Source organism: Lissotriton helveticus, chromosome 7 (genome assembly GCF_964261635.1).
Source record: "Lissotriton helveticus chromosome 7, aLisHel1.1, whole genome shotgun sequence".
NCBI lineage: Eukaryota > Metazoa > Chordata > Amphibia > Caudata > Salamandridae > Lissotriton > Lissotriton helveticus.
Window position 1 is genome coordinate 644668702 of NC_136068.1, and position 72089 is coordinate 644740790.

Below are 72089 nucleotides of genomic sequence, written 5' to 3' on the forward strand. Positions count from 1 at the left end.
AGGACCCTGGTCAGAATATAACGTGCCGATTGCGTATGTGCCTATAAAGACTCACAAATCTTTGATAACAGTTCGGGCGTCAGCCGAGCGCTGAGGCCACATCCAAATGAATCTTGAGCATGAATCCACTGTGACCATGATATATTTATAGTTACCATCCCTCTGTAAGGGACCACAGTGATCCAGGTAAACGCAAGCTAGTGGTTTATCTGAAATTAAAAGGGGTGTCTGCGCCGGGCGTTTCACTGTTGAAACTTTCATTTTCTGGCATATTTCCCATTCCAAAACACAGTTTATGGCCTGTTTCCTCATATGTGGCCACTAGTATCTTTGTTTTAATAATGACAGTGTGGCCGAAACACCTGCATGTGCAGAGGAGAGCCATTCATGTGCTGCTAAAATTAGTCCTAATCTATGTTCCATGTTTGGAATTACTCTATCCCCCACTCCAGGGATTTGAGCAAAAGGAACATTATTTACATCAGTTATATATGAGTACTTGAGTGGAAAGCATTTTTACTGCTGTCTTTATTGGAAGCGGTGACAGCCTGCAATATTTCGCTGTCTATTTTTGTTTTTGAATGAGTGATTGCAGCTACAGAAGCCGTTTGCACAGCTGCCTTCACGGCTTCATCAGCCAATGAATTCCCTTCAACCTGAATGCCATCACGTTGATGACTCAGTGTATGGATCAGGTGAGTTCTTTATGTAATTGAACTACCTGTTCCCAAAACAACTTATGCTTTAATTGTTCCACCTTTTGCATTTTTGAAACCTTTTTGAACCCAGTTCTGCAAGTATTCATTGTAAGATTGAACGCAGTAATACGAATCGCACACTATCAGTGTGGGGAATTTGCGATCGGTATTTTCAAGCACCATCTTGAAAGCCTGTAGTTCAGCTCGCTGAGCTGTACAGTCTCCAAGAGATTGTGTTTTTGTGGCCATAGGTCAGAATTTACCGTTTCGCCAGCGACCTTTAACGATTGCGCACGCAGCACTATAAGCTTGTTTACCCCCCATTGCGGGTTGTGCTAATCCGTCTGTATAAATTGTACATTCGTACTGTTCTAGAGGCAGAAATTCAGTCGGCAGAGGACATTCTTGTTTGTATTGTAGAAATTCTTGAGTTTTGAAGTAGGAGTCAAAAACATATTCAACATCTGTTGCAGCAAGAGAGTTAACCCATTGTATCCATCTTGGATGTAAAGCATTGGCATTCGGGATGCTTACTTTTGTCACCGCCTCTTGGGCAGGTACAGGAGTAACGACCATTATGCGCTTACCCTGTGTGAGAGCTCTCTCTTTTGCTACTGCATTTTGAACCGTTGTCAGAATTTTTTCTGTTGATGTGAATTTCATTTCAGCTTGTGTGTACAAGTGTGATTTGTAAGCAATTGGTACTTTTTCACCTTCATTAAAGGTTAAATACGTAAATCCGCATCTTCCTGAGATTATTCTGATTACAAGGTTGCCTACGTTTACGCGTGTCTGTAAATGTGATGTTGTTAACATGTGTGTGTTTTTTAGTACAATTTGTTGTTTTGAAATCAAGTTTGATTAATTCGTACGGAGGTTTAACCCTTTCTGCGTAGTTTAGAATATATGTTCTCTAGAAATTCAGGAAACCTAGAATTGACTGTATGTTTTTCAGAGTTTTTGGAGGTTGGAGCAGCGCACACTTTTCTAAAAAGTTGGCTGCTAGGCTTTTGCCTTCACTTGATAACTCGTATCCTAGAAAAAGGACGTTGAGGTGGGCAATAATTGATTTCTTAAAGTTAAATTGGTACCCTGCAGAGGTGAATCCAAGTATAATGGTATTCACCCTGTTCAAGTGCCTGTCCAACTCATCGTCTGTTAGATAGATGTCATCGACATAAGATAATGCCTCATCATCAAACGTTTGTAGTAACACTGTTACTCTGGATGAAAATAACCCCAGACTATTCTTGAATCCCTGGGGGAGATGACAGAAATGACGTTGTGTCCCCATAATTGAGAAAGCGGTCAAGTTCCTGCTTTCAGGTGCAATGTTTTGACAGAAGAAACCATTAGAAATATCTAATGTGGTTTTATACTTTTTGCGCACAATGTTATTCATCAGTGCTGCACTGTGTACAGTTTGTACTGCAAAGGTTTTGCAACAAGAGTTTAAATGTCTGTAGTCCAAAACTAGAAGATATGTATTGTCTGGTTTGGAAACAGGAAACAAAGGAATGTTCATGGGTGAGGTGCATGTTTCAATGACTCCTAGGTATTCAAGTTGATCTAATATCTTCCTGACCTGTTTTTTAGCTTTTTGGTTAACTGGATACTGCCTCTGTGCAATTGGTTGTGATTTTAACTGGATTTTATGGTGAGGAGAATCCTCATCCCATCCTACATGATTTTTATATAATGCTGGAGCCTGGGCTACAGCCCACTTTCTGGGATAGGTTTATTTTAAGTGAATTGGAATATGATTAGAGTAGGCTGGCATAATGACCTCTTCGCCATGTGGGCACTCCCTGACTAATTTTGGTGGCCAGTCTTTTTCAGCTAAAAGAAAGTCATAACCCTTAGAGAGCTTCTCCCAAAAGAGTGCTCTTATTTCCCTAGTTATGTCCCCCTTCATCCTGAGTGTTACTTCATATAACTTATGGGGTACACTAACCCTGGTATCAGCTGTTTCAACTTGAATGTACTCATTCAAGTCCACTGTCTCCAAATGATCCTTCAAGATCTTGCGAGCTATGGTGACTTCTGCTGCGATATCCAGCATTGTCTGGGCCCACTCCCCGTTCTTGAGTTGTGTCCTCAAGATCCTCGGCATGTCTTATTTTTAGATCTGCCACCTACTTTTTGGTGAATTGGATTGTCTTATTTTTTGGAACGTGTTGATCGTCTTTGGACTTCCCGCGTTCTTCCTTGTGTTCTGACCGACCTCTTCTTTCCGATTTCTGTGAGGAAGTCTGAAAGGTACGAGAGGAACGTGTATCAGTATCTTGATATCTATCAGGTTTTCTCAAATTATCCCTGTTCCTGAGGCTATACCTCTTTTCAGAGGCCTCCTTTTGAGGACACCTTCCTCTGGATTGAGAACGCTTCTCTTCAGAAGTTTGTTTAGTATTCTCCCACTTCTTTTTAGGAGTAGTGAGAGTGTTTTTAATAAAGACCTTTTCAGAACTTTCTGTTAGTTGGGGCTTAACTGGTTTCCCACCCAAACTATCTCTACCCAATTCTTCATAGGATTTTTCAATTATTCTGGCCAGTTCATATGGTTGGTCAGTTATATCAATTTCTCTTATTTTTTTGCGGATCACCACGGATGCTGCTTCACCTTTAATATTAGCCAATATTATAGCTGAGACCTGCTTGAAATCTTTCAGTAGTTTCATACCCAGATTTAAAGCAGCCTCTGCCCCATTTTGAATCTGTTTCAGGATGTCTGGTATCACCGCCATAGATGGAACACCATGTGTTTTTGTGTAGATTTCAGCAAAGACTGTACCCCAAGTGTCACAGTCCTCCAGGTGTGGTGCGATCCCCATTGGTAAACAGATTGTTAAAATTCTGTGTTTCTCATGAGGTGTACTGTCAGGAAATACTGCCTTGATTTGAGTAATTTTTAGAGCTGTCTAGAATGGAATTTGTTCCCTTTTTGCGGGCAATTTACCAATGACTGATTGTATAGCCCTTGGCGTAATTTTATTTGTCTAGTCTGTGGCGTAATTTTATTTGTGTTCCCCTGGTGAGGGGTATGTTGTGGAATCCTTAAAGGAGGTTGGACTGTTAGAGTCCCCTTGACATATTGAAACAATTGTTGATGTATTTTTATTAGTTGTTTTAGTTGAACTAATAGATCCGCACCTAACATTTCTTCAATGGCAGGGTGTGGTGTATAGCTAGCTGGCTAGTACCGGCCATGTTGCTCCTGGTCTACCTTGTGGACCGAGCCTGGTAATGTGATTCTGATGTTGTAGGGCACCTTTACACCAGAGCTGATGCTCTTGGTAAGTTAGTGGAATGTCAATGTCCTCAAAAGGAACGTATTCCGTTGGATTATGCTCTACTTTTTAGAAGTGAAACACATGCGATACTGCAATTGCTTCAGGGAAAATAATCTATGAATAGAATACCTCTGTTTGCCGATATTCGTGTGCCTCTATGAAAAAATTTACCCTACCACCTCGTGATGATAGGCAATTCGTTTTAAGTTTTATAGCGATGGTTTTCCTTTTCCGAGATGATTATAGAATCCGGGTCGGTTTCTTGGAAACCTGTAATGTTTAAACCCGGTTGGTCTGCAGCTGCAGCTCCACCGGTTGCATTATGGCTTCTTGTAGGTCTACCGGTTTTGGTGTCACTATCCGACATTTTGTTGACTGAAAGTTTGCAGAGCAAGTTTCAAGGAAACAAAGATAAGGTGCACAATATTTTGGAACACTCTATCCTTCAACGTTGAACAAATCAAAAACTAATTCATAGGATTTTCGTCCTACTCAGTAATGGCGGATATTTTATCCTTTTGCCCACTCCAGACGTCACGTGGAGTATTTACGGGAAAAAGGGGTCTTTGTGAAAAGCACGACTGAGTTACTCTATTATCTAGCGTTAAATTAGTGCCTTACCAAACGTTGGGCACCATGTAGTGTAGTTCCTATATGACCAATAGGCTCTGCGCATTGGAATAACATGTCCTATAGATTTGACGTGGCACTTATGTCTACTAGGTTTCTATCGAATATATATTAGACTTAATTGTGATTGCCAGCTAGCTCAGAGGTCACTAGAAACTTTCTTGAATAAACAAGAAGAGATTCGTTTCTGACAACCGCATAAACATGACAACTTTGTTTCCCCAAGAATAAAACTGATCTTCAGAATCATGGAAACAATAGATAGATATTTTACTCAGTCAATCATGCATGCTTCGTTTCATCAGAGTGGCAGAGAAATAGAAAGAAGGGCGTTTTCCTTAAAAGGGTTTATTGAACAGTCTTCTTTCTCAGACAGGTAAAATGAACTGCTACAATTGTAATACTGGTTGCAAAGTATAATGCGTACAGTAAGAAGAGTATTATAAAATAATATTGTAAAAGCATTGCATGGTCCCTAGACCATAGATAAATACATACATAAATAACAAAGGGTAAAACATGCTCAACTGGTGCTTCTAAAATACACCTACCCCGCATGTACCTAACCTAAGTCTAGTGCGAGGGAAGAAGTAAGTGAGGTGTAGCATAGGTTTAGTTTTTCTTTACCAGGAATCTAACCAAGATTTCATTTAGGTTCTAATCAGCTCCGTACCTTGTTTTTAGAATGAAGGAGGTCTGGTATCTCTGTCTCGGAACTCGATTTCCCAACACGCCGCGAGGGGTGCTTGGAAACACTGGAGCTGGATTCTCAGCGAGAGAAAGGCAGCCTCTCTGTCAGTGCATCAGCTGGAGTGTCGGCTTCCTTCGGCACTTGCTGTAGCAAGTTGTGTCGGGCAAGTAGATATAGTCGAGCTGCTCCGAACCACCGTGTGTTTGCTAGGGCAAGTGTAGGCATATTTATACCTTGAAGGTGCCTGGTTTGACGTAAAGTCAGTCATAATACCTTCATCAAAGAACCCCAAGGGAATAGTAGTTCTTTGAAAACGCCATAATTTCTAGGACAAATCAATATTCAAGTAAGGGGATGAACCTGACTGCTGAAGCCGAGCTTTCTAAGAAATCGTTGTGGCTTTTTGGAACTAGTGGAAGTACCCATGCCTGTATTCGGACTGGTTTGGTTATGTCCAAATATGGGTATGATTTCTATGGCAATATAAGGGCAATGTGAATTCTATCTATATAAGGGCATGAATCGATAAATTTCTCTCAGATCCTAAAACGCCATACAATAGTAGGTGTGACAAACAGACAGATTAAAAAATGTAAATTGTAAATGTAAATTGATACTTGTATAGTGCACTACTCACCCGCAAGGGTCTCAAGGCGCTTGTACGAATATCGCTGTGGAACCCATCCTGGCTTTCCCTGTGAGGTGTCCACAGATTAAGACTCCACTAATACAACCTGTAGAAGTGGAAAGTGGTACTTTCAAAGAAATGCATCACTTTGTGCAGTCCTGTAAATTTGCTTGGACGCAACATACTCTTTAAATTGAACAGTGACATTTAATGCTCACCAGAATGGCATAGCTTTCCAAACAGCTGATGATGATAGTTTGTATAAAATGACTATGTTAATAATTGATTCAGAAGGAGAACATAAGGTGTCTCCATCGAAATTGCAGTTTTGTCAACAGGAAGTGCAATATCTAGGTCATAAGATTTGAAAGGGTGTAAGAAAGGTGACCTCAGAGAGAATCAAAATTATCAGCGGGATTAATCCACCAAAGACACAGAAGCAAGTGAGAATGTTTCTAGGTATGGTTGGTTACTGTCGACAGTGGATAAGTGGATTTTCACTAATTACAAAGCCTCTGTAGAGATTGGCTAAAGGGGATGTAAAAGACCCTATAGTGCTGAATGGAAAAGAAATGGAAGCATTTGAACAATTGAAAAACAAGTTTATGTGAAGCGCCAGCGCTCGACATGCCTGATTATGAGAAGGAATTCGAACTGTATTGCAGTGAGAGAGAAGGGTGTGCATTGTCAGTTCTGATTCAAAGGCTGGAAAAATGAGAAGACCCATTTCATATTTTTCAACAATTTTAGATCCACTAGCAAGTGCATTACCTGGGTGTCTGAAAGCTGTAGCTGCTACAAGTTTGAGCCTGGAACAGAGTGATGGTATTGTTATGGGCTACCCAGTGAAGGTATTTTTGCCACATTCAGTTGAAATACTCCTTATCAGCATAAGAACACAATTCATGACAAATAGTCATTTTATCAGGTATGAGAAGGTAATTCAGGGTGAAAACAATGTGACAGTTGCAAGATGTGTCAGTGGGAATCCTTCCACCTTGTTGCCGGTGCTATGGATGTGGAAGTCAAAGATGATATTGGTCATAAATGTTTGGATGTGCTTGAGTATGGTACTAAGCCAAGAACAGACATTAAATATGAACCATTGGAGGAGTCAGAATATGTGTTGTTTTTGGATGTTTCCTGTTTAAGAACAGATGAAGGAACATTGAGTGCTGCTGATGCTGTGGGTACAGTAGCAGATGTCATGGAAGCATCTTCTCTGAAAGAAATTTGTTCTGACCAAGTGGCTGAGCTGATTGCTTTGATTCGAGCATGCAAATTGGGTAAAAATATCCGAATTACTGTTGTGACTGATAGTCAGTATGAATTCGTAGTTGTCCATGACTATGGGCAACTGTGGTCCCAAAGAGGCTATATGACTTCTGCAGGTTAACCTATCAGAAATGGTGAGTTTGTGAGAATGGTGCATGAGGCAATACAGCCGCCAAAAAGTATAGCAGTGGTGAAGTGCGCTGCTCACAAAAATGCAGATGTTTACGTCACTGACGGCAATAGATTTGCAGATGCCATAGCCCAATATTGTGCCAGAAATTCAGTTTCTATCAATCGGAATAGGGAAGAAGAACATGTTTCGAGTCCTTTAGTGCTTACTAACATAGTTGAGACTTAGCAGGAAGTGAAACAATTGCAAGAAGATGTAAGTGATGAGGGAAAAGACAGATGGATAAAATCAGGTTGTAGACAAAGAGAGGAAGATTAAATGTGGGTATATAAAGATGAAAGACCAGTTATGCCCGATAGCATCATCTCAAATATGGCCCAAATGTACCATGGACAGGCACATATTTGCAGGGATGCAATGATTAGACTTTTCAGACAGACTTGATATAATCCTACATTTCGTGTAATTGCAGAAAGCTTGTGTCAAAGATGTCTGCTCTTTCAACAATTGAATCCAGGAAGAAAAACTGTTGTGAGTTTGGGAATCATAGGATGGGAGGGAGGTCCTTTTACTAGAATGCAGTTGGACTTTATTGAGATGCCACCATGTAACAAACTTTGGTACATACTAGTGATCATTTGTTTCTTTTCAGGATGGGTTGAAGCTTTCCCAACCAGGAGAAATGATGGAGTAACTGTAGCAAAACTCCTTTTGAGAGAAGTGATTCCACATTTTGGATTTCCAGTAACAATTGAAACAGACAGAGGAAGTCACTTTCAAAATGAACTTATACAATTGATATGTGAAGCATTGGATATTCACAGAAAATTACATTGTGCTTACAGACCAGATGCTTTTGGGGTAGCTGAGCAAGTGAATGGAACAATCAAAAACAGGGTTAGAAAAATGTGTCTGGCCACTGGACTTAAATGGACTGATGCTTTTCCACTTGTTCTTATGGTCTGAAGGAGCATACCAGACAGAAAGATGGGCTTAAGTCCTCATGAGATACTGATGGGATGAATAATGAGACAAGCATTTGTACCTGTCAACAAACTGCTATCTATAAATGATGATATCATACTGGAATACTGTAATGACCTGTCTGACACCATCACTTCTGTATTTCACCAGGTTGGAACTGATACGTGTCCTCAGGAAAAACATCCCACTCATGATATGAGCCCTGGAGACTGAGTCCAAATAAAAGTGCACAGAAGGAGTAACTGCCTGTTCCACGCTGGGATAAACCGCGTCAAGTAATTCTGGTCAGCACAACAGCAGTAAAATGTGTAGGTGTGAAAAGGTTGGTACACGCCAGCCACAGCATCAGAATACCAGAACCTGAGAATCAGTGTTTGGAAGAGGCAGATACAAGTTCAGACTCTGACGCGGAGGAGAAAACAGACAAAAGTCCAGAAAAGAAAGATCGACCTGTGAGGCGACATCTGGAAATAACAAAAGCCAGTTTGGACACTGAAAAGTAGCATAAAACTGGTGAAAGTGAGAACTCTGTAACTCAAACAGAGAATTCAGAACAAAGGAATGTAAATCTTGAAACTGGGGAAAAGGAAGATACTCACGATAAGGATGAGATTCCAAGTAGCAGTAATGAAGAAGTTTCTTGTACAATAACGGAATTAACCAGAAAAAAACAGGATTCAGAAGCTAAACGTGAAATAATAAAATTCTAAATAAGCGGAAGTGAAAAGAAGTTAGAAACTGAGTCTGATGAAAGTGAAAGAGAAACAACCTTGAGAAAAAGTCCCAGAAAGATGGCTTGGAAAGCTGAACGTGAAATAATAGAGCCTCTGATTAAAAAGCCCAGAAAGGGAGACAATTGAACCACAGAAATTAAAGAACTAAAGTTCAAATTGGTCAATGTAAATGGAGACCAGAAAGAACAAGTGAATGAAATAACAAGCCAAGAAGGTCATAAAGAAGAAAATAAAGACATTTTGCAAAGACCTTAAAGAGAGAGGAGACCAAATCAGAAATGTAAATCACCTGAATGGATATATATATCTGTGCCTGATATACAAGAAGTTGAAAGTAGTCAAGAAACCACAGTAATGGTGGTGAGTGATGAAGGCAAAGAGAAAAAGAACTGTGCTTAAATTGAGAAATTAAGAATGATAAATTGAAAAGAAAAGTCAACAAAACAAAAGGAACAAACTACATAATTGAATAAAATATTTAAAGGACACATATTTTCGTGTGCAAAGAAGTGAAAAAGACAATATAGAGTAGGATCAATTGTAAAAGGGTTCCTATTGTTAAAAAAAAGGCCTGCAAACAATACTAGCGGTGGGAGCCAATGGAGACTCACCGCCGTGCGGAATGACATCCGCCCCGTTCCACAAATTAGGATCGCCCAAGCAGGCAGACCCACCGCAGTGGAGCCACCGCTCAACCAGACACGGCAGAAACTCGACAGCGGAGCGCCATAGCAGAGACCCGGTCCTCTCCACCCGGTCATGAACGCCATGGACCCAGCTCTACATATGCATCCGGTGATGTACCTGCTACAGCACTACCATCAAATGGGCCGCCGCGGATGCCACCGTAGGTACGCAACTACACAAATACAACCACAACACACGTGCTGACACAGGGTCCAATTCTACCACAGACACCCTGCTGGGGGTCACAACACATCCACAAGGGCACCCACACATTACCCACCTGCCACCAAGTCACCCCTCTGCATCCTGGACACACATCGACCGTGAACTAGCAGCAACTTCCCGGTCACTGTCACGTCACCGCCACGGTCAACACATGTGCACAATGCAGAAGGCTGGGCCAGTCCAAGGCATGGGCAGGGCACAAAGACCACAGGAACACACCACCCCCAATCACACATCAACACACCCCATGAAGTCACAGGCCAGGTGCCCATCCTGTGCACCCCCATGCACAGCAACAAGCACAGCAACAAGCAAGCACAATACACACACCTTGCACCACACAACAAACAACCAGGGAGATTGCCACTGCGTTACTCTATTATCTAGCGTTAAATTAGTGCCTTACCAAACGTTGGGCACCATGTAGTGTAGTTCCTATATGACCAATAGGCTCTGCGCATTGGAATAACATGTCCTATAGATTTGACGTGGCACTTATGTCTACTAGGTTTCTATCGAATATATATTAGACTTAATTGTGATTGCCAGCTAGCTCAGAGGTCACTAGAAACTTTCTTGAATAAACAAGAAGAGATTCGTTTCTGACAACCGCATAAACATGACAACTTTGTTTCCCCAAGAATAAAACTGATCTTCAGAATCATGGAAACAATAGATAGATATTTTACTCAGTCAATCATGCATGCTTCGTTTCATCAGAGTGGCAGAGAAATAGAAAGAAGGGCGTTTTCCTTAAAAGGGTTTATTGAACAGTCTTCTTTCTCAGACAGGTAAAATGAACTGCTACAATTGTAATACTGGTTGCAAAGTATAATGCGTACAGTAAGAAGAGTATTATAAAATAATATTGTAAAAGCATTGCATGGTCCCTAGACCATAGATAAATACATACATAAATAACAAAGGGTAAAACATGCTCAACTGGTGCTTCTAAAATACACCTACCCCGCATGTACCTAACCTAAGTCTAGTGCGAGGGAAGAAGTAAGTGAGGTGTAGCATAGGTTTAGTTTTTCTTTACCAGGAATCTAACCAAGATTTCATTTAGGTTCTAATCAGCTCCGTACCTTGTTTTTAGAATGAAGGAGGTCTGGTATCTCTGTCTCGGAACTCGATTTCCCAACACGCCGCGAGGGGTGCTTGGAAACACTGGAGCTGGATTCTCAGCGAGAGAAAGGCAGCCTCTCTGTCAGTGCATCAGCTGGAGTGTCGGCTTCCTTCGGCACTTGCTGTAGCAAGTTGTGTCGGGCAAGTAGATATAGTCGAGCTGCTCCAAACCACCGTGTGTTTGCTAGGGCAAGTGTAGGCATATTTATACCTTGAAGGTGCCTGGTTTGACGTAAAGTCAGACATAATACCTTCATCAAAGAACCCCAAGGGAATAGTAGTTCTTTTGAAAACGCCATGATTTCTAGGACAAATCAATATTCAAGTAAGGGGATGAACCTGACTGCTGAAGCCGAGCTTTCTAAGAAATCGTTGTGGCTTTTTGGAACTAGTGGAAGTACCCATGCCTGTATTCGGACTGGTTTGGTTATGTCCAAATATGGGTATGATTTCTATGTCAATATAAGGGCAATGTGAATTCTATCTATATAAGGGCATGAATCGATAAATTTCTCTCAGATCCTAAAACGCCATACAATAGTAGGTGTGACAAACAGACAGATTAAAAAATGTAAATTGTAAATGTAAATTGATACTTGTATAGTGCACTACTCACCCGCAAGGGTCTCAAGGCGCTTGTACGAATATCGCTGTGGAACCCATCCTGGCTTTCCCTGTGAGGTGTCCACAGATTAAGACTCCACTAATACAACCTGTAGAAGTGGAAAGTGGTACTTTCAAAGAAATGCATCACTTTGTGCAGTCCTGTAAATTTGCTTGGACGCAACATACTCTTTAAATTGAACAGTGACATTTAATGCTCACCAGAATGGCATAGCTTTCCAAACAGCTGATGATGATAGTTTGTATAAAATTACTATGTTAATAATTGATTCAGAAGGAGAACATAAGGTGTCTCCATCGAAATTGCAGTTTTGTCAACAGGAAGTGCAATATCTAGGTCATAAGATTTGAAAGGGTGTAAGAAAGGTGACCTCAGAGAGAATCAAAATTATCAGCGGGATTAATCCACCAAAGACACAGAAGCAAGTGAGAATGTTTCTAGGTATGGTTGGTTACTGTCGACAGTGGATAAGTGGATTTTCACTAATTACAAAGCCTGTGTAGAGATTGGCTAAAGGGGATGTAAAAGACCCTATAGTGCTGAATGGAAAAGAAATGGAAGCATTTGAACAATTGAAAAACAAGTTTATGTGAAGCGCCAGCGCTCGACATGCCTGATTATGAGAAGGAATTCGAACTGTATTGCAGTGAGAGAGAAGGGTGTGCATTGTCAGTTCTGATTCAAAGGCTGGAAAAATGAGAAGACCCATTTCATATTTTTCAACAATTTTAGATCCACTAGCAAGTGCATTACCTGGGTGTCTGAAAGCTGTAGCTGCTACAAGTTTGAGCCTGGAACAGAGTGATGGTATTGTTATGGGCTACCCAGTGAAGGTATTTTTGCCACATTCAGTTGAAATACTCCTTATCAGCATAAGAACACAATTCATGACAAATAGTCATTTTATCAGGTATGAGAAGGTAATTCAGGGTGAAAACAATGTGACAGTTGCAAGATGTGTCAGTGGGAATCCTTCCACCTTGTTGCCGGTGCTATGGATGTGGAAGTCAAAGATGATATTGGTCATAAATGTTTGGATGTGCTTGAGTATGGTACTAAGCCAAGAACAGACATTAAATATGAACCATTGGAGGAGTCAGAATATGTGTTGTTTTTGGATGTTTCCTGTTTAAGAACAGATGAAGGAACATTGAGTGCTGCTGATGCTGTGGGTACAGTAGCAGATGTCATGGAAGCATCTTCTCTGAAAGAAATTTGTTCTGACCAAGTGGCTGAGCTGATTGCTTTGATTCGAGCATGCAAATTGGGTAAAAATATCCGAATTACTGTTGTGACTGATAGTCAGTATGAATTCGTAGTTGTCCATGACTATGGGCAACTGTGGTCCCAAAGAGGCTATATGACTTCTGCAGGTTAACCTATCAGAAATGGTGAGTTTGTGAGAATGGTGCATGAGGCAATACAGCCGCCAAAAAGTATAGCAGTGGTGAAGTGCGCTGCTCACAAAAATGCAGATGTTTACGTCACTGACGGCAATAGATTTGCAGATGCCATAGCCCAATATTGTGCCAGAAATTCAGTTTCTATCAATCGGAATAGGGAAGAAGAACATGTTTCGAGTCCTTTAGTGCTTACTAACATAGTTGAGACTTAGCAGGAAGTGAAACAATTGCAAGAAGATGTAAGTGATGAGGGAAAAGACAGATGGATAAAATCAGGTTGTAGACAAAGAGAGGAAGATTAAATGTGGGTATATAAAGATGAAAGACCAGTTATGCCCGATAGCATCATCTCAAATATGGCCCAAATGTACCATGGACAGGCACATATTTGCAGGGATGCAATGATTAGACTTTTCAGACAGACTTGATATAATCCTACATTTCGTGTAATTGCAGAAAGCTTGTGTCAAAGATGTCTGCTCTTTCAACAATTGAATCCAGGAAGAAAAACTGTTGTGAGTTTGGGAATCATAGGATGGGAGGGAGGTCCTTTTACTAGAATGCAGTTGGACTTTATTGAGATGCCACCATGTAACAAACTTTGGTACATACTAGTGATCATGTGTTTCTTTTCAGGATGGGTTGAAGCTTTCCCAACCAGGAGAAATGATGGAGTAACTGTAGCAAAACTCCTTTTGAGAGAAGTGATTCCACATTTTGGATTTCCAGTAACAATTGAAACAGACAGAGGAAGTCACTTTCAAAATGAACTTATACAATTGATATGTGAAGCATTGGATATTCACAGAAAATTACATTGTGCTTACAGACCAGAGGCTTTTGGGGTAGCTGAGCAAGTGAATGGAACAATCAAAAACAGGGTTAGAAAAATGTGTCTGGCCACTGGACTTAAATGGACTGATGCTTTTCCACTTGTTCTTATGGTCTGAAGGAGCATACCAGACAGAAAGATGGGCTTAAGTCCTCATGAGATACTGATGGGATGAATAATGAGACAAGCATTTGTACCTGTCAACAAACTGCTATCTATAAATGATGATATCATACTGGATTACTGTAATGACCTGTCTGACACCATCACTTCTGTATTTCACCAGGTTGGAACTGATACGTGTCCTCAGGAAAAACATCCCACTCATGATATGAGCCCTGGAGACTGCGTCCAAATAAAAGTGCACAGAAGGAGTAACTGCCTGTTCCACGCTGGGATAAACCGCGTCAAGTAATTCTGGTCAGCACAACAGCAGTAAAATGTGTAGGTGTGAAAAGGTTGGTACACGCCAGCCACAGCATCAGAATACCAGAACCTGAGAATCAGTGTTTGGAAGAGGCAGATACAAGTTCAGACTCTGACGCGGAGGAGAAAACAGACAAAAGTCCAGAAAAGAAAGATCGACCTGTGAGGCGACATCTGGAAATAACAAAAGCCAGTTTGGACACTGAAAAGTAGCATAAAACTGGTGAAAGTGAGAACTCTGTAACTCAAACAGAGAATTCAGAACAAAGGAATGTAAATCTTGAAACTGGGGAAAAGGAAGATACTCACGATAAGGATGAGATTCCAAGTAGCAGTAATGAAGAAGTTTCTTGTACAATAACGGAATTAACCAGAAAAAAACAGGATTCAGAAGCTAAACGTGAAATAATAAAATTCTAAATAAGCGGAAGTGAAAAGAAGTTAGAAACTGAGTCTGATGAAAGTGAAAGAGAAACAACCTTGAGAAAAAGTCCCAGAAAGATGGCTTGGAAAGCTGAACGTGAAATAATAGAGCCTCTGATTAAAAAGCCCAGAAAGGGAGACAATTGAACCACAGAAATTAAAGAACTAAAGTTCAAATTGGTCAATGTAAATGGAGACCAGAAAGAACAAGTGAATGAAATAACAAGCCAAGAAGGTCATAAAGAAGAAAATAAAGACATTTTGCAAAGACCTTAAAGAGAGAGGAGACCAAATCAGAAATGTAAATCACCTGAATGGATATATATATCTGTGCCTGATATACAAGAAGTTGAAAGTAGTCAAGAAAACCACAGTAATGGTGGTGAGTGATGAAGGCAAAGAGAAAAAGAACTGTGCTTAAATTGAGAAATTAAGAATGATAAATTGAAAAGAAAAGTCAACAAAACAAAAGGAACAAACTACATAATTGAATAAAATATTTAAAGGACACATATTTTCGTGTGCAAAGAAGTGAAAAAGACAATATAGAGTAGGATCAATTGTAAAAGGGTTCCTATTGTTAAAAAAAAGGCCTGCAAACAATACTAGCGGTGGGAGCCAATGGAGACTCACCGCCGTGCGGAATGACATCCGCCCCGTTCCACAAATTAGGATCGCCCAAGCAGGCAGACCCACCGCAGCGGAGCCACCGCTCAACCAGACACGGCAGAAACTCGACAGCGGAGCGCCATAGCAGAGACCCGGTCCTCTCCACCCGGTCATGAACGCCATGGACCCAGCTCTACATATGCATCCGGTGATGTACCTGCTACAGCACTACCATCAAATGGGCCGCCGCGGATGCCACCGTAGGTACGCAACTACACAAATACAACCACAACACACGTGCTGACACAGGGTCCAATTCTACCACAGACACCCTGCTGGGGGTCACAACACATCCACAAGGGCACCCACACATTACCCACCTGCCACCAAGTCACCCCTCTGCATCCTGGACACACATCGACCGTGAACTAGCAGCAACTTCCCGGTCACTGTCACGTCACCGCCACGGTCAACACATGTGCACAATGCAGAAGGCTGGGCCAGTCCAAGGCATGGGCAGGGCACAAAGACCACAGGAACACACCACCCCCAATCACACATCAACACACCCCATGAAGTCACAGGCCAGGTGCCCATCCTGTGCACCCCCATGCACAGCAACAAGCACAGCAACAAGCAAGCACAATACACACACCTTGCACCACACAACAAACAACCAGGGAGATTGCCACTGCGTTACTCTATTATCTAGCGTTAAATTAGTGCCTTACCAAACGTTGGGCACCATGTAGTGTAGTTCCTATATGACCAATAGGCTCTGCGCATTGGAATAACATGTCCTATAGATTTGACGTGGCACTTATGTCTACTAGGTTTCTATCGAATATATATTAGACTTAATTGTGATTGCCAGCTAGCTCAGAGGTCACTAGAAACTTTCTTGAATAAACAAGAAGAGATTCGTTTCTGACAACCGCATAAACATGACAACTTTGTTTCCCCAAGAATAAAACTGATCTTCAGAATCATGGAAACAATAGATAGATATTTTACTCAGTCAATCATGCATGCTTCGTTTCATCAGAGTGGCAGAGAAATAGAAAGAAGGGCGTTTTCCTTAAAAGGGTTTATTGAACAGTCTTCTTTCTCAGACAGGTAAAATGAACTGCTACAATTGTAATACTGGTTGCAAAGTATAATGCGTACAGTAAGAAGAGTATTATAAAATAATATTGTAAAAGCATTGCATGGTCCCTAGACCATAGATAAATACATACATAAATAACAAAGGGTAAAACATGCTCAACTGGTGCTTCTAAAATACACCTACCCCGCATGTACCTAACCTAAGTCTAGTGCGAGGGAAGAAGTAAGTGAGGTGTAGCATAGGTTTAGTTTTTCTTTACCAGGAATCTAACCAAGATTTCATTTAGGTTCTAATCAGCTCCGTACCTTGTTTTTAGAATGAAGGAGGTCTGGTATCTCTGTCTCGGAACTCGATTTCCCAACACGCCGCGAGGGGTGCTTGGAAACACTGGAGCTGGATTCTCAGCGAGAGAAAGGCAGCCTCTCTGTCAGTGCATCAGCTGGAGTGTCGGCTTCCTTCGGCACTTGCTGTAGCAAGTTGTGTCGGGCAAGTAGATATAGTCGAGCTGCTCCAAACCACCGTGTGTTTGCTAGGGCAAGTGTAGGCATATTTATACCTTGAAGGTGCCTGGTTTGACGTAAAGTCAGACATAATACCTTCATCAAAGAACCCCAAGGGAATAGTAGTTCTTTGAAAACGCCATGATTTCTAGGACAAATCAATATTCAAGTAAGGGGATGAACCTGACTGCTGAAGCCGAGCTTTCTAAGAAATCGTTGTGGCTTTTTGGAACTAGTGGAAGTACCCATGCCTGTATTCGGACTGGTTTGGTTATGTCCAAATATGGGTATGATTTCTATGTCAATATAAGGGCAATGTGAATTCTATCTATATAAGGGCATGAATCGATAAATTTCTCTCAGATCCTAAAACGCCATACAATAGTAGGTGTGACAAACAGACAGATTAAAAAATGTAAATTGTAAATGTAAATTGATACTTGTATAGTGCACTACTCACCCGCAAGGGTCTCAAGGCGCTTGTACGAATATCGCTGTGGAACCCATCCTGGCTTTCCCTGTGAGGTGTCCACAGATTAAGACTCCACTAATACAACCTGTAGAAGTGGAAAGTGGTACTTTCAAAGAAATGCATCACTTTGTGCAGTCCTGTAAATTTGCTTGGACGCAACATACTCTTTAAATTGAACAGTGACATTTAATGCTCACCAGAATGGCATAGCTTTCCAAACAGCTGATGATGATAGTTTGTATAAAATTACTATGTTAATAATTGATTCAGAAGGAGAACATAAGGTGTCTCCATCGAAATTGCAGTTTTGTCAACAGGAAGTGCAATATCTAGGTCATAAGATTTGAAAGGGTGTAAGAAAGGTGACCTCAGAGAGAATCAAAATTATCAGCGGGATTAATCCACCAAAGACACAGAAGCAAGTGAGAATGTTTCTAGGTATGGTTGGTTACTGTCGACAGTGGATAAGTGGATTTTCACTAATTACAAAGCCTGTGTAGAGATTGGCTAAAGGGGATGTAAAAGACCCTATAGTGCTGAATGGAAAAGAAATGGAAGCATTTGAACAATTGAAAAACAAGTTTATGTGAAGCGCCAGCGCTCGACATGCCTGATTATGAGAAGGAATTCGAACTGTATTGCAGTGAGAGAGAAGGGTGTGCATTGTCAGTTCTGATTCAAAGGCTGGAAAAATGAGAAGACCCATTTCATATTTTTCAACAATTTTAGATCCACTAGCAAGTGCATTACCTGGGTGTCTGAAAGCTGTAGCTGCTACAAGTTTGAGCCTGGAACAGAGTGATGGTATTGTTATGGGCTACCCAGTGAAGGTATTTTTGCCACATTCAGTTGAAATACTCCTTATCAGCATAAGAACACAATTCATGACAAATAGTCATTTTATCAGGTATGAGAAGGTAATTCAGGGTGAAAACAATGTGACAGTTGCAAGATGTGTCAGTGGGAATCCTTCCACCTTGTTGCCGGTGCTATGGATGTGGAAGTCAAAGATGATATTGGTCATAAATGTTTGGATGTGCTTGAGTATGGTACTAAGCCAAGAACAGACATTAAATATGAACCATTGGAGGAGTCAGAATATGTGTTGTTTTTGGATGTTTCCTGTTTAAGAACAGATGAAGGAACATTGAGTGCTGCTGATGCTGTGGGTACAGTAGCAGATGTCATGGAAGCATCTTCTCTGAAAGAAATTTGTTCTGACCAAGTGGCTGAGCTGATTGCTTTGATTCGAGCATGCAAATTGGGTAAAAATATCCGAATTACTGTTGTGACTGATAGTCAGTATGAATTCGTAGTTGTCCATGACTATGGGCAACTGTGGTCCCAAAGAGGCTATATGACTTCTGCAGGTTAACCTATCAGAAATGGTGAGTTTGTGAGAATGGTGCATGAGGCAATACAGCCGCCAAAAAGTATAGCAGTGGTGAAGTGCGCTGCTCACAAAAATGCAGATGTTTACGTCACTGACGGCAATAGATTTGCAGATGCCATAGCCCAATATTGTGCCAGAAATTCAGTTTCTATCAATCGGAATAGGGAAGAAGAACATGTTTCGAGTCCTTTAGTGCTTACTAACATAGTTGAGACTTAGCAGGAAGTGAAACAATTGCAAGAAGATGTAAGTGATGAGGGAAAAGACAGATGGATAAAATCAGGTTGTAGACAAAGAGAGGAAGATTAAATGTGGGTATATAAAGATGAAAGACCAGTTATGCCCGATAGCATCATCTCAAATATGGCCCAAATGTACCATGGACAGGCACATATTTGCAGGGATGCAATGATTAGACTTTTCAGACAGACTTGATATAATCCTACATTTCGTGTAATTGCAGAAAGCTTGTGTCAAAGATGTCTGCTCTTTCAACAATTGAATCCAGGAAGAAAAACTGTTGTGAGTTTGGGAATCATAGGATGGGAGGGAGGTCCTTTTACTAGAATGCAGTTGGACTTTATTGAGATGCCACCATGTAACAAACTTTGGTACATACTAGTGATCATGTGTTTCTTTTCAGGATGGGTTGAAGCTTTCCCAACCAGGAGAAATGATGGAGTAACTGTAGCAAAACTCCTTTTGAGAGAAGTGATTCCACATTTTGGATTTCCAGTAACAATTGAAACAGACAGAGGAAGTCACTTTCAAAATGAACTTATACAATTGATATGTGAAGCATTGGATATTCACAGAAAATTACATTGTGCTTACAGACCAGAGGCTTTTGGGGTAGCTGAGCAAGTGAATGGAACAATCAAAAACAGGGTTAGAAAAATGTGTCTGGCCACTGGACTTAAATGGACTGATGCTTTTCCACTTGTTCTTATGGTCTGAAGGAGCATACCAGACAGAAAGATGGGCTTAAGTCCTCATGAGATACTGATGGGATGAATAATGAGACAAGCATTTGTACCTGTCAACAAACTGCTATCTATAAATGATGATATCATACTGGATTACTGTAATGACCTGTCTGACACCATCACTTCTGTATTTCACCAGGTTGGAACTGATACGTGTCCTCAGGAAAAACATCCCACTCATGATATGAGCCCTGGAGACTGCGTCCAAATAAAAGTGCACAGAAGGAGTAACTGCCTGTTCCACGCTGGGATAAACCGCGTCAAGTAATTCTGGTCAGCACAACAGCAGTAAAATGTGTAGGTGTGAAAAGGTTGGTACACGCCAGCCACAGCATCAGAATACCAGAACCTGAGAATCAGTGTTTGGAAGAGGCAGATACAAGTTCAGACTCTGACGCGGAGGAGAAAACAGACAAAAGTCCAGAAAAGAAAGATCGACCTGTGAGGCGACATCTGGAAATAACAAAAGCCAGTTTGGACACTGAAAAGTAGCATAAAACTGTTGAAAGTGAGAACTCTGTAACTCAAACAGAGAATTCAGAACAAAGGAATGTAAATCTTGAAACTGGGGAAAAGGAAGATACTCACGATAAGGATGAGATTCCAAGTAGCAGTAATGAAGAAGTTTCTTGTACAATAATGGAATTAACCAGAAAAAAACAGGATTCAGAAGCTAAACGTGAAATAATAAAATTCTAAATAAGCGGAAGTGAAAAGAAGTTAGAAACTGAGTCTGATGAAAGTGAAAGAGAAACAACCTTGAGAAAAAGTCCCAGAAAGATGGCTTGGAAAGCTGAACGTGAAATAATAGAGCCTCTGATTAAAAAGCCCAGAAAGGGAGACAATTGAACCACAGAAATTAAAGAACTAAAGTTCAAATTGGTCAATGTAAATGGAGACCAGAAAGAACAAGTGAATGAAATAACAAGCCAAGAAGGTCATAAAGAAGAAAATAAAGACATTTTGCAAAGACCTTAAAGAGAGAGGAGACCAAATCAGAAATGTAAATCACCTGAATGGATATATATATCTGTGCCTGATATACAAGAAGTTGAAAGTAGTCAAGAAAACCACAGTAATGGTGGTGAGTGATGAAGGCAAAGAGAAAAAGAACTGTGCTTAAATTGAGAAATTAAGAATGATAAATTGAAAAGAAAAGTCAACAAAACAAAAGGAACAAACTACATAATTGAATAAAATATTTAAAGGACACATATTTTCGTGTGCAAAGAAGTGAAAAAGACAATATAGAGTAGGATCAATTGTAAAAGGGTTCCTATTGTTAAAAAAAAGGCCTGCAAACAATACTAGCGGTGGGAGCCAATGGAGACTCACCGCCGTGCGGAATGACATCCGCCCCGTTCCACAAATTAGGATCGCCCAAGCAGGCAGACCCACCGCAGCGGAGCCACCGCTCAACCAGACACGGCAGAAACTCGACAGCGGAGCGCCATAGCAGAGACCCGGTCCTCTCCACCCGGTCATGAACGCCATGGACCCAGCTCTACATATGCATCCGGTGATGTACCTGCTACAGCACTACCATCAAATGGGCCGCCGCGGATGCCACCGTAGGTACGCAACTACACAAATACAACCACAACACACGTGCTGACACAGGGTCCAATTCTACCACAGACACCCTGCTGGGGGTCACAACACATCCACAAGGGCACCCACACATTACCCACCTGCCACCAAGTCACCCCTCTGCATCCTGGACACACATCGACCGTGAACTAGCAGCAACTTCCCGGTCACTGTCACGTCACCGCCACGGTCAACACATGTGCACAATGCAGAAGGCTGGGCCAGTCCAAGGCATGGGCAGGGCACAAAGACCACAGGAACACACCACCCCCAATCACACATCAACACACCCCATGAAGTCACAGGCCAGGTGCCCATCCTGTGCACCCCCATGCACAGCAACAAGCACAGCAACAAGCAAGCACAATACACACACCTTGCACCACACAACAAACAACCAGGGAGATTGCCACTGCGTTACTCTATTATCTAGCGTTAAATTAGTGCCTTACCAAACGTTGGGCACCATGTAGTGTAGTTCCTATATGACCAATAGGCTCTGCGCATTGGAATAACATGTCCTATAGATTTGACGTGGCACTTATGTCTACTAGGTTTCTATCGAATATATATTAGACTTAATTGTGATTGCCAGCTAGCTCAGAGGTCACTAGAAACTTTCTTGAATAAACAAGAAGAGATTCGTTTCTGACAACCGCATAAACATGACAACTTTGTTTCCCCAAGAATAAAACTGATCTTCAGAATCATGGAAACAATAGATAGATATTTTACTCAGTCAATCATGCATGCTTCGTTTCATCAGAGTGGCAGAGAAATAGAAAGAAGGGCGTTTTCCTTAAAAGGGTTTATTGAACAGTCTTCTTTCTCAGACAGGTAAAATGAACTGCTACAATTGTAATACTGGTTGCAAAGTATAATGCGTACAGTAAGAAGAGTATTATAAAATAATATTGTAAAAGCATTGCATGGTCCCTAGACCATAGATAAATACATACATAAATAACAAAGGGTAAAACATGCTCAACTGGTGCTTCTAAAATACACCTACCCCGCATGTACCTAACCTAAGTCTAGTGCGAGGGAAGAAGTAAGTGAGGTGTAGCATAGGTTTAGTTTTTCTTTACCAGGAATCTAACCAAGATTTCATTTAGGTTCTAATCAGCTCCGTACCTTGTTTTTAGAATGAAGGAGGTCTGGTATCTCTGTCTCGGAACTCGATTTCCCAACACGCCGCGAGGGGTGCTTGGAAACACTGGAGCTGGATTCTCAGCGAGAGAAAGGCAGCCTCTCTGTCAGTGCATCAGCTGGAGTGTCGGCTTCCTTCGGCACTTGCTGTAGCAAGTTGTGTCGGGCAAGTAGATATAGTCGAGCTGCTCCAAACCACCGTGTGTTTGCTAGGGCAAGTGTAGGCATATTTATACCTTGAAGGTGCCTGGTTTGACGTAAAGTCAGACATAATACCTTCATCAAAGAACCCCAAGGGAATAGTAGTTCTTTGAAAACGCCATGATTTCTAGGACAAATCAATATTCAAGTAAGGGGATGAACCTGACTGCTGAAGCCGAGCTTTCTAAGAAATCGTTGTGGCTTTTTGGAACTAGTGGAAGTACCCATGCCTGTATTCGGACTGGTTTGGTTATGTCCAAATATGGGTATGATTTCTATGTCAATATAAGGGCAATGTGAATTCTATCTATATAAGGGCATGACTCGATAAATTTCTCTCAGATCCTAAAACGCCATACAATAGTAGGTGTGACAAACAGACAGATTAAAAAATGTAAATTGTAAATGTAAATTGATACTTGTATAGTGCACTACTCACCCGCAAGGGTCTCAAGGCGCTTGTACGAATATCGCTGTGGAACCCATCCTGGCTTTCCCTGTGAGGTGTCCACAGATTAAGACTCCACTAATACAACCTGTAGAAGTGGAAAGTGGTACTTTCAAAGAAATGCATCACTTTGTGCAGTCCTGTAAATTTGCTTGGACGCAACATACTCTTTAAATTGAACAGTGACATTTAATGCTCACCAGAATGGCATAGCTTTCCAAACAGCTGATGATGATAGTTTGTATAAAATTACTATGTTAATAATTGATTCAGAAGGAGAACATAAGGTGTCTCCATCGAAATTGCAGTTTTGTCAACAGGAAGTGCAATATCTAGGTCATAAGATTTGAAAGGGTGTAAGAAAGGTGACCTCAGAGAGAATCAAAATTATCAGCGGGATTAATCCACCAAAGACACAGAAGCAAGTGAGAATGTTTCTAGGTATGGTTGGTTACTGTCGACAGTGGATAAGTGGATTTTCACTAATTACAAAGCCTGTGTAGAGATTGGCTAAAGGGGATGTAAAAGACCCTATAGTGCTGAATGGAAAAGAAATGGAAGCATTTGAACAATTGAAAAACAAGTTTATGTGAAGCGCCAGCGCTCGACATGCCTGATTATGAGAAGGAATTCGAACTGTATTGCAGTGAGAGAGAAGGGTGTGCATTGTCAGTTCTGATTCAAAGGCTGGAAAAATGAGAAGACCCATTTCATATTTTTCAACAATTTTAGATCCACTAGCAAGTGCATTACCTGGGTGTCTGAAAGCTGTAGCTGCTACAAGTTTGAGCCTGGAACAGAGTGATGGTATTGTTATGGGCTACCCAGTGAAGGTATTTTTGCCACATTCAGTTGAAATACTCCTTATCAGCATAAGAACACAATTCATGACAAATAGTCATTTTATCAGGTATGAGAAGGTAATTCAGGGTGAAAACAATGTGACAGTTGCAAGATGTGTCAGTGGGAATCCTTCCACCTTGTTGCCGGTGCTATGGATGTGGAAGTCAAAGATGATATTGGTCATAAATGTTTGGATGTGCTTGAGTATGGTACTAAGCCAAGAACAGACATTAAATATGAACCATTGGAGGAGTCAGAATATGTGTTGTTTTTGGATGTTTCCTGTTTAAGAACAGATGAAGGAACATTGAGTGCTGCTGATGCTGTGGGTACAGTAGCAGATGTCATGGAAGCATCTTCTCTGAAAGAAATTTGTTCTGACCAAGTGGCTGAGCTGATTGCTTTGATTCGAGCATGCAAATTGGGTAAAAATATCCGAATTACTGTTGTGACTGATAGTCAGTATGAATTCGTAGTTGTCCATGACTATGGGCAACTGTGGTCCCAAAGAGGCTATATGACTTCTGCAGGTTAACCTATCAGAAATGGTGAGTTTGTGAGAATGGTGCATGAGGCAATACAGCCGCCAAAAAGTATAGCAGTGGTGAAGTGCGCTGCTCACAAAAATGCAGATGTTTACGTCACTGACGGCAATAGATTTGCAGATGCCATAGCCCAATATTGTGCCAGAAATTCAGTTTCTATCAATCGGAATAGGGAAGAAGAACATGTTTCGAGTCCTTTAGTGCTTACTAACATAGTTGAGACTTAGCAGGAAGTGAAACAATTGCAAGAAGATGTAAGTGATGAGGGAAAAGACAGATGGATAAAATCAGGTTGTAGACAAAGAGAGGAAGATTAAATGTGGGTATATAAAGATGAAAGACCAGTTATGCCCGATAGCATCATCTCAAATATGGCCCAAATGCACCATGGACAGGCACATATTTGCAGGGATGCAATGATTAGACTTTTCAGACAGACTTGATATAATCCTACATTTCGTGTAATTGCAGAAAGCTTGTGTCAAAGATGTCTGCTCTTTCAACAATTGAATCCAGGAAGAAAAACTGTTGTGAGTTTGGGAATCATAGGATGGGAGGGAGGTCCTTTTACTAGAATGCAGTTGGACTTTATTGAGATGCCACCATGTAACAAACTTTGGTACATACTAGTGATCATTTGTTTCTTTTCAGGATGGGTTGAAGCTTTCCCAACCAGGAGAAATGATGGAGTAACTGTAGCAAAACTCCTTTTGAGAGAAGTGATTCCACATTTTGGATTTCCAGTAACAATTGAAACAGACAGAGGAAGTCACTTTCAAAATGAACTTATACAATTGATATGTGAAGCATTGGATATTCACAGAAAATTACATTGTGCTTACAGACCAGAGGCTTTTGGGGTAGCTGAGCAAGTGAATGGAACAATCAAAAACAGGGTTAGAAAAATGTGTCTGGCCACTGGACTTAAATGGACTGATGCTTTTCCACTTGTTCTTATGGTCTGAAGGAGCATACCAGACAGAAAGATGGGCTTAAGTCCTCATGAGATACTGATGGGATGAATAATGAGACAAGCATTTGTACCTGTCAACAAACTGCTATCTATAAATGATGATATCATACTGGATTACTGTAATGACCTGTCTGACACCATCACTTCTGTATTTCACCAGGTTGGAACTGATACGTGTCCTCAGGAAAAACATCCCACTCATGATATGAGCCCTGGAGACTGCGTCCAAATAAAAGTGCACAGAAGGAGTAACTGCCTGTTCCACGCTGGGATAAACCGCGTCAAGTAATTCTGGTCAGCACAACAGCAGTAAAATGTGTAGGTGTGAAAAGGTTGGTACACGCCAGCCACAGCATCAGAATACCAGAACCTGAGAATCAGTGTTTGGAAGAGGCAGATACAAGTTCAGACTCTGACGCGGAGGAGAAAACAGACAAAAGTCCAGAAAAGAAAGATCGACCTGTGAGGCGACATCTGGAAATAACAAAAGCCAGTTTGGACACTGAAAAGTAGCATAAAACTGGTGAAAGTGAGAACTCTGTAACTCAAACAGAGAATTCAGAACAAAGGAATGTAAATCTTGAAACTGGGGAAAAGGAAGATACTCACGATAAGGATGAGATTCCAAGTAGCAGTAATGAAGAAGTTTCTTGTACAATAACGGAATTAACCAGAAAAAAACAGGATTCAGAAGCTAAACGTGAAATAATAAAATTCTAAATAAGCGGAAGTGAAAAGAAGTTAGAAACTGAGTCTGATGAAAGTGAAAGAGAAACAACCTTGAGAAAAAGTCCCAGAAAGATGGCTTGGAAAGCTGAACGTGAAATAATAGAGCCTCTGATTAAAAAGCCCAGAAAGGGAGACAATTGAACCACAGAAATTAAAGAACTAAAGTTCAAATTGGTCAATGTAAATGGAGACCAGAAAGAACAAGTGAATGAAATAACAAGCCAAGAAGGTCATAAAGAAGAAAATAAAGACATTTTGCAAAGACCTTAAAGAGAGAGGAGACCAAATCAGAAATGTAAATCACCTGAATGGATATATATATCTGTGCCTGATATACAAGAAGTTGAAAGTAGTCAAGAAAACCACAGTAATGGTGGTGAGTGATGAAGGCAAAGAGAAAAAGAACTGTGCTTAAATTGAGAAATTAAGAATGATAAATTGAAAAGAAAAGTCAACAAAACAAAAGGAACAAACTACATAATTGAATAAAATATTTAAAGGACACATATTTTCGTGTGCAAAGAAGTGAAAAAGACAATATAGAGTAGGATCAATTGTAAAAGGGTTCCTATTGTTAAAAAAAAGGCCTGCAAACAATACTAGCGGTGGGAGCCAATGGAGACTCACCGCCGTGCGGAATGACATCCGCCCCGTTCCACAAATTAGGATCGCCCAAGCAGGCAGACCCACCGCAGCGGAGCCACCGCTCAACCAGACACGGCAGAAACTCGACAGCGGAGCGCCATAGCAGAGACCCGGTCCTCTCCACCGGTCATGAACGCCATGGACCCAGCTCTACATATGCATCCGGTGATGTACCTGCTACAGCACTACCATCAAATGGGCCGCCGCGGATGCCACCGTAGGTAAGCAACTACACAAATACAACCACAACACACGTGCTGACACAGGGTCCAATTCTACCACAGACACCCTGCTGGGGGTCACAACACATCCACAAGGGCACCCACACATTACCCACCTGCCACCAAGTCACCCCTCTGCATCCTGGACACACATCGACCGTGAACTAGCAGCAACTTCCCGGTCACTGTGACGTCACCGCCACGGTCAACACATGTGCACAATGCAGAAGGCTGGGCCAGTCCAAGGCATGGGCAGGGCACAAAGACCACAGGAACACACCACCCCCAATCACACATCAACACACCCCATGAAGTCACAGGCCAGGTGCCCATCCTGTGCACCCCCATGCACAGCAACAAGCACAGCAACAAGCAAGCACAATACACACACCTTGCACCACACAACAAACAACCAGGGAGATTGCCACTGCAGGAGTGGCTGACAAGGAACACACAATACCAGTGCCTCACACGCTGAAGGCTGCCAATACTTCCCAGCACATACACACACAAACAAACACACACCCTGGGTGTATCCACAAACAGTGCACACACACAGGGTAGCCTGAACAGATGCCTGCCCAGAAACTACACACAAACACCACAGGGACACACACAAAACACCAACAAAAACAGACATATCCTGTCAGCCAAATAGTGGAAATGCAATGGTAGCACAAACACAACATGAGTGCACAAAATCATCACTCAAGAACAAAACACACACACAATATACGATAAATCACACACATAACTACACTGCCACATCAAACCAACCACAGATGCACATGAAAGCATAAATCAACAAACACCACAGGACATCAGGGGATGCACATCAGGCAATGGCAAGCCACCATACACACAGCACTGTATGCACAACAAGCAGTTTGTGCACAACAAGCACAACAGCTACACACAGACATGACTGACACAACCTCAACACACACATCACAAATCAGCAGAGCACAAAAACAACAGCACACCCAGGAAGTGAAGCAATACCACAGTCAACACACATACATCCAACACAACAACAACAGGATGCACCACTCTGGTATACATGAGCAGAACCAGCTACACCAGAGCACTGGGCAGCACACACATAAGCCATTGGGGCAATGTCCAGAGTGGAACATCACTCTTGGCCCAAGAACTGCACGACAAGGCACAGTCTCACAAATGAAGTGATGGGGAGGCACATACACATGTAAACAAAGGGGACAGCTGACATCAAAGTCAACCAACTTGCATGTCAGTAGTAGACATGTAAGGGGTGTACCATACACAAATAGAGGGAGTGCAGACCCACAGTGGCTAGGCACAAGTGGCACTCATAGGTCATGGCATTACACCACACACACCATGCCATAAAGGAGGGGAAAAGGCACCATGTGCTTGCAATGCATGAGAAACACTTACACAATGCCAGTGAGGAGCAGGAGGGCCACACAGTGTACACAAACACACTCAAGACACATTGATGACCAAACAAACACGGCACTGATGTGCAAGTCACACCCTTTGCACACTCATAAGTGACCAAAACAACAAGGATGAGTCACACAGAACAGCATGGACACACCAACACACTGCAAAGTGCACAACAGACACCTCACACAAGTGCATACAATCATTTACACAGGGCAGAACAATCCAAACAACAGGCACACAACTCCTGGGTGACACATGTGTGTCTATCACAATCCAGGGTAACACACACATCCACAACAAATACAAAGTCACACCCTTCGCACTGCACACCACCTCACCACCCAAGAGCACACATCTCATGGAGGCCAGGGGACCAAGATTAAGGGCCAACACAAAATGACCATACACTTACACAGCTGGGCAATTTTATACAGGAATAGCACACATACATAATTACATTGCCCATCCTGCATGCAAACCTGTGCACAGCATCACACCCTGTGCTGGCAGTGTACCCCACCCTGACATGGCAGCAACATAGCCAACAATAGCAAATCACTAAAAAGATAACTGCATGACAGCTAAAAGAACCAACACAGATAACACAAGTATCAGTGTCTGAATGGACTGAAGACCCTGTCACCCCTGTTTAAAAATGTGATGCGGGCAAAGAGCTTGGCAATGTTGAAGTGACACATATAGCATGGGGCACAGGCAACCAAATGAACACACCAAAAGAACTTTAATCGGCAAGGACACTTGCAAAACACAAAACAGGAGTAACTGTCTTTATTCACATATTGCACAGATGTTACAGTAGAACAACAGTACACAAGAGCAAGGCACAAAATGCTGATCATATGCAAGTTAATCTGCACAGGCAAACTACAAACAGGAAGGCCAATGGGCATGGCACAGGGGAGAGCACAACACAGCAGAGCAACAGGGCCAGTGTCCATGACACAGGGGAGACTCCAACACAGCAGACCACTTATTTATTAAAATTTTATTGCACAATTATTTAAAATCATTGCAATATGTACATACAAAAATGACCATTTAAAGGAAAAGTGTATTCAGGTCTGTTAAAAGAGACAATAGGATTGATGGGTAAGGTAAAGGGAAGGGAAAGCAGAAAAGCCAAGGGAATGTGACTTAGGGGGGTTAAAGTTCAAGCTTGATCAGATGGTAGGGTCAAGCAGTTAATTTCTATGATGAATTTTACAAAGCGAGTCGCCAACTGTGGCAAGTCCCCCCTCATACATGCCTCAAGCGCATCTTGACATGTCCTGATGCCTAGAAGAAGCCAAATTGGTCTCAGCCAGAATATTCTTTGCGCCCAAAGGCAATGGCAAATGCACAAAATGTGAATTAAGCTTTCCTCTCCCTGGTTACAAAAACAGCACTGAGAAGAGGCTTCTTTCTTGTATCCTTGGCCAACCTTATATGCCTTCAGCGGAATTAAGCCAAAACGAAATCTCATCAATTGGTGTTTGATATACGGCTTCATTGCTGATGCGAGATAAGATGGTAGAGTTTTCGGTGCATATAGTTTGGCAGCCCAAGTGCCATGAAAAAGCTGAAGAACCTGTTGCGTGTCCGATTGACTTGATAGGATTTTGGCTTGCTTGGTTAAAAGCTTCGATTTCGTTTAGTTTGACAAGGAAGAGGACCATATACACCCCGCTTCAAGCGATTTGAGGCAGAATGTCAGGTATTTATTCCATGATGTAGTTGGGTTATTAAGCAGGAGCCATATGCAGCTCTTCAACGTATGGGGGTTAGCTTGTTTTGATTTTAGACAGTAGGAGACATATCTTTCACCCATAATCCAGCGCATAGAGGATAAGGAAAATTCTTTCCGGATTTGGGTATGGGAAGTCGAATTTGGCAATCGAAAGACCCGGCAATAGCATGACGATTGTGCTCTATCAAGCCAGTTGTTCATTTTGTCTTTAAAAATTATTGCACCAAAGGAGATTGTAGGAAGGAATTTTGCGTTGATCAATTTTATCAATGGGACAAGGTCCTGGGAATGCAGAGCGCTCTTCGTTCTCATGAAGGCCCCCTCTAAACTACGAGCCACTGCCTGCATCTCGGTTGTATGCACCGAGCATCTCATTTCATGATCAATCCAGACACCCAGATATTTATATGCAGTGACAGTCTCCAGTGGTTTTCCTTCCTATAAACCACATGATCGTTTTTGCATTCACGGGTGAAATTGCCATCGCTTTGGTTTTACTAACGTTTATCTATAGCATATTGTTGTTACAGTACTGGGCGAGGGAATTGAACAATCTTTGGAGGCCCACCTGGGTTTGATCTAGAAGAATGGTATCGTCTGCATATTGTAGAATTTAGATTTTGCTTTGACCGATTCCTGGGGGGAAGGCTCTTGATCGGGACAACCATTCAGGTAGGTCGGCGAGGTACAGATTGAAAAGTAATGGTGCAAGAGTGCACCCTTGTTTTAAGCCTCTATTTGTATAAATTTTATTGGAGGTAGACCATTTCGATGTTACTCTGACATTAACCCAGGTGTCCGTATGTAGGGCTATTTGTGCCTTTAGTAGCGCCCGTGGGATACCCCATCTTACCAGTTTTTCCCACAATTTAGGCCGACTAACGATGTCAAAGGCGTTACGGAAATCAATGAATCCCATATACATTGATTTGCCTTTTGCAGCTAGAGTTGTTTCCATCAGGTGGGCTAAGGAGATCAAGTTGTCCTTGATGTGGCAGCCTTTTCGGAAACCAGTTTGGCTGAAAGGGATTAGGTTTTTCGTTTCCACCCAGTTTGTAAGTTCTTTTAAGAGAACACTTGCGTAGGCTTTCCAATCAACATCAAGTAGGGCTATCATCCGATAGTTATCGGGGTTGGAGCGCAAGCCTTTTTTATGGAAGGGTACAAGGAATGATCCTTGCCAGGAGGGCGGGATGGTGTGTCCCAGTATTGCATCCTCCAAGAGAGGAGTCAGTATCGCCGCCCATTTTTGTGCGGAGGCTTTGAGCACTTGCATAGGGATACCGTTGGGTCCAGGGGCACCACCGGAGCGCATTTTCTTTATGACTCCTACTATTTCTTCTGTTGTTATCTTGATGGTGCGAGCGTAAGTTGGATACTACTGCTGCTATTTGATGTGTACGGTGCTGTGTAAAATATTTTAACGTAATTCTCCCAATCAACGGGGGAGATATTAGCTGCAGTGGGTGGTTTAGTGGCCTTGGTTGCCTCATTTACCCAGTTCCAAAATTTCCTTTGGTCCTTAGTTTTGATTATCTCAAAGACTGTCGCCCAACGGAGCTTTTCTTCCTCCTGTCACAGCAGAGCAACAGGGCCACTGTCCATGGCACAGGGGAGACTCCAACACAGCAGAGCAACAGGGCCAGTGTCCAGGGCAGGTGGCACAGCAGGTACTTGAGAGGCAGCACACGTGAGAGTAAAACACAGCAGAACAACAGGGCCAGTGTCCATGGCACAGGGGAGAGTCCAACACAGCAGAGCAACAGGGCCAGTGTCTGGGGCAGGTGGCACAGCAGGTACATGAGAGACTGCACAGGTGAGAGTACAACACAGCAGAGACACAGGGCATGTGTCCATGGCACAGGGGCGACTCCAGCACAGCAGAGCAACAGGGCCAGTGTCCATGGCACAGGTGAGAGCACAACACAGCAGAGCAACAGGCCAGTGTCCAGGGCAGGTGATACAGCAGGTGCATGTGAGGCTGCACAATAGAGAGTGCAACACATCAGAGCAACAGGGCCAGTGTCCATGGCACAGGTGAAAGCACAACACAGCAGAGCAACAGGGCCAGTGTCCATGGCACAGGTGAGAGTCCAACACAGAGGAGCAAGAGGGCCAGTGTCCAGGGCAGGTGGCACAGCAGGTACATGTGAGGCTGCACAGGGGAGAGTACAACACAGCAGCGCAACAGGGCCAGTGTCCTTGGCACAGGGGAGAGCACAACAAAGCAGAGCAACAGGGCCAGTGTCCATGGCACAGGTGAGAGTCCAACACAGCAGAGCAACAGGGCCAGTGTCCATGGCACAGGGAGACTCAAACACAGCAGAGCAACAGGGCCAGTGTCCATGGCACACGTGAGAGCACAACACAGCAGAGCAACAGGTCCAGTGTGCGTGGCACAGGTGAGAGTCCAACACAGCAGAGCAACAGGGCCAGTGTCCAGGGCAGGTGGCACAGGAGGTACATGTGAGGCTGCACAGGGGAGAGTACAAAACAGCAGAGCAACAGGGCCAGTGTCCATGGCACAGGTGAGAGTACAACACAGCAGAGCAATAGGGCCAGTGTCCTTGGCACAGGTGAGAGTCCAACACACCAGAGCAACAGCGCCAGTGTCCAGGGCAGGTGGCACAGCAGGTACATGTGAGGCTGCACAGGGGAGAGTACAACACAGCAGAGCAACAGGGCCAGTGCCCATGGCACAGGGGAGAGCACAACACAGCAGAGCAACATGGCTAGTGTCCATTGCACAGGTGAGAGTCCAACACAGAAGAGCAACAGGCCCAGTGTTCAGGGCAGGTAGTACAGCAGGTACGTGTGAGGCTGCACAGGGGAGAGTACAGCAGAGCAACAGGGCCAGTGTCCATGGGACAGGGGAGAGTCCAAAAATAACACTTATTTTGGGGGAGGGTCTAAGGCTAAATTTAAAGACCAGCATGGATACATAGCCCTATAAATATCGATATACAATACCACCATACCACCATAGTCACCTGATTCGCGGTGTGAAAAAGAGTCCTTCCTCATACAACATCCTTTGACAGACGATGTCTTAATGTTCAAAGGAAGCTGCCTCACCTTACCTGGCAACGGCTCAGGATAAACAGGAGGCACCACTCTGACCGTCGGTACCTCTTGACGGACAACCGAGCCGACGGGAAGGTTGTCCGTCAAGAGGTACTGTTTGCGGAAGGACTCTTTTACACACAATGCGAATCGGGTGCCTATGGTGGTATCATTTAGATCCATTATATTGTGTATGTCTTTTGCACACAATTTTTTTCATTGCAGTAGCATTTCAGTAGTAGGTCCTGAAGAAAGCACAGTTAGAGTTAGCTAACCATTAGTGCTGAAACATGTTGACCATGTTTAGATTCTAGATAGGTATTTGTTAACACTATCTCTGTACTGTTCTTTTAGTTTGAACTATGAGATACATCAATAAAGTTAGGTTTCTCATAGATCAATTTTAATACTTTTCACTTTGATCGCCTGAGCACTGCACTATAAAATCCCATTTATTACCATCTGTTTCATCTGGTAAGAACCTTCTTTTAAGTAGAGATCACATACTCGGGCGTATCGTGGGCTGATAACAAGTTTGCAGCCCCGTCGAAGCTTTGAGTGATGTGGACAAGGAAACCCAGATGAAGAAAAAGATCATCAAGTTTGGTGACTGATGGGTATCCAAGGAAAATATAGGATTTCTTTCTTTATTCAGAGTGGGTTGTTTCATGTTTTGTGAGAGATCAGATAATGTTTATTTAGACCCGTGGATACTCTTGTTGTTGTATATCGATATTTACAGGGGGGAGTCCAACACAGCAGAGCAACAGGGCCAGTATCCATGGCACAGGGGAGAGCACAACACAGCAGTGAATGACAATTTCAGTGGCCAGGGAGAAATGCGGAGTCAGGAAATGAGAAGCTGCACAGTGACTGTGTTTGACTGTACCCTTCCATGACCAGCAACACACCCAGGTGGCAAACAATGGGCAGGACAAGCACACCTGTATGAGAGACAGGTGTATGAGGGGGACTGCCACTCACATTTGGCTGTCAGGCACACTTGGACCTGGCTGTGTGTCGGGGACAGCAGGAACACTTGACTTGGGAGACAGAGGCACAGTTCATATAGGGCTATCAGTTGTTTGACAAGTTGGAGGGCTGTTTGGACCAGGTGGTATAGTGGCACATGAAGGTGGAGTCATGCAGACCTGTGACACAGTGTGGGTGGGAGAGGTTTCAGGGGTGCCCTTCCACTTTTTGGGAATTCAAAATGGCTTCCTTGTATTGGGGTTAATGGGAACTGGTGATGACACAACAGGCACACACACCGCATTTCCCACATCAGGTGCAGACACTGGCACTACCTCTGGTGACGTGCTGGATCCTGCGGACTGCTTTGTCTGGCTACGCCTCTGGACGACCGTCCCCTGTTTGCCAGGTGTCCCACCTACAGTGCCTTCCTTTTCCTCTTTGCCAGGGATGGCCCCTACAGTGATCTCCTTTGCCTTTATGCCAGGGGTGGCCCCTACAGTGCCTTTCTTTGCCAGGGGTGGCCCCTACAGTGCCCTCCTCCACCTTCTTCACTGGGCTAGGAATTGGAGTTGATGTGGTGGGTGATGTGGCCCTATGCCCTTCTTAGGTGTACCCTTGCTATACAGCACCTCCTCAGTGGGCACAGACACTGCACGCCTAGCTCCTCATAGAGATTTAGGGACAGGAGAGTCCTTTGCTGGTGATGCCTCTGAGGCATGTGAGCCTGATGTCAGACTCATTGCTTTTTTGTCCTTGTTCTTCCCTAACGGGCTCTTGTCCTTGCATTCTGGGGTGGCTCTGCTCTTCTGTGGTGATGGTGTCTGTGGGCGGGACCGCTTGGGTTGTGTTTGCTGTGCTCCTTGTGCTGTATCGTGTCTGTGATGCATGCAAACCGTGGTCACTGTCCTCTGACGTGGCCACTGACTGGGGGTTGGACAAAGGCACCTGAGCAGGAATGGGAGCATGTGCCTGTTGAAGGGCAGACGTCACTGCGGATGACAAAGCCTGGACTGTACGGTACAGCCCACCCACATCAGAGTGTATGCCCTCCATGTAGGCAACCACCTGGCCTAATTTCTTGTCATGGTCCCTGAAAGCTGGCGCAGGAGCTCTACAGACTCAGCACTGATTGCAGCAAGGAGGACAGGTGCAGGCTCAGCGGTGCCAGATGTGAACATAACTCATCCCCTCTTACTGACACGGACACGGGCAGCACCAGATGAAGTGGATGGGAGGCTGGGCACTGGCCGCTGAGTGGGAGATGATGCTGCAGACTCACCATCCCCTGTGCCTGCCAACACGGATGCATCACCGCTTGCATCAGATGATGTAGTTCTCTGTGTCGCGGCCACGGATTCTTCGTGCATGCTACAGTCCCCTTCAGATGCGCTGGTGAGCTCTGTGTCACTGGCCTCCGGTGCAGCTGCAGTGCTACTCTCGCCACCACTGGTTTCCTGCTCCTCCTTGTCTACTGACGATTCTGCATGAGAGAGAGATGCAGGTTTGTGTTAATGTCATCATCAGGACAAAGCAATCCAATCAATGCAGTACAGGGGATGCCCAAATCAACATGGTCACAACGTCACCCTGCAATCACATTGCTGCAACACACTACATAGATCACAACAGTGCCTGTAACACTGAATATCTGCCATGACTGAGCCATGTTGAGGCCACACAGAACAACAGCCTGCTCGTGGATGAAATGTACCAGGCACACAACTTGCCCTGCCCACACCTATCATGTCCCAACACTCACTGCCACTGACAGACCTTCAAGGAACAGGAGGGGACTACACACACACCTATTAGGACATGACAGTCCAGAATGCCAAGTAGGCCATACCAAGCACCATGTGGTACTCTGGGGCACCTTGTTGTCAGATGTGTGGGCCTCACCGATCATGGTGCATGCAAAGTAGGAATACATGAAGTCACACTCGGATAGTGGACTCAGCTGTTCACCCCCTAATAGATTACCCACACTATCACAAATGGTGAATGATCATGTAGATCCTAACACATCTGGCTATGGGAAAGCACAGCAGGGAGGATCAGCTTTGTAAGGCCTATTTGGCACAATGCCTGACACCAGCCCACATCCCAGCAGCCACTCACATGACATAGCACAACACCACCACATGAACATCACATGGGCCACCGCTGCCACAGGCCCTGTACACGTGCATCCACTCCCAACCAAAGTCACCCTCCACAAATACTCACCCCTGCCTTGCTGGTGATGCTCCTTCAGACGTGCATCCAGCTCCAGTTTATTCACTGCCAATATGTGGACCATCAGTGGTGTTAAGTTGCACCGTGCCAAACGCCCAGGGCGCGGTTGCAGCACCAATGTCAACAGGATCAAGGACCATGTAACTTTGGTGATGTGTTCTCGTTTGGGTGGGCAGGCACTGGGCCTAGTATATTGGTTCACACTCAGTCAGACAACAGGGGCACACAAAAACATTCACCCGAGCAATTACTTTCCTGGCACCTATATGTTCAACATCCTGTGGCTCTGTATGGCGGACAATGTAACACACTCCACTGACACATACAACAGCAGGCAGGGAAAACAGTGACATTGGGACACACACACTCCCTCGCCCTGGAGATAGTTTGTTTGTCAGTGTATGACACAACCCCACACCCTCAGGCATATACTGCAGCAGGACAACTACATGTCTGACACCCCCCTGCCCTACAGCTCCATTAATGATGACTTATCACGACATTGGGCCCCCCATACAGCCTTGGGTACTGCGCCAGCACCTTGTCCACTAGGACCTCCAGACCCTCGCTTGTGAATGGACTGTCACGGATCTTCTCTGTCCTTGCCATCCTTGTGGACATGGAACACCTGTGGTTGAAGTGAGTGGTCCCAGGCAGCAGGCACTTGAGGTAGCAGCAGGAGAAGGTCCCAGGCAGCAGGCACTTGAGGCAGCAGCAGGAGAGGGTCCCAGGCAGCAGGCTCTGTGAACAGTGGAAACATGAGGCTCACTCCCACAGATGTTTAGCCTCCTGGGGTCGTTTGTAAGGTACAAAGCTGCAACAATTGGTTGTCCTGGCCTGCCTCATCCAATGACCACCTCCGTGGTGGCGGAGCACGCCTTCTGCGATTTTCAAAACTGCATCATGCTACCACAATCATCACTGCCATTGGCTGTAGGCAATGCCCCATTGCGGTGATGCACCGCAGGGGCCCGGGGTGCGTTACCGCAATGGTGCATCATTCAAAATCATCCAATGGCCGCCTCTGCAGTGGCGGAGCACACCTTCTGCGATTTTCAGAACTGCATCCTGCCACCGCAATCATCGCTGCCATTGGCTGTATGCAATGCCCCATGGCGGTGATGCACCGCAGGGGCCCAGGGTACGCTACCGCGATGGTGCGTTGTTCAAAAGCATCCAATGACCGCCTCCACGGTGGCAGAGCACGCCTTCTGCGATTTTCAAAACTGCATCATGCCACCACAATCATCGCTCCCATTGGCTGTAGGCAATGCTCCATGGCAGTGTCGCACCGCCATGGCGATGTGGTAACTACAGCGATTTGGGTGGCGGAGCATGCCCACCGCCATCTACCCATGTCTCCATGCCAATGGCTACCGCACTTGTGTAGGCGGTGGTGCTGGTGTTACACCGCCATTGCCAGGCAGTAGCTACCACGATTTGTGTGGCGGAGCATGCCTTCCGCCATCTACCCATGTCTCCATGCCAATGGCTACTGCACTTGTGAAGGGGGTGGTGCTGGTGTCGCACCGCCGTGGCCATGTGGTAGCTACCGTGATTTTGGGCACATGCAATGGCAATGTCCATCGTGAACACTGCATCAGTACACATATAGACAGCAAAGACCACAATACCCACGCCAAAGGGGATGGAGAGGTTACCAAGCTCCCCCCCAATACAACCCATTCCAGGGCCAGCCCCAATACCCACAATACCAGTACGGCCCTCCACCAATGGGCCCCATGTACCAACAATGGGCACCCAATTTCTCTGGAGGAGCCCCTAACCAACAGCCTTTTTTAGGGTGGAGCCCAGGATCACGACGAGGCAGGAACAAGAAAGGGAACAATGTGACCTGGCAACCAGAAGTTACGGACTCCAGGGTAAACACCAGGAGCATGACCGGGGCCCAGGCCAATCAAGCCTCCACGAGCAAGAGGGGAACCTAGTGATTAATATAACTCCATGGCCACTCACAGAGATACAAAACCAAGTACTGAATAAAGGCCTTGGGTATGTACCCACGAATAAATTGGACACTTTCAAATTACATACAGAAGTACAGAACTTCATCAGAGGCATCAAATTGAAAGCGTGCTTCAGCAATCGAGATACAACACCAGACAGTTCTGACACAGGTTTAAAACCCAAGTCGACATTCACACCTCCCGATAATGTACTCCCAGTGGAAGTATTGGCGTTCGAAAAAGCCTTGATGGTGGAACTCAGTAAGCTGGACACCACCAATCACAATAACTTTCGCAACATGAGCAAAAAGGAGAACGAGGTGATAAAAGAACTATCCTTCAACAAGGAACTGACAATCAAGCCAGCGAATAAAGGCGGGCCAGTGGTGATTCAGACCACAGCTGCGTATGACCAGGAGTGCAGGAGGCTCTTGTCTGACAGAAGAAACTATCAGATCCTAACGAGCGACCCCACTGAACCCCTACGTATCACGATAGGGGCCATGGTTGAGGAGGCCTTAGCACGTGATTGGCTCACTAAAAAAGAGGCCGAATTCCTTACACAGAGGGACCCCAAAAAACCAATTGTCTCGGGAATTATGTCAATCCTCGAGCCGTTGTCAAAGTTTGCTGACGCTTTTCTGCATCCACTAGTCCAGGCCACAGATATGTATCTGAAGGATAGCAAAGCTGTCCTCCAGTTACTGAGGGTCCACCCCTTTGATCCAGACTCTCAAATGCTACTTAGTTTAGATGTGGAGAGTCTTTATACCAGCTTACCCCATGACGAGACCCTCCTCATCATAGAGGAAGTACTTCATTCGAAAACATTGAGATACCAAACTCTGCGAGGGATAGTCATGGAAAGCATTTCCACCGCATTGACCAAGAACTTTTTTGAATATGAGGGCACTCTTTACCTCCAATGCCACGGGACCAGCATGGGCAGCACTTTCGCGCCGAGTCTGGCTGGACGTATGTCCATCATCTAGAGTCCACCAGGATCCTACATCCAGACAACCCCTTCATGGATAGAATAAAAACATGGAAAAGATATATAGATGACGTCTTGGTCATCTGGAATGGGGATAGCCAGACAGTCGTTGATTTTCTGACATGGCTGAATAATCAGAATGCGTACCTGAAGTTCACCCATTCTATGTCCAACGAATCAATGGTCTTCCTGGACCTCAACATCTATCATGACTCAGGGTTCCTAAAAACAGAGACACACTTTAAACCAATGGCAAGGAATTGTCTGTTACGTTTTGACAGTTTTCACCCTCGCCACCTCAGAGAAAACCTACCATATGGGCAGTTCCTGCGCCTGCGCCGCAATTGCAGCGACATAGGCAGATACAAGGCTCAGGCCCAAGATCTCAAGATAAAATTACAACAGAGACAATATCCCGACAGAGTAATAAACGCTGCAATGAAGAGGGCACAAAATAACAATCGTGAGGCCCTCCTGGAAGACAAGGTAGCGAGAGACAACATTCAAGAGAGGCCAGTTTGTGTTACCACATATAGCACACACTCAAACCAGGTGTCAAAGATGATAAATAAACATTGGAGAATACTGACAAGCGGGACTCTAGATCTAGAGAAACCACTTTTTGCCCACAGACGAGGAAAGAATCTCAAAGACATCCTGGTGCATACTAGACCGAAAACAACACAATGCCAACAGCCAAGGTTGCAGGGGATAGAAGGGCACCATCCCTGTGGCAACTGCAATAACTGTCACCTCACGAAAAAAAGCCGGAACCTTACTTTCAGGAATGGGAGTAAGTGGGAACAACGCAATTTTAAGAATTGCAACAGTAAAAACGTAGTATACCTAATTACCTGCCCATGCAGTTTGGAATATGCGGGCATGACCACGAGGGCTGTAAAAGTGAGGATTAACGAACACAAGAGCAATGTCAGGTGTAAAAAAACCACGACAAAGATGGCAGCCCACTACCTACAGGAACAACACTGGGTCAATGACCTACAATGGACCATTATCGAACAGTTACCATCAGAAACAGGCCTCTTTGAAAAAGAGCAGAGATGGGTGTTCCGTTTAGGGACACACACAATAGGCCTCAATGATGCCATACCATGGGGCCAATTACGCTAAAATCAAACTGCAAAAGGCCCTAAGGAGAAGGCAATCTGAATCCTTATAACAGTCTTATAATGCCCGCAGACATCCATTTTGTACTAACATATATTAATGTTCATGAGGGCATCAGAGAATTTTATTCGGCCATAAATTTATTCGGCAAGTATCATTGTCAAACTCATAGTCAAAAAAGGATAACAAACATCTTTCATTTTGTAAACCATCAAATCGATAGTAATGTTTTAATAATTTTTCAGCCGGAGGGTGCCACATCAGTATGCAGGATCTATCCCAGTCTGATCGGGAGCATCCCTACCGCATTCAAGAATGGACAGCTCTTACTGCTTAACAAATACCCCAGCCAGTGTTTACCCACGCCGCGCGTGCGCGGAATAACATCCCAATCCGGCACATGCGCTATGTCATTTTCGTGGAGCATCGGTACTACGCATGCGCTGAACTGAAAGAATGAGCTCTCGCGCATTACCGGTAAACGTAGACATAAAGGTATCATGCAGCCCTAATTTGGGCACACATCCGCCTTCAATTTACCTGTCAATTGGCAATTTAGAGTACATCGTGAAAGTATATAAGGGCATACCTCTCCCTACAGCGGCATTATCAGCGGAGCCGCGTTGAGGGGAAGAGGATAAATGGCATCCTGAAAAAACGTGAGTTAACAGGGAAACAGAAGGACCCTGTAAGTAGGAGAACTCAAAGAGACTTTTCTCATATTTTCAGATGGCTAAAATTGGGCCAGATGGAAACCCCCAATACACGTAATAGGCTCATGGAGCATTACAATCTAGATCAAAGAGTAAGACAATCGCTTTCCTGTGCTTTTCCCTCCCCACATCACAGGAATGCAACAACGAATACGTGTGTCTTTAATGTTACATGTGTGTTTTGTCCATTCTCTGTTGCTTTGCTTTACAGGGTGCATGATCACTTAAGACATAATATATGTATGTAGTAATCGGCAACCCGTCACTTTTTCCTAAGGTCACCGCAACCTGCAAGATAGTTATAGATTATTATGAGAATAGTATCTAATATGCTTTTTCTCCCTCTAGGTCTTTATTATACGCCAATTGGGCGATGAGACTACAATTCTGAACTACAAACTAGGTACATATCACCTATAGTTCACTTCCTTTTTGTAGAATACACTTTTACATTTACATTCATGTGAGTAAGGTGGGGATCTTTGTGCAAACCCCGTCCTGAAGAAGGAGTTTTTCACTCCGAAACATATGAGATTGATGTACATAATTATACACTAACAACCTCTCACTGCACCCCTTTTAATGATACCAGCTGGGGGCTTAATAAAAGTCTATTTTTTCACCCCACGAGCCAGGTATTTTTTAACCTTCACTTAACCCATCACTCACATACATTCATCACCCCACACACATCCACACATAGTCCAATATTAGTGCTCCCACGTAGTCGTCGGTCGCAGCACGCCGCATCCCGGAGAGGGGTGCGAAGACCCCGATGATGAAGCATGACACTAAGGGGCCTGTTGGTGTGTGAGGGGTATTTTAACAACACTGAGTGCTCCCCACCACAGTAGGGATCACCACCACCATCCAAGTGGATTCCACTTTGTTTATGAAATTATTCCATATAATTCACTGGTTGACGCACGTTATGTCTCACTGTATGGTATTGTTACTTACTTGTGCTACCATATCAGCTCATGCACACAAGTGACAGTTTTCCAGCTACTGTGATCATTGGGCTATTGATGTGTGCCAAGTTCACATGATGCATTGGGGTGTGACAGGTACAGCAGATGGGTATGAGACAATCATGGCCATTTTATACACTTTTGTGGATGGTACGGTACGAGGCGTGCACATGTGGAATGTGGGGTTCTGTATGTGTGCATTCCCATTGACTTATGTGTGTATTTTAAATGGAGAGGTGTTCCCTCTGTGTGAATCAAATGTCCATCCATGTAACCTGGTGTGCCACGCATCTCTCATGGCAGTATTTGGTTTTCCATGACATCCTTAACAGTATGTGCTGTGGCCATCTCATGATGGTTGTCATTGACATTTTTCCATTTACAACACACAACTAAGAGAAGGCCTAATCTCATACGTCACCTGACAGTGCTGGAGGACATGGAGGTTATAGCAATCATTCGCAAATTCTGCCTCAACAGACCGACACTGAAGACCCTTTGTGATCTGGTGGAGCCCCACCTGCAGCCTCATCGCCACTACCCAACAGCATTCACACCCACATACAAAGTGATGGCAGCCCTCCTCTTTTTCGCAACCCATGTTCAGTCTGGTGCTCAGGGATGTTCTAGCAGCCATGATGATATATAAGGATCGATACATACATTTCCTCAGGAGAGCAGATTTGGCCAGTGTAAAGGGTGACTTCTATCCCCTTAGGCTCATCCCCCATGTTGTTGGTGCCATCGATTGCACCCACCACTGGCGACTGAGCACATTTTTAGAAATCGTAATTATTATCATTTGATGAATGTGCAGGTGGTGTGCCTTGGGGACTTGACCATATCACATGTGTGTGCAAGATTCCCCGGCTCAGCGCATGATTCGTACATCCTGAGGAACAACATGGTGACCCGGATAATGGCAAATCTGCTTCCCGATTATGCTTGGATTCTGGGTGAGTATGCCTAGTGATATGGCATGCTGTGTATGTGACCTGCTGCTCACTGCCTGTGCAACATTGCATTGTGTGTGTTCGTCATTCACAGGTGACTCTGCATATCCCAGCCGTCCATGGCTGCTGAGCCCACTACGGAATCCCAGGACCCTGGCTGACGTCAGGTACAATGAGGCCCATGGCAGGACCCGACGTGTCATTGAGCGGACTTTTGGCCTGCTCAAGTCAAGATTCCGATGCCATGACCGGACTGGAGGTGCACTGTCATACTTGCCTGGGAAGGTGTGAAAGATCATTGTGGCATGCTGTATGCTGCACAACATGGCAATTCACAAGGGGATTCCCCTGCTCCTTGATGATGGTGAGGACTCAAGACCCCCGCCTGCCAAAGGACCTGAGTCCAGTGATGAGGGCAGTGGAGAAAAGGAAGGAGTTGACATGTGTCAACACCTCATCACCCGCTACTTCACTTGAAGGTGGGTGAAGAGGTACGACTTGTACATTGTCTGATGTGATTGCTATTGTTGTGAAGGGCTATGCATAGATGGTACAGACAGGCACATGTTGAGTTTCCTGTGTGTGGAAATGTGGCAGTGATATTTCACATGTGAACGTATACAGAACTCTGTTTGTTGACACTTGCTGCACATTGTGTTGACTGCCTGTAGCCTTATGTGGATGTTTTGTGTAGTGGTATGTCTGTGATGCCACACTAACGCCAATGACTGTTGTTCTGTTGTGTCTCCCTAGGTGCTTCAAAATTATCCAGCCCTACATACTGTACATCTTTTGGATACATCATGGATATTTTCAACACTGTAAATATTGCACTAAAAACAACAGTGAGTTGACAGTCATGGTAAATAAGATGCAAGAGAAGACACCACATGGATGTGGTGACCCAGTCCAACAGACTGGTGCCATTCACAAGGCAGTGTGAGGAAGGAAAGTCCAAACAGTCAATGCAGTGGGGAAGAGGGTTGCCATCAGGGCTGGCTCCATGACTGGCGTGTGGCTGGTGCTTTGCCTCCAGAGACTCCCAGGCTCTTCTTTGGACACCCCCTTGATCGTTTTGGCGGGGGGGCCTGCTGCATACCCAGTGGCATCTGAGGACTCACCCTTATCATCCTGCAGCACAACAGAGGGGGCGAAGGTGTTGTTTGGGATGAAAGCCTGTCCCTCAGTAACGCCACTTGCTGGGCCATCAGGTCCACCATTTGTCCAATGCGTGTGTCGATGGACCTCATCAGCAGTGTTGTGCTCCTGCCCAACCCACACACTGCAGGAACGAGGATCAATCCAGTCCACTTCCCCGACTCACCAGCCACCCACTGAATGATACAATGAGGAAGCTGCTGACCCAGAAAAGAGGGTGGAAATCAAAAGGTAACCAAACCTTCCACCCTGGGAACGTACTGTACAAGGTACACCCACCTCCTTCTTCTGCACCTGCATACAAAGGGAAACACAAAACAGGTCCTATGATAGTTTCTCAGTCCCCACTCCTACCTCTGAGCATATGACCATAATCCAATTATTACCATTTCACATACACTTACCGATAGTGTGAGCAGGCTTCGCCTCAAGGAGTAGTCAGTCAAAGTCTTACCCAAGATAACCTCTCTCAGGTGACTGATGTGCAAGACTGTCCGTCTTGGAAGGGTGTTTGGTTTGGGACAAAAAATAGGCACTTACAGGGTAAAAAACACACCCATGCGTCAGGCATGAAAAACCCCTGTATTGTGTGACCACGGGAAAAGGGGGGGTAAAATGCTCCACAGACGCTTTAGCAATTCCGCTCCTTAACGTCTGAAACAGAGGAAAAACCCAGCCGGGTTTCCTCGCGGAATGGACGAAAACGTCACTTCCGCATACAACGATGCGGACAGATCGCGCTCCAAAGCACAATGCGCACGAATCTCCGATACTTTCACCGCGTCTCCGTGACAGGAGAGCGGTTCTAACAAACAGGAGCCCCTGAATGCCGGCTAAGATCGCCCAAAACGGACAAGGGAAGTAAATCAATAACAAGAAGGGGAAGTGAAGGGGGGAGCGGGAAGGGCTGGAAGTCTTCAAAAGGACCCTAACTGAAGGGGTAATGCAAGAATAAACGGGGCGGGCAGGAACGAGGTATTAACATGAACCAAGGCTTCAGAAACAGGAACTAACCAAGGACGGGGATGAAAAAAAAAGGTATCAGAAAAAGGGGGAATAACCACGTCTCTGCACGAGCCCGTGCAGAGACTGCTGCAATCAACAGGAAGCTTGGAGCCAGGAAACAGGAACCCACAGATAGCAATAACAAGCATGGACATAAGGGTAGGACTCCTTTTTATGCTACTGGCGTGTCATGTGATGGCATTGGACATGGTCAACAAAAGAGGACTGGGGACCTAATCCTAACAGTACCCCCCCCCGACAATCCTCCCCACAGGACGTGGTTTACGTGGATGCTGCCTGTGGAACAATCTCACCAGCCGAGGCGCATGTACCCCTCCAGCCGGTTCCCATGTCCTGTCCTCCGGGGCGTACCCCTTCCAGTCTACCAAGTAATACAACCTACCCCTCCTTCTTCTGGAATCAAGAATGGCCTGTACCTCAAATTCCTCTTCGCCGTCCACTAATACGGGGGCAGGAGGAGGTAGAACCTGATCTGACGGGATAAAGGGCTTTAGCAATGAAGTGTGAAACACCGGGTGGATCTTATAGTCTGATGGCAATAACAACTTCATTGCCACAGGGTTGATAACCTGAACCACTGGGAAAGGGCCTACATATCGAGGCTGTAGTTTACGGGAACCCTGTAGTCTCAAATTACGTGACATCAACCACACTTGATCGCCCACTTTATACCCAGGTGCTGGACTTCTATGTCGATCTGCCTGCCCCTTCATAGCTGCCTTGGCTTCCTGCAAGCTGCTCCTTGCCTCTTCCCAGATGTCTCCCAACCGTTTACTGACTTCATCAATGGCTGGCATGTGCCCAGTGGGTTGGATGGCTAGGACTCTAGGATGAAATCCCATAGAGCAAAAGAAAGGTGTCATGCCCAAGGCCGAGTGTATACTGTTATTATATGCAAATTCCGCTAAGGGCAATGCCCTCACCCAGTCACACGAAAGGGACGTAGTCAAGCACCTCAAAAACTGTTCCATTGTCTGGTTGGTACGTTCTGTCTGCCCATCTGACTGGGGATGGTACGCAGATGACAAACGTATGTCCATCTTTAGCACCAGACAGAGCTCCCTCCAGAAATGAGACACAAATTGCGCCCCCCTGTCTGATATGACTGCGGTGGGTAACCCATGCAACCGCACTATCGACACCAAAAACTCCCAGGCCATTTCCTTTGCTGTGGGGATGTTTTGAAGTGGTAAAAAGTGAGCCATTTTGGTAAACAAATCTACGACCACTAAGATAGCAGTAAAACCGGAAACCAGGGGGAGGTCAGTGACAAAATCCATGCTGATGGTGTGCCAAGGGGAAGGGGGTACTGCCAACGGCCGTAGCAGACCCGAGGGCTTACTGTGTGAGGGTTTATTGATGGCACATACAGGGCAAGCTGTCACGTATTTATGGATATCCTGGGCCACCGTATCCCACCAAAACCACCTCAAACACAACTCCTTTGTCTTCCCAATACCAGGGTGCGCAACCAAAGAGGACGAGTGACACCATTCCACCACCTTTTGTCTCAACTCGGGAGGAACGAACAACCTATCCCCCTGATATAACAACCCCTCTCGTAACACCACCTGCGACAATTGTAACCAAGGGGCCAAATCCATATTACGCAGCAGAGCTTTAATCTTCGCTGCGAATTCGTCCACCGAAGCTACTCCCACGATCCTCCTACTATCCAGCATAGGCCTGTTTTCCTTCCCTGCTTTCACTTCCTCCGGATCAACATGAATCCGGGACAAAGCGTCTGATTTAATCTGCTGAGCGGCAGGTCTATAAGTGATAATGAAATCGTATTCGTTAAAAAACAAGACCCATCGCATTTGTCTGGGTGTCAAGGCCCTGGCTGATCTAAAGAACTCCAGATTCTTGTGATCTGTGTAGATCGTGATGGTGTGCCGGGCCCCCCACAGATAATGGCGCCATTCTTCGAATGACAATTTCACCGCCAGAAGTTCCCTCTCTGCCACCGTATAATTACGTTCGGCAGGCAACAATGTTTTCGAGAAATAGGCGATAGGGTGCATATCTCCCGTACCCCCCTCCCTCTGGGACAAAACACCGCCTACTGCACTTGCGGAAGCATCTGTTTCCACAAAAAAGGGGAACGCCGGATCTGGGTGAGCCAGTACTGGAGCGGTCGTAAAGGTTTCCAACAGTAACCGAAAGGCCTCATGAGCCTCCGGGGACCACTCAAACGAAACCCCCTTTCTCAACAGGCGGGTCATGGGTGCCACGATGTCTGAAAAGTGAGAGATAAAGCGCCGGTAGAAATTAGCGAACCCTAAAAGTACCTGTATGTGCTTCACCGTAGTGGGCACTGGCCAGGTTAATATAGCCTGTATCTTTTTTGGATCCATTCGTATCCCTTCAGAGGAAAGTAGGAAACCCAAAAACTCCACCTCCCTAGCATCAAATTGACACTTTTCAAGTTTGGCATAAAGCCGATGTTCCCGCAGTTTCTGCAGCACTTGTTTGACATGAGTATGATGGTCTGCTCCGGTCTCAGAAAAGATAAGGATGTCGTCCAAGTAAACTATTACTGTCTTATCCAGATGTTCGCTCAGGACCTCGTTTATGAAATACTGGAACGCCGCCGGCGCGTTACACAAGCCGAACGGCATCACACAGTATTCGAATAACCCCTGTTTGGTTTTAAAAGCCGTCTTCCACTCATCACCGGGCCGCACCCTGATCAGATGATACGCTCCACGCAAGTCTAATTTAGTGAACACCGTGGCCTTGCGGAGCTGATCCAGCAACACGGGGATGAGCGGAAGAGGGTACCGGTTCTTAACAGTGGCCTTGTTTAATGTCCGATAGTCCACACAGGCCCTCAGAGTGCCTTCCTTCTTAGGGATGAAAAAGATCGCTGAAGAAACAGGCGAGGAAGAAGGACGGATAAAACCTAGCTCCAACATCTCATCCAGATATTCTTTAAGATGTCTTTCCTCTGGTTCTGACAGAGCATAAACTCTACTACAAGGTAAAGGAACCCCCTCCACTAGGTCTATCCTACAGTCAAAAGACCGATGTGGTGGCAGACTCTGAGCACGACCCTTGTCAAACACCTCGGCGTATTCCACATACTGTTTTGGAACCCCGTTCTCTTCCGTGGCGGCACAATACAAGGGAGGGACCTTCTCACTGGCCTCGCTATAGCAATGTTTCAGACAATAATGTGAATCAAGCGTGACAAGCCGTTGTACCCAATCAATCCTGGGATTGTGTTCTTGGAGCCAAGGCACCCCTAGTACCAAGCCAAAGGAAGGCGCGTCTATCAGATCGAACACCACGCACTCAGAATGGCCATTGTCACATAACAACCGCAGCGGCATAGTTTGTCTAGTAATATACCCTGACGACAACTCAGTCCCGTCTATCGCACGTACCGGCTCTGGCTGTTTCTTATACTGGCAAGGTACACCTAGTTTCTCTGCTAGGGAGATATCAATGAAATTGCCAGTGGCCCCTGAATCCAACAACACAGAAACAGGCACCCTTTGATATTCTGCCAATAGAAGATGTGCCGCGATCACAAAATGTCTGGGCGCCATATCCACAGCCCCCTGTGTACTTCCTGTGAACAGGAGGCTGCTTCCTTTTCATCTGCTGCTCTGATCGGTCTCTGCCCCTTTATAAACAAGAGGCATGTGAACTTGCATAGAAGCCCTGCCCTGCACACACTAGGGTATGCAACGGTTTCCCACACTTTCCTCACTATGATAGACAGCTCACTCGAGGGACCTCGGCGCCCAAACAACTAGTGAGCACGGTCGAGGCAAGGCAGGTGTGCTTCTTCCCCATATCTACCGCCTACAATTGGATGTAATCCTTGATGGAGCTCTTTGCATCCACAAGTTTCTTGAGCGCAATCCCCATGTTCTTCCTGTGACCAGTAGGGTGCTTTCTCCTCATCTGGTGTTCTGATCGGTCACTGACACTTTATAAACAAGAGGCATGTGAACTCGCATAGAAGCCCCGCCCCACACACACTAGGGTATGCAACTTCTTCCCACCCTTTCCTCACTATCATGGACAACTTACTTGAGGGACCTCTGCACCTGTTGGCGCGGTGGCAAAGGTACAGACACACGCGGTCACTAGAGACAACTCTTCTGGGCCTTTACGCAGCTGTTGTGTAGCAAAAGCACTATACATTTACCCAACGAGGTAGCACTTACTGATTAGCCAGCAGAAAGTACTCCAGTTGAGTAGAGGTATGGCACAACACGGTGGCATCTTTGTGGATAAATATGCAGGCAGGATTCATTCTGGCACGATGCTCCTGTCACAAAAATTAAACCTCAACAGGAAGCACTTACAGATATAAATAAAGCAGGTGCCCGAGTTGAAGCTCATATTCAGTCACGGTGGGTCCACGCACACTCTCCCTGCTCTCCACAGTTGTTGGTGTGTCCTGGTCATCCCCTGGGACAGGGAGGGTGCTGCAGGTGGTACTGGTGGTGGTAGTGGTGGAGTTGGATGCGGTAGAGGCACAGGCCATGACAGCATGGATTGCAGCAGACGTGGTGGTGGGGAGGACGGGGGCCTGGGACCTGTTGGTCCCTGGCATACCAGATGGGCCGGCCTGTAGCTCATCGTCCAAACTATCCTGGGAGTCAACATCCGAGAGTCCATGTACCGGGGGTGGAGACTGGCTCTGCTGGTCGTTGTTGTCCTAAGCAGTGAGTTTTTCATCACCTGAGGATTAGATGGGGAATGGTCAGTTTTGGGCACTGTGTAAGTATTCTGTTAGCTGCGTGTCATCCACTGTCTGTACACTACACAATTGAGACAACTTCACTATTATTATTAATTGCAATACTGGGCATTATTACATGGTGCAGAGGAACAACAATTACTCGTACATGTCAGGTATCAATGCATTGCATGCAATTGGTGCTGTGTGTAGTGATGCAGGTCTCCCACCCCCAAACAGCCAGTACAGTGAAGATGGCTACATACCTGTTAGTTGAGGCTGAACAGTGCAATGGATGACACATGCTCCTGGGTGGGGGAGGCCTCCATGCTGCTGTGGTATGGGACAGGGGGCATGGTGGGAGTAGGTGTGCAGGCCTCCCACCCCCAAACAAGCCTCCCAAGCAAGATGGCTACCTACCTGTTAGATGAGGGTGAACAGTGCAATGGCTTACACATGCTCCTGGGTGGGGGAGGCCTCCATGCTGCTGGGGTGTGAGACAGGGAGCATGGTGGGAGTTGTGGTACAGGCCTCCCACCCCCAAACAGCCAGTACAGGGAAGATGGCTACCTACCTGTAAGTTTGTTTGATAAGCAGTGCAATGGCTCCCAGATGCTCCTGGGTGGGAGACAGTGCTCCATTCTGCTGGGGTGTGAGACAGGGGGCATGGTGGTAGTATGAGTGTAGGCTTCTCACCCCCAAACAAGCCTCCCAGTGAAGATGGCTACCTATCTGTTAGGTGAGGCTGAACAGTGCAATGGCTGACACATGCTTCTGGGTGGTGTGGAGAGGGCTCCATCTTGGTAGTCTGTGGGACAGGGGGAATGGTGGGAGTCATAGGACAGGCCTCCAACCCCCCAAACAAGCCTCCCAGTAAAGATGGCTAACTACCTGTTAGGCGAGGCTGAACATTGCAATGGCTTACTCATGCTCCTGGGTGGGGGAGGCCTCCATGCTGCTGGGGTGTGGCACAGGGAACATGGTGGGAGTTGGGCTACAGGCCTCCCATCCCCAAACAAGCCTCCTAAGCAAGATGGCTCCCTACCTGTTAGGTGATGGTGAACAGCGCAATGGCTGACACATGCTCCTGGGTGGGGCAGGCCTCTATCCTGCTCAGGTGAGAGACAGTAGGCATTGTGGGAGTCACGGCACAGGCCTCCCACCCCCAAACAGGGCCTCCCATGCAAGATGGCTACCTACCTGTTAGGTGAGGGTGAACATTGCAATGGCTTACACATGGTCCTGGTTGGGGAAGGCCTCCAAGCTGCTGGGGTGTGAGACAGGGAGCATGGTGGGAGTTGTGGTACAGGCCTCCCACCCCCAAACAGCAGTACAGGGAAGATGGCTACCTTCCTGTAAGTTTGTTGGTTAACAGTGCAATGGCTTCCAGATGCTCCTGGGTGGGAGGGAGTGCTCCATGCTGCTGGGGTGTGGGACAGGGGGCATGATGGTAGTAGAAGTGTAGGCCTCCCACCCCCAAACAAGCCTCCCAGTGAAGATGGCTACCTATCTGTTAGGTGAGGCTGAACAGTGCAATGGCTGACACATGCTTCTGGGTGGTGTTGGGGAGGGCTCCATCTTGGTAGTCTCTGGGACAGGGGGAATGGTGGGAGTCATGGTACAGGCCTCCCACCCCCCAAACAAGCCTCCCAGTAAAGATGGCTAACTACCTGTTAGGTGAGGCTGAACAGTGCAATGGCTGACACATGCTCCTGGGTGGGGGAGGCCTCCATGCTGCTGGGGTGTGGCACAGGGAACATGGTGGGAGTTGGGGTACAGGCCTCCCATCCCCAAACAAGCCTCCTAAGAAAGATGGCTACCTACCTGTTAGGTGATGGTGAACAGCGCAATGGCTGACACATGCTCCTGGGTGGGGCAGGCCTCTATTCTGCTCAGGTGTGAGACAGTGGGCATGGTGGGAGACACGGTACAGGCCTCCCACCCCCAAACAGGGCCTCCCATGCAAGATGGCTAGCTACCTGTTAGTTGAGGTTGGAAAATGCAATGGTCTTTGGGTTGTGCAAGGAAGTACTAATCATTGTGTGAGAGTTAACATTTGTTTGTACTTACCAACCTCCACTCTCCCGGATACTCCTGTGAGACTCTCGGGATGCAGTATGGCAAGCACCTTCTCCGCCCATGGTGTGAATGGTTTTGGTGGAATGGGAGTGCCACCGCCAGTCCTGTCAGCCAGCTCCTGGTTCTTGCTTCTCCTCTCTTTGACAACCCTCTTGAGATCATGCCACCGCATCATGATCTCCTTCTTGGATCGCGGGGTGGTCCCTACTGCATTGATCCTTTGAACTGTCCTTTCCCACATTTGTGTCCTTGTGGCTAATGGGGTCTGTTGGAACAGGCTACCAAACAGTTGTGGTTCCACTCTCACTATCTGATTAACCATGACTGTCAACTCACTCTCTGTGAATTTTGGCATTTTATGTGCTGCCATGGTGCGTGGTGTTTGTAGTAATTGTGTGTGAGGGGTGTGTGTGGTGGGTGTGGTGTTGATGTGTAAGGTGTGTTGTGTGTTGGGGAATTGTTGGTGCTGGTGTGATGGTGGTAGTGGTGGTGGTGGTGGTGTGTGTGCTGTGTTCTTTTGCCTCTCCTGTCAGATGTGGTGTATGCCCTTCTCTTCTGTAGTGTTGCAAAGGATTGTGGTCAGTAAAGGGGCTGGTTTTATGGTATGTGTTTTATGTATTTGGAGGGCATGATTACTTTGCTTTGTGCTACGTTTGGCATCGTTGCGGTGTTTTGGCATCATCCGCTGCGGTGGCTATGCTGCTGCTCTTCCTTTGTCTCTCCCAATCACTCCTGTTTGCGACTGCGGTGGTCGGAAACAGCGGATCGTACTGCGGGACGATCGGGGATATCCTAATTTCCCGTGCTGTGTCTCCGCTTTGCTTCCGGCAGGTTATAGCTTTTCTGCTGCATTTCCGACCACCGCGGTCTTCTTTTGGACGTCACCACCTGTGTCGGGCAGTTTTTGTGAGCCCGCTACCACCATGGTCAGTCTTTTTTGGCGATTGATCCTAATTTGACCGTTGGTTTATCAGCGGTCCCGGCGGATGGTTGTTTCCCGCCTCCATGGAGGTCGGGTGATTTTCCGCCCGCTATCCTAATGGGGCACTTAGTTGGGATGATTTGTGGTGATAAATCACCGAAGGGGGAAATTGATGGAGCAGGGGAGAGACAAAAATGTTTGTGTACCCCTTGTAAAGTCAAACTGTCATAACCCTAATAATATTAACAGAAATGAAGCATGTGAACTAAGTATGGGCGAATTTCGCGGATCAGCGGTCCGCAAATTCACGCGAAATGGCAAAAAAAGTCTGCGAATTCGCGGATTTTCCTGCAAAATCGTGGATTCTTTTTGCCATTTGCAATAATGTGATGTTGCGTACCCTAGTGTGTGTGTGGTGGGGCCAAACAGGAGGGGCTTCCATGCGAGTTCACATGCCTCTTGTTTAAAGGGTCCGAGACCGAGCAGAGCAGCAGATGAGGAGAAAGCAGCCTCCTGGTCACAGGAACTACACGGGGATGGCGCTCGAGAAACTCATGGAGGCAAAGACTTCCTCAAGGATTAAAGATCATTTTCAGCGGCAGATATGCGGATAAAGGACATTTGCCCAGCCTCGACCTTGCTCACAAATTTGTAGGGCTGATTAATATGTTACTGAATTTGAGCTTCAACTTGGGCACCTACTTTATTTATAAAAATGCTAATATTTACAATAAACAAACACAGATTGAGCTTTCATTGGTAAAGGGCTGGTGGAAATCAATGGCGGAACCCAAAATGTTGCCTCCGCCCAAGGGCGCCGTGAACCCCTCCCTTTAGCAGCTACAGCAAGGGGGTGACTTCTTTAACAGGAATTTCCTGTCTGCAGCTTGGCAGACAAATGCTCATAATTAACGCTAAAGAAAGATGCGTTGGTAGAAAAGCGAAAGACGGATAGTAGGTCAAACGGAAGGATGAATAAAAGGTTGGATGGGTGAAAAGATGAGTAGATGGGAGAAAGGATGAATGAAAGAATGTGTCAATGAGTGAGAGGATGGGTAAAAGGGTGGATGAGTAAGGGGATGCATTTGTGGGTGACAGTGTGGATGGGCGACTGTGTGGATGGGTGGAAGAATGCGTGGGGGACACCAATGGGTTAGGAGTTCCCTTCCGGATGTAACTCAGTTGCTCCTGGACCTTTCCTGAACGGCACACCCGGCTTGCCTTGTATAATCTTGGGATGTCCTGATTTAACATATCATAAGTTCAAGTTCAAGTTCAAGTTCAGGAATTTATATAGCGCACTACTCACCCAGAGGGTCTCAAGGCGCTTGGGGGAGGGGGTGCATTATTTATCGAATAGCCAGGTTTTAAGTTCCTTTCTAAAGGAAATGTGGTTCTGTGTAAGGCGGAGGTGAGTGGGGAGAGAATTCCAGGTCTTGGCCGCCAAGTAGGAGAAGGATCTTCCTCCCATGGTGGATCTGTGGATGCGCGGAACTGCAGCGAGGGCTTGATTGGAGGATCTTAGTTGGCGGGTCGGTGTGTAGAAGGACAGTCGTGTGTTGAGGCATTCGGGTCCTAGTTTGTAAAGGGCCTTGTGTGCGTGGGTGAGGAGGCGGAACGCTATTCTCTTGTTGACGGAAAGCCAGTGGAGGTCTTTCAGGTGACCGGAAATGTGAGCTTGGCGAGGGATGTCCAATATGAGTCTGGCTGATGCGTTTTGGATGCGTTGGAGTTTTTTCTGTAGTTTGGCTGTGGTTCCGGTGTAGAGGGTGTTTCCATAGTCCAGTCGGCTAGTGACCAGTGCGTGGGTGACAGTCTTTCTTGTTTCGGTGGGGATCCAACGAAAGATTTTCTTGAGCATACGAAGTACGTTGAAGCAAGAGGATGAGACGGCGTTGACTTGTCTGGTCATCGAAAGGGAGGAGTCTAGGATGAAGCCTAGGTTACGTGCGTGGTCTGTGGGTATGGTGTAGTATAGTTCCTATTATCCCAATAGGCTCTGCGCATTGGAATAATATCTTCAATAGTATAGACGTAGGACAGATGTTAACTAGGTCTTCTACTGACGGTATTAGACTTAAGTTTTGTGTGCCAGCTAGCTCAGAGTTCACTAGAAACTTTCTCGAATAGGCGAGGAGGAGTTTAACCTCCCTGGATAGACAAGAAGGGATTTAGTTTCTGACAAAAAAAAAAAAAAAAAAAGCACAAAGAGAAGAAGCTGATATTGTAGCGTCAGATGCTACGCGAGGGGATGAAATTCCCCAACCGGATCAGCAAAGAAGGAGACAGCAAGGAGCACCCAAGACCCGGCTGGCAACTGCCTCCGTTCTCGAAATGCTGGTCAAAGCGGGTAAGGAGAAGGGGTCTAAGGACTTGGGAGAGGGCATTGTCTTAGATGAGGCTCATGATTTGGGGGCTCATACTATACCCCTCCCAACCAAATTGCACGAGGAAATGACTGTAGCAGACGGCCTAACAGAGGTGGTAAAGCTCGCGCCCACTAGCAACGAGAACTTGGAGGCTATGGTCCCCCCTCTTAGGGCAGAGCAGCCCGCTAACACCTCACACACACAGGGGAAATGTATTGGCGAGGCTAACACTGCTGCTGAAGCAGAGATAACTGGTATGTTAGAGTCCCTTATAGCCGAAGAAGCCGAAGAAGCAGTGCTAGATGAGGCAACAGGAGGAGTTTGCTCTGAAAAAGAGAATGATCCAAGTGAGGCCTTCTTCTCTGTATCGGAAGGGGGGGCAGAGTGGTCCGAAGAGGATGAGGATGAAGAGCATAGCTCCTGTGTGGGTTCAGATACCGATCCTGATCCCGAGGACAATATGCCAGCCACTGCCATGAAATCAAAAAAAACTGCCTGGGGTCAAGATGTGGTACAGCGGGAACTGAGTTGGGACCATTCTTCAGCCCAGCCCCTCCTAGGCAGCCCCGGGAAAGAACAGACTCAAATGTCCCTGCTTGAGACAATACACCACGAGATACTAGCACATAGGGAAGAAACGCGACAAGACAGTCGGAAATCACAGGCTGCAATGAGGAAAATGCAGGGAGTGGTGCGGAAACTTTCTAAGGCCTGTGCCACTACGGGGGACAGAGTGTCAAATTTGGAAGAGCGGGTGGTGGCTACTGAAACCGAGATGGCAGAGGCTGTATCCAAGGTCGACGCTCAATGCTCCCAAGTGATAGATATTCAGTGGAAGCTGGAGGAGATGGAGAATAGGCTACGAAGAAATAACCTGAGAGTCTTAGGAATTTCGGAGGGAGTTGAAGGATCAGATATCCGAGCCTATATCATAAAACTTTTCCAGCAAGCCTTCCCCGAGCTGGCTAGTTGGGACTGGCAAAAGGAGCTACAAAGAGTGCACCGCACCCCTTTTAAATTAAGAAGGAACGCTAAGGAAGGGGACAAACCCCGGGCAGTGTTGATATTTTTGGGCAACTTTGTACTTAGACAGGCGATAGCGGAGAGGGCAAGACCGGATGCCAAGAGAAATTGCGATGGGCAGTAGTTTTTCGTCCGCCCAGATTTTTGCCACGCGACCGTGGAAAGACGCTGGCGTCTTAGGGGGTTGATAAAACCCTTTCAAGACAAGAAACTACAGGCTTATTTGATAAATCCTGCCCAGCTAAAGATTATCAACGAAGGAAAAACAATGTACTTCTCATCAGAAGTTAAGGCCAAGGAATATCTTGACAGTCTGGGCAAATAGAGACAGACAATAGACTCACTGTTTTGGGGGGTTATCCAGTTTGGTATTAATGAGTATTATGAGTCGGAAGAGGATACTAGATATTGGATAGGGGCTTCAAATGCGTGTATATTTCTCAGATTTTTCTTCTTCCGGTATATGGGCTTTTAGGTACTAAAGAGGAGTTTTTGTGTTGTCCTCACCGCATAAACTGCACATCCGTCACATGCACAGACAAGATCTGCGCGCCTCACTGAGTGGGAGGGAGGTGAGAAGGGGGGTGGGTTGGAGGGGTGGGGGGGAGGTGGGGGTGGAGGGGTGTGAAAAGTTGAAAATCGAAAAAGGGAGTTTAAAATGCATCACGTTGGTTTTGAATGTATCCGGACAAGGGGAGCAGATGATAATGATTAACGGACTTAAGGTTCATGATTTGTTGATATGTCAAATTAAAAGCCAGGATGTCAGACATTAAAATTTGTACAGTAAATGTGGGGGGGCTAAATGACTGGAGAAAGAGACAAAGATTGTCTCACTTTGTTAAATTTAATAAAATCGATATTCTCTGTCTCCAGGAGACGCATATCCCCTGGGCAAAGAGGAACCTTCTGTTTTTAAATGGGTTTGACTTGGTTGCCTGCTCATCGCAATCCTCAATGATCAGAGGGGTAGCTATTTTGGTCAGGAAATCTTTGGCAGGTGTTAAAAGGGTGAAGGTAGACAATTGTGGCAGATGGGTGATTGTAGAACTTGAATTGGGCTTTACCCTATGCGCAATATACGGCTCAAATGGGGATGACCCAGAGATTTTCGATCTTCTGGAGGTTGAATTAGCTGGATGGCTGACACCTGTAATAGTATGTGGAGATTTAAATATCTCAGCTAACTGGAGCGAGAAGGTAAATTACGTTGGCCGGAAACCCCGTGTCTTTAGGGCGATTAGAGCATTGATGGAATCGCTGGGTTTAGTGGATGTTTGGGGTACTAAGGAGCCCCAAGACCCTGGTTTTACCTATTTTTCAAACCCAGCTCAGAAATATTCCAAGTTGGATTATTTGTTTATTTCCTCCTCTGAAATTAATAGAGTTGCTATATCTAGGCTGCCGAGGGTGCTCTCGGATCACAATCCCCTGATAATTATATATAAAAGGTTGTGTGGCGAAAGGGCGAGATCTCCATGGTCTTTTGAGAGGAGATTATTGGACGATGTCAGATTTGTTACACATATTAAGAGCTGGTCGGATGATTACTTCTCTGCCAATAGGTATAGCTCATCCCGCAATATGGTGTGGGATTCGTTTAAAGCGGCCTTGAGAGGCGAAACTATTAGTTTTTCAGCAAAATTGAGGAAAGAGGACAGGATGGCTGAAATTCAATTATTAGATAGGCTTACAAATATTGAAGAAGAGCATGTTAAGGCTATCTCTGTTGGTGAGGATGGTAACAACAGTCATAATGCACTTACAGCCATTAAAGCAGAGCTCCAGAAAATCATTACCCAGAAGGCGATTGGGGAATACCAGGCAACAAGAATCAACCGGTACGAAACAGGAGAACACGCCGGTAGAGCCCTGGCTCTACGTCTTAGGCAAGAGAAGTCTAAAAATGTAATCAGGAAGATAGTTGAAAACGGTAGGGAATATACAGAAGTAAAAGAGATTTTACAGGTGTTCAGAGATTTTTATCAGAGATTATATGACGAGGAGACAAGAAGTGGAGGACAGCAGGTAAATATGTGTGACACAGGTCCACGCCTGGAAGCCTCACTTCAAGATGCACTTGATAGGGATATCACCGAAATGGAAGTGAGGACTGCCCTTCAGGAGTTAGCCTCAGGGAAGGCCGCCGGACCCGACGGCATTCCCTTGGAAGTGTTTAAACGCATTGAATCAGAAATTATTGGTTTGTTGGTAGATCTCTTTAATGGGATTGTTTGTACTGGGCTGATCCCGGATTCTTGGAAAGAGACGAACATCATTATATTCCATAAAAAGGGAAAACCTAGTGAGAATCCGGGGTCATACCGACCAATTTCATTGATCAACTCCGATACCAAGCTTTATTCTAAGATCTGGGCTTTGAGGTTGGGCAGGATTATTGGCGGTCTCGTCTCCCCTTGGCAGCATGGGTTTGTCCCAGGTCGTGGTACGACGGATCATACTAGTAGAGCGATTGCTCTATTTGACGCCCATGCTGCCAGGGGAGAGGAGATGGCCATGATCCTGCTCGACGCAGAGAAGGCTTTCGACCGTGTGGTCTGGAGCTTTCTCTGGGGGGTTTTGGCAGGAAGAGGTTTTGGGCAGAAAACTATCAGAGCGCTCAGAGCGATGTATCAAGAGCCAGTTGCTAGAGTTACGGTCATGGGCGAGAAATCGGAACTGATCTCTATAAAGAGGGGAACCCGTCAAGGATGCCCCTGTTCTCCGATTTTGTTCTCTCTTTATATTGGTTCTCTTATTCAGGCTATCTTGGGGTGCTCTAGACTAAAACCAGTTGTCATTAATGGGTTTGAGAATAAGATTCTAGCATATGCTGATGATCTTGCTGTATTTTCCTCCGATCCCCAACAGGCAATGACTATTCTGTCCGAGTTGACAAATCAATTTGGTGCTAGCTCAGGGTATTTATTAAATGAAGCAAAGACCCAGATTATCTGCACGAAAGATATGGTTAAACTAGATTCAAGATATGTGGATGCCGCTGTATATTTAGGGGTGACAATTAATGCCACAGTCGAGAAGATAGTGGAAGGAAATTATTTACCGCTCATTAAATCAATAGAGACTGATTTGAGAAGATGGGATGGGCTACATCTCTCCTTGATTGGAAGGGTAAATGCTGTCAAAATGACGATGTTCCCTAAGATATTATATCTCTTCCGGGCCATACCTCTATTCTTGGACGAGAAAATAATCACGAATCTTGAATCTATTTTTATCAAATTTATTTGGCAATTTGGGAAGGTAAGGCGATCCACAAACCTTTTGTCTCTTCCAAAAGAAAGGGGTGGACTAGCGCTCCCTAATCTAAGATTATATCATTGGGCAAGCCTCTTGACCCAAATGACCGTGCTTTTCCAGCCAGTGGCTTCCCACAGTGACTTAAGCCCCGAAGTACAGCAGCCCCCTTCTATTTTTGAGTTATTGCTAGGTAGAAAGGCAATGGGTTTGTTGCTTTGTGAGGTGGATCGAAGATTCTATAAAAAAGCAAGACTTAAGATTATTGATGGAATTTGGAGGGTCTGGAAGGCTTGCAGAAATTTGTGTCACATCCCCAAAATTAATCCATATATTCATATATATAATGCTAGTCTTTTCTCAGGGTTAGGTGCAGAAAGGATCTTAAAAGTTTGGAGTGGGCTGGGCATTAAGACTCTGTGGGAATTATTGGACGGAGAAGGGATTGTAAGCTTCGAGGCTCTACAAAACGGCTTCGGTATCCCAAGTAATCATTGGTTTGTCTATGTCCAACTGGCTCGCTCCTTGAGGGCTATAAAACCAAGACCTCCTCCTCCCGATAATAGCCCCCTTTTAGATGCTTTGTCGAGTGGTTGTAAAAAAATCAGGACCCTTTATAATATTCTTATCCAAGAGATACAAGACGATGTTGACAAGACTGAGGTAGCGTGGTCTAGAAAATTGGGAAACCCAGATATAGATGTTGACTTGGCCCTTCTATTAAATAAAAAGGTTTTTAGAGCCACAAATTTAAGAGCCCAGCATTATAAAACTGTGTTTAACCTGTATTATACACCAGCGAAATTATTCGCATGGGGGGTTAGTGCAGATGATACGTGCCCAAGATGTGGGGATGGACAAGCTGACTTATTGCATATGTTTTTTAAATGCAGACTTTTGACCCCAGTAAAGAATGAGATTGAAAAATTTTGGGAGGGGCTGCTAGGTCATAAGATCGATCTATCCCCTACCCTGATGATCTTGGGAACAGACTCTAATTTAAATCTGGGGAAAGATGAAGCAGCTTTGGTGTTCATATCCGTGGCTGTGCTCAGGATCTTGATTTCAGCAGGTTGGAAGGATGTTGTAGCACCTACCTTTCAAATGTGGCTCTCCAGGCTTCTTGGAATCCACAACATTGAAGCATGTCTGTATGAGCGAAACGGGCGGAAAATACGGGACTTTGGAAGAAGGTTTTGGGCCCCGGTTACAAATTGGAGGCAGACCAATCTAATAGCCTGAGCCCCATCTTTCGCACTCTACCGATTTTATCATCAGGTTTTATCTAAGGCTTGTTCCATGAATTTTGAACTAGTTGATTCAGGTCTTGTACAACTCACCGTTGGAGGTTTGTATGCATTGAACCTTTTGTATCATCTGTAGTTAATCCTTTTTTTTTTTTTTTTTACATCAAGCTTGTTGATAATTCTATGTATTTATGTCCGGACTAATTTATCAATGTTTTTTTGTGGTTATTTCTGTGATGCACTTTGATTCCCAATAAAAAATATATAAAAAAAAAAAATATGAAAATAAAAGACAGCTATTTTACTCAGTCAATACGTGCATACTTAGTTTCACCAGATTGTAGAGAAAAGAAGAGACGGGCGTGTTCAATAAAAGGTGTTATTTATTGATCAGTCTCCTTTCTCATACAAGAGAAATGAATCGCTACAATTGCAATACTTAAGGTTAAGTAGAATGCATATAATAAAAGCAGGATTATAAAATAATACTGTAAAAGCATTGATATGGTTTCTTAGCCATATGATACTTTAAAATGGATAAAAGATATACATACATATATACATTGACTAATCGTACTCAACTGGTGCTTCTAACTACGCCTATCCCGGTGTACCTGACCTAAGCCTAATACGTGGGAAGTAGTAAGTAAGTAGCAGTTTAAGTTAAGTTTGTTTTGCCAAGAATCTGACTCAAGAATTCTCTGTAAGTGGTTAGTCAGTTCAGTACCTGGGATTTAGAAGGTAGGAGGGCTGGTATCTCTTTCTCAGGACTCGGTATCCCAGTTACCTGCGAGGGCAAGCTGGAAACGCTGGAGGCTGGATTCCTCGGTAAGAGGAAAGGCAGCGTCTTCCTCAGCGCGTGCATCAGCTGGGCTCTCCGGCAAGTATCGCTGCTCCAAGCTCATCACCACCGTGTCTTTACTTAGGGCAGCGTCGGTATATTTATACCTGAAAGGTGCCGGGTTTGACGTAAGGATGGACATAAGACGTCAGTAAGGATGTCATTAAGAACTGGTCGTTCTTACATTCTTCACAGGAGTTCTCGAACGAAATCAAAACAATAGCAGCGGGGGATTTCCCAGGTTTGCTGGAGGTTTGGTTTGTTTAGAGAACTCGGTGTGCTTTCTAGGGGGCTGGAGGAATAGTGCTTGCTCAATGTGGCAGCATGCGCTATGACTTAATCTGAAAATGGGTTTCTGTGCCGTTGTATGGATATTAGTGAATTATAACCGGACAAGGGTCAGAAATAGGAGTATTGATACAGGTCCCTAGATAAACATACTACACCCACTCCACGCATTTATGTCCATATTTACTAACCTAAGCAATAGTAAACATAACTAATAGTGCATGTGTATACCGGACCACCCCAAAATACATTTTTTGCATTGCGAAATACACAAAAATGAGTATAGGTACTGTATGCATTCAAGCAGTGTAATCATTCAAAAAAGGATGCACATTTTATATCAGCATGAATGATCTGCGAAAATAACACATGAAATGGCTCTTAATACAGAAGAAAAAGTGCGAGACCACTTCATCACATATAAATACAATTACTTGTAAATAAGCTAGAGGTTGAGGTAATGTATTGTCTCTAGAGTTCCTAAAAATAGAAGCTCTGTTCTTTAAGAATAGTTTTACTTTAAGCAGAAGATAAGTGCCAAAAAGGTAAATATTTTGGATTTGGGAAAAAAGTTTTCGTTTTCAGGGGAAGAAGGAAAAAAATTCTCAAGTTCTCAGTGGCTTTGTTTTTCAAAGCTGAAGGCCAAATTCAGAGTTCAGGGAACGCTGTGTGCACGTTTGCTTAAAGTCACTCTCTCTGTTCTGGTGAAAACATCATTTCAGACAGACTCTCAAAAAAACAGTCTACTGCCTCAGGTGAAAATTCGACCAAGTTGGAAAATGTCGCTACCATGCAGTCATGCGCATGTTCGCTTTCAGTGATGTTTCGATCAGCATTGCTTACAGAAGGTCATACCTGGTTGATGCTGCTTTCATCCTGTACTTCACTACCCTTCAATCGTAGTGGTGAAGTCTCCACGAATGCCGTCATCAGGATAGGTAGCCGCTGGGGACAGCACAATGCATGAGCCTTTACCGGACCCAAAAAGTATCTGCATCCAATGGTACTTCTGATTGTAGTGTAAGACAGGTGTCCAACACGCATTCTTCGCCGCATAGCATGCATCTCAATACAGGTAAGACACAATTCTGTCATATGGGTCTGAATGAAAGAAACCAGGTCATATTCAGATCTCTTAGCCGGGCTAATCCAAGGACTTTAGTTATGCGGTCCCGGTAGCGTATAGCTAGGATCGTTTCTTCCATTGTTGCTGGAGTCTTGTCTGTGACATGGCTTGCCATAACGAAGCAGGAGTAGCAAAAATAAAATGCCTGCTACCAGTCCCAACAGGAGTGGAAGTCCGCCAAAGATGGAATGGACAAAAGTAGGAAAAATACCCAGGACTGCTTTGAATGGTGTTAACAGTCCCGAAAAAACGGTCTTAAATACACTCGCGGTACCATTTGTATCAGAAATATTTAAGATTTCGCTTAGCATTTCAGCGAAGTGTAGGGGGCAATTTGTTGATAACAATGAATGTATCTCTCCCGTTGTCCTTGCAACTTGGAGATCATACATTTCTTTTGATGACGTCAAGTGAACTGGCGTCTGTAGGAGCACAGTCTTCATTCTGCTTAAAGTATCAATTCGAATAGAAGAGATTTCCAAACTGGGCCAAATCTTTCCCTCCCTGTCTGGAGTGTCATTCGGAAACAATACTCGCTCACAACAAGTGACCATGGAGCTCACGCTTACGAGATAAGGTTTTCCTGGCAGCAAGCCACAACATCTGTGATCTACAATTAGAATGTAACTCCCGTTAGAAAGTCTTCTAAAGAATGGTTCTATTTGTGTTGCCCGTGTGCCGAGCTGGTGACATGAAAGGTTATTTGAAGTCCCTTCACAGGCCCCATGCAAACTTATACCCTGACACAGAAGTATACCACTCAGTGATTTTTCACAATTATTACCACTAAGAAATACACTCTGTCCTTTATTACTGTAACATGTGTGTGTATAAGGTAAGTTCCATGTTGACTTAATGTATCCTTTACCCAACCTTTCATACTGGCCTGCCTGTATATATTTTTGGCAGTATCGAAATTGGAAAGTCGTTATCGGAATAGTTATGATTCCATGTATTATCCATTCAATGACAGGTCGTTCTGACATTGTCAATGGTAATCTCTCAAGTTTTTCAATGCTCAGAATTGTATATTAAGCACCCTTTAGTGCCAAGCTGATTTGTGTATCAGTAAGGTTAAAGATAGTGAATAATGACGTTGTGTTGATTAGACGCCAAGGCACGTAGCCTGAACGCAGATTTTGTAACGTCCAGCCAAGCTGTACAATAGAACGCAATTGGGACTGACCTTGTTGCAACTTCAGTAAGTCTTGCTCCATTATATCGATTGCAGATGATACAATACTGTCCAGTGAATATATTCTGGAAGACAGAGTCATTAACCCATTGTCCAGAACAGAAAGTGATTTTTCCAAATTAACACGGTCAATTTCCCGTATTTTCTCTGCTGTCTCAATTTGAGTTACTTTCCAAGCTTCGTTGTAAGCTGCATATATAGAGGCCACTATGAAACGTTTTTGACGCTGTTTGCGTGGTCCCATAATGAAATCACGTAAGTCAGCACCTTCTTTAAGTAAAGTCAAGTGTTGCTTAATTTCAACCAGTGTGGATGTTTGTAGCCAATCGAGGCAGAGTTTCCCTACACTGTAAGTAGTTATAATCCCTGGATGTTGTCTCTGGGAGTATCTAGGGTCTGGCCTGGTCAATGTGAACCCCTGTATTTTGTTCAGGAATCTATCTTGACAGTTATTCGTGTCTGTGGGCCAGATCCACCATCTTTTCCAATCAGGATGTGTTCTGTTTTGGTTTAAAATATGGGATACGTCTATCTCAACATCTGTAGTGCTATTACTGTCAGGTGTTGGTTTCAGAATAGACGGTTTGTTTAAGTCTTTAATTTTGGCTAGGCCAAGACAGGTAGTCTGTTGAATTGTGTCATTCAAAAATATAATTTGTTCTGGGATCATGCAGGCTCTAAATAATGATTCTATACCTTGCACTTGCCAATCTTTAGTACCCCAGATTGTTTACGTTTCAATATTATTGTTCCAGAAATCAAAACCGAATGTTTTCATTTTTTCAAAAAATGTCTCTGAATAGATTAACTTTGTATTTGTAAGCATGGTTTTCATTTCTGTCTTATTTAACATTCTAAAATAAAATGTTTCTGCATTACTTGTGTTAAACCCTGAGAAGTATGAACAATTTTCATAAAATGTTTTTGAACTGCCTTTTGGTGGAGTTGCACAATGTTCCCATTGGTTATAATTAAAAATATTTCTAGGTTGAGCAGATTTATGCAGATAATGGTGACCATAGTGGTTGTAACAATACATCTGGTCATAATTAGATGAACCTTGCAAATAATCATGTTCTGTAAATTTAGCTGACATCACTAGATCTGACATCATATCATTAATACTTTCAAAGTCCCAATCTTCAGCGAATGTGCTTGGTTTTACAAAATCACTTAATGAAATCTTGAATTGATGAGGATACTTCAGGAGCTCAACCGGGCCATAGATTTCGTAATCCGTTTTGTCCCATGCTACCCAACCGGGTATAGGATTGGCTGTGAAGTTTACTGAAGAAAGTTCTCTTTTCTCGATGTGTGAAGACTTGTGTGGTTTCAGGACCAAGTTGATTTTCTGACTTGCTGTGTCCATTGTAACGTATTTTCCCTCAATAAAATGCCCCAAGCATAGTACCATGATGAGCCAAAGTATGAGGACAAATACACCGAGTGCCACCCAAAATTCAATCCATGGAGAAATCAGATAGGTTTCTTGTAGTTGATGAATGAGTTCCTTTGCTTTGTCTTTAAAAGTTTTTGATGTTGTTGGCTGTTCCTCAGGTTCACTTGGATCCTCAGAAAAATCATCGAAGTTGATGAAGTAGCCTGATGCTGTTCTGTCAATTGTTTCAATTGCTTCTGGATTCCTTTTTGCTTTTGGAATTTGCTTTGTTTCATTAGCATAGTCAGTGGTTACATCATTGTAGATTGGTGTTTCTTGATGTAAAGTTTGGATTTGGGTTTCAAGAGGTTTAGGTTCCATGGCTTTGTTGCATAGTCCTTGTTGATTCACTGTAGGTTTATCAAATATGATTAGTCTCTCAGTTTGAACCTCTGTGTTTGTAGCAAACTTTGGTGTTCTACTACTTCTTGGGAGTCCACTTGGCCTACTACTTGTTATCGGCCACATGATTGTGGTTTAACCAGGTCGATGGATACAACTCGGTTCTCCTTTTTACCAGCAAGGGGCGGTAATACTACCGATCTTGTCCCGTTGATAGCCAAGACAGGTACTGCTTTTCTGTAAGAAGGCCCACATTCCTTCTTTACCGCGATCTTTTCTCTGACCAGATCCCCGATTTTTGGAATCCAGACAGGCCTTGCTGGGACAGGTGGTTTCTCTTCAGTGGTTGTTGGTTGTTGTTTCAACTTTATGTTGCTCAGGTCTTTTCTTGTTTCGTTTAAGTCCTGTAAAATAGCCAAACGATCTTTGATATCAAAGCATTTTTCTTTAACCACTGAAGTTTGACTATCGAGGTCCTGGATCAACATTCTAGTCCCAAACAATAGTTCGTATGGACTGATACCTCTCAGAGAATTTCTTGGCAGATTATTAAGACTACGTTGGACACTTATTAAATGTTTGACCCACCCAGCTCCCGAACCTAATACCTTTGCCATTATAGATTGCTTTATGCCTTGGTTTTTTCTTTACACCATCCCGTTTCCCTCAGGAAGGAAGTGAGAAGAGTCCCGCAATGCAATGCCCATGCAGGCCATGCCCCCCCTATAAGCTCAAGAGCTAAAGGCAAGACATTGGTCAGAATGTAGCATGCTCCTAGCGTATATGCCATTATAGACTCGCAAATCTTTTCATAACAGTTCAGACGTCAGCCGAGAGCTGGGGTCTACATTATAAGTGAAAAATAGTCTCTACATGTTAATATGACGCATTATTCATACTGGGTTTTTTATTTATATTTATTGTTTAATCCAATCTGGAGTGAAACGCCATGGTAATATACCGTCTCGGTAGCCACTGCGATCTCTTTTTGCAGTCTGGGCAGTTTTTTGCAAATATGTGATGTTCCAGGCTCATTCCTGGCCACCAGTATATTGATTGTAATTCTTCCAGAGAATCCTTAAGCTTAAGGTGTCTAAGACCCTCACCCATATGTGCGTCTGCTATTAACAGGACTCTCCTGTTCGTGTTTGGAATTACCCTATCCCCCACTCCACGGATTTGAGCAAAAGGAACGGAGTTTGCATCGATTATGTATGTATAATTGAGTGGATAGTTGATGGGTAGCGCTGAGCAGTCGCCTTTTGATGACGTTTTCACCGCCAGCATTGTTTCCCCATCAATGTATTTTTCTGAACGCTTTTTTGTAGCTACGGAAGCCGATTTAGTTGCTTCCGTTGTGGCTGTCTCAGCCAATGAATTCCCTGCAGCGCGAACGCCATCACGCTGATGACTCAGTGTATGTATCACGTGAGTCTTTGGTAGTTCTTTCTGTAAAAGAACTACTTGTTCCCAAAGCGATTTTTGCTTTATTGTGGCACCTGTGTCATCTTTGTAATCATTTTGAACCCATTTCTGTAAATCGGTATTGTATGATTTGACGCAGTAATACGAATCGCACACTATTAGTGTCGGGAATTCGCGATCGGCATTATCTAGCGCCAGTTTTAACGCTATTATTTCAGTTTGTTGTTCTGAATTATTTTCTACCGAGTGTGTTTTCGTAAACAGAGGTCTCAATTTACCTCCGCGCCACACGTCTTTCACAATCTCGCATGTGGCGTTATATGCTTGCTCTCCCCACACTGAGGGTTGAGCATGTCCGTCTGTATATATTACACAGGCGTATTATCGTATGGGCAGAATGTCGATTGGCAGAGGATATTCTCTTTCGTATTCTAGATTTTTTAATTTTTTCATTTCCGGATCAAAATAGTATTTTACTTTGTCTGTAGCAAGAGAATTTTCCCGTTGTATCCATTTTGGATTTAATGCCATAGTAGGTAAATTACATGGGCTTGTTAATGCCTCAAAAGCTGATTCTGCTGTTCTGACTGTAATACGTCTGCCGTCAGCTTGGTCTTTTTCTCTTGCTACAGCTGTTTGAACCGCATGAACAATGTTTTCCTTAATGCTGAACATTTTCTCAGCTTCTGTGTACAAATGAGATTTGTATGCTATTGGTACCATTTCTCCCTCATTAGAGGTCAGGTATGTGAATCCGCATCTTCCTGGGATGACCCGGATTACAAGGTTGCGTGTGTTATCGCGTGTTTGTAGTTTTGTTTTAACTAACATGTCTGTTTGTAAAGATCTCAAAATTTCTGTGTGTTTTTGAGTCCAATTGATTCTTTTAAAGTCTGGTTTTATTAGGTCATAGAGAGGTTTAACCCTCTCTGCATAATTTAGAATGTAAGTTCTTCCGAAATTCAGAAAACCTAGAATTGATTGTAAGTTTTTCAGCGTTCTTGGTGCTTGGATTACAGCACATTTCTCTAGGAAATTGTCAGCCAGGCTTTTGCCTTCACTTGATGAATCATATCCTAAAAACAGGACTGTCAGATGGGCAATTCTTGACTTTTTGAAGTTGAATTTGTAACCCTCTGCTGCGAACCCAAGTATTATGGTGTTCACTCTTTTCAAGTGAGTATCCAAGTCATCATCTGTTAGATAGATGTCATCGACATAAGAAAATGCCTCATCATCATATATTTGTAGTAACTCTGTTACTCTCGCTGAGAATAATCCTGGGCTGTTCTTGAACCCCTGTGGCAAACGACAGAAATTTTTCTGCGAGCCATTTATTGAGAAAGCGGTCAAATATCTGCTTTCAGGTGCTATATTTTGACAAAAGAATCCATTAGAGATGTCTAATGTTGTTTTGTATTTTTTGCGCACTATGCTATTCATTAGTGCTGCACTGTGTGAGTTTTGTACTGCAAACGTTTTGCAACATGAGTTTAGGTGTCTGTAGTCCAAAACTAGACGATATGAATCATCTGGTTTGGAGACAGGAAACAAAGGATTGTTCATTTGTGAGGTGCAAGTTTCACTAAACCCCTGGTATTCAAGTTGATCTAAGATCTCCTTGACCTGTTTATTAGCTTCTTGCTTAATTGGGTACTGCCTCTGAGCAGTTGGTTGAGATTTTAACTGGATTTTGTGAGGAAAAGAGTCCTCATCCCATCCCACATGGTTTTTATATAATGCAGGAGCTTGGGCTACTGCCCACTTTCTTGCAAATGTATATTTTTTATGGATTGGAATATGATTTGAGAAGGCAGGCATAATCATTTCTTCGCCATGAGGGCACTCCCTGACAAACTCCGGTGACCAGTCTTTTTCTGCTAAAAGGATGTCATAGCCTTTGGAGAGATTATCCCAAAATAGACCCCTTATTTTCCTAGTCTTATCTCCCTCTATATGCAATGTTATTTCATATATTTTCTGAGGTTTGCTAACTCTGGTATCTGCAGTTTCCACTTGAATGTATTCATTCGTGTCCACTGTCTCCAGTTGATTCATCAGGATCTTGCGAGCTATGCTCACTTCTGCTGCGCTGTCTAGCATTGTCTGAGCCCACTCTCCGTTTTTCAGTTGTGTCCTCAGTATCCTCGGCATGTTTGATTACTTTAATACTGGCTACCTTCTTCTTTGGAAATTGTAACTTTTTACTTTGATGAGCAGGTTCCTTGTCTTTGGACTTGAGGTGCTATTCCATGTGTTCTCACTAGTTATGTTGGGTATGTTGGCTGTGTTCTGACCGTCCTCTTCTTTCCGATTTCTGCGAGGAAGTCTGAAAAGATCGAGAGGGGCGTGTATCAATATCTTGATATCTATCAGGTTTCTTTAAATTATCCCTATTTCTAAGGTTGTATCTTTTCTCAGAGGGCTCCCTATGGGGAGACTTGTGTCCTTGGTCCGGAGATCTTTCTCTCCGCCGAGGAGACCTTCCTCTGGACTGGAATCTTTTTTCTTTGGGAGTGGATTGTTTATTTCCATCCCAGCTCTTTTTTGGAGTGTTTAGATTATTTTTTAATAAATACCTTTTCAGGATTTTCAGTTAGTTGGGGTTTCACTGGTTTCCCACCCAAACTATCTCTTCCTAATTCTTCATTGGATTTTTCTATGATTCTGGCAAGTTCAAATGGTTGTTCTGCTATATCTGTTTCTTTCAACTTCTGGCGGATCGCCACAGATGCTGCTTCTCCTTTTATGTTTGCTAATAATAAAGCTGAGACCTGCTTGAAGTCTTTCAGTAATTTCATACCCAGAGTTAAAGCAGGTTCTGGACCGTATTCATTTTGAATCTGTCTTTGTACATCTGGTATTACCGCCATGGACGGAACACTATGTGTTTTTGTGTAAATGGAAGCAAAGACTGTGCCCCAAGTGTCACAGTCCTCCACATGTGGTGCGATCCCCATTGGAAGACAGATAGTCAGAATTCTGTGTTTCTTAACAGGGGTAGTATCCGGAAATACTGCCTTTATTTGAGTGATTTTTTGTGCTAACCAGAATGGAATTTGTTCCCGTTTAATGGGTACTTTGCCTAGACAGGACTGTATGTTCTGTGGTGTGATTTTATTTGTGTTCCCCTGATGAGGGGTTAGCTCTGGAATTTTAATAGCTGGTTGGACTGTTGAAGTCCGCATTACATATTGGACTAATTGTCTGTGTATTTTAATCAGTTGTTTTAGCTGTGCTAAAAGATCTGGTATTGACATTTTTTCAATGTCTGGATGTGGTGTGTATCCGGCTAGAACCGGCCACGTTGCTCCTGGTCTACCTAGTGGACCGAGCCTGGTGATGTGATCATTATGTTTTAGGGCGCCATTAAACCAGAGCAGGTGCTCTTGGAATTTTAGTGGTATTTCCATCTCCTCGAAAGGGGTGTACTCATCCGGTGGTTCCTCTATTTTGTAATAGTGGAACTCCTTTGTTACAGCGTTTGCTGCTGGAAAGTTTATCCATGAATAGAATACCTCTGTCTGCCGATAATCATGTGCCTCAATTACGAATATGACTGTACCACCTCTCGATGTCAGTCCATTTTCTATAAGTTTTAAAGTTATAGTTTTTCTTATGTTGACCGGGATGATGATTGCACCCGGTTCATTTTCATTAAACCCTGTAACATCGAAACCCCGTTGATCTGCATTTACTGCAGTTTCCCCGGTTTCGTTGTTGTCGCCGTTAGTTGACATTGTTTTAATGAGATTTTGCAGAGCAGGTTTCCAAGGAAACAAAGATTAGGTGCACAATATTTTGGAACACTGTATCCTTCAACGTTGAATAAACCAAAAAACCATACATAGGAGTCTCCTCCTACTAAGTTTGGCGGATTTTTAACCTTTGACCCACTCCAGACGTCTTTGGAGTATTTATGGGAGAAAGGGTCTGTGTGAAAAAGCACGACTGAGTTACTCTAATGCCTTGCGTTAGATTTATTGCCTTACCAAACCGTTGGGCGCCATGTAGTGTAGTTCCTATTATCCCAATAGGCTCTGCGCATTGGAATAATATCTTCAATAGTATAGACGTAGGACAGAGGTTAACTAGGTCTTCTACTGACGATATTAGACTTAAGTTTTGTGTGCCAGCTAGCTCAGAGTTCACTAGAAACTTTCTCGAATAGGCGAGGAGGAGTTTAACCTCCCTGGATAGACAAGAAGGGATTTCGTTTCTGACAACCATAGAACATGACAACTTTGCTCTCCCT